Source organism: Rhinoderma darwinii, chromosome 10 (assembly GCF_050947455.1).
Source record: "Rhinoderma darwinii isolate aRhiDar2 chromosome 10, aRhiDar2.hap1, whole genome shotgun sequence".
NCBI classification, from domain to species: domain Eukaryota; kingdom Metazoa; phylum Chordata; class Amphibia; order Anura; family Rhinodermatidae; genus Rhinoderma; species Rhinoderma darwinii.
Genome location: NC_134696.1, coordinates 12,005,699 through 12,077,787, shown reverse-complemented (window position 1 = coordinate 12,077,787; position 72,089 = coordinate 12,005,699).

The window sequence follows — 72,089 nt, the reverse complement described above, 5'->3', positions numbered from 1 at the left end:
AGGAAGATGCTGAATAGAAAGCAGCGGTACTGTCATTGCTATATATGTATTATGTTAACATTTATCTCACATAAATATGTAGTAAATCCTATAAGACACTTACTAAACATAAGAAACTTTATTTTCCTATATAATAAATTACCAGTCATTGGAAATAAGGTATCTGTATACACCCACCTGTGTGCTGGAGATCAGTGTGTAAAGGTATGTACAGTATATCTCATACATAATATCAAGTTATTGACATGCTGAGCTGCTGGTACAAACCAGTCGATGTAAAATTCCTTTAATCCGGTATTAATGAGATTATTCTGGATTATTGTATAGATTTTATTTGCACCCCTAGAAGCCGTTCTATAGGAAAAAAATTGGACCTATAATCTTTGGGCTCGTTCTCAGCACCATGGTGATCGTGACGTCCGCAATGTAATGGATATGGTGTCATATGACAATGGGTCAGGTCCATTTTGGCATCGCCGTCAGTCACATGACTCCATGTAATAAATATTAATGCGGCAAAACCTCGGCTGGGGCGGAAAGTTCTTGTTTTGCGCAATTTTTTCTATATTAATTTTGATATTTTTTCACAGATCAGTGAAATGACATCAAAGATCATGGAGTGGTCGATGTTGGTCCTCATTCTGGTGAATCTATTGAGCTACTATAAGAATATGCAGGTCAGTAGACGTCACCTCATTATCACCTCGTATACCAGACCTCGTAATAACATTATTATTCATCACTACAATCATGGGATTTATAATGTGGATATGTGTTTCTTTTCTTAGAGTTTATCTATAACAATTACCTGGAAAAGCTTCACCATCTCCAAGAGCGAGAAGAACCATTTATAAACAGTGGACACTACAGATGAGGTGGAATGGCACGTCACAGCCGAGCAGGAACTTCTCTGGGAACATCCTAAACTGCTTAACTCCAGAGATGGCGACCAATCCACCAGCTCCAACCTTTCTCCCAAATATCATCTTACATCAGGGAGAAAGAGTTACAAGAACCGTTTATACCAGCGGACTCTACAGCGAGGTGGAATGGCAAGTCACAGCCGAGCAGGAACATCTCAAACTGCAAAGGCTCTGGAAATGCCACGAAATCTACCAGCTCCAACCTTTCTCCAAAAAACAACTTACATCAGGGAGAAAGATCTACAAGATCCGTTTATGACCAGCGGACTCTACAGCGAGGTGGAATGGCACGTCACAGCCGAGCAGGAATATCTCAAACTGCAGAAGCTCCGGTTATACAACCAAGTGCCGAGACATCCACCACCTCCAACCTTTCTCCCAAATATCATCTTACCACAAGGAGAGAGAAGCAGCGGACTGATTACTATCCTCATGGTCCTTGTTTGTTGGCTTATAAAACGGTTTAGTAAAGTCATTTTCTACCACCTGAAACCTGTTTTTGTCTTCATTACTGTCAATAATAATAATAATAATAATAATAATAATAATCCTGAGTCTTCCATAGATCTGTCCTCATGAACCTGGAGGAATAAGAACGTCTCAATGTTTTTGTAGCAAAATTCAGAATTATGAAAAATATTAATATATTTTTTACACTATAAGACGTACATTTTATCAATAAAAAAATCTTGCTACAAAATGTGTACACGTGATAGTCCGGACTCAGGGGAGCCTGGCGGCCCATTATTAAACCTAATGAGAGGCCCCCTTTAGAGCGAATAGCGTGGGGGACACATGGGATCACTTCGCACCCCCTTTTACCCTTTTTTCTTCTTTCTTTTCCATTATTCTGTTCCCTTGTTTTTCCTATATTCTGCTTTTCCCCCTATTTTGTCTTTTGGTGTCTTCCCACACCCCTTCTTTGGGGTGTGGCTTTACGGTATTTACCTTGTTCTAGAAGTTTCCTCAGGTTTGACCTTGTGACCAGGCAGATGTTGGCAACTGTCCAGGGATTGGTTTGAGGAGCTGAGCGGCGGGAAATGCTGGAGGATAAAAGGATGTCTGGTCGGATCAGCAGATTGTCTGAAGAAGCTGTTTGAAGTAGCCCGCCCACTCTCCCTTGTTCAAGGACAGAATTCCCGCTCACCCTCCCTTGTTCAAGGACGGAATTCCCGCCCACCCTACCTTGTTCAAGTACAGAATTCCCGCTCACTCTCCCTTGTTCAAGGACAGAATTCCCGCTCACCCTCCCTTGTTCAAGGACAGAATTCCCGCCCACCCTCCCTTGTTCAAGGACAGAATTCCCGCCCACCCTACCTTGTTCAAGTACAGAATTCCCGCTCACTCTCCCTTGTTCAAGGACAGAATTCCCGCTCACCCTCCCTTGTTCAAGGACAGAATTCCCGCCCACCCTCCCTTGTTCAAGGACAGAATTCCCGCCCACCCTACCTTGTTCAAGGACAGAATTCCCGCTCACCCTCCCTTGTTCAAGGACAGAATTCCCCCCCTCACCCTCCCTTGTTCAAGGACAGAATTCCCGCCCGCCCTCCCTTGTTCAAGGACAGAATCCCCGTCGCGGAGTTTGTTAGTGGTTTGTCTCTATGTCGTTATTGGACATTATTTATTTAATTATTTATTTATTAATTCATTCAAGTTGATTATAAAGATTTATTAATATTTTTATGTTACCCATAATAAACACCACAGCCTTTTACTTCCAACTATTTTGTATGCTTGACTTTTATTTAAGGTTTTTGAGGGGTTGCGAATGTTATTCCATGATCTGTATGATCGATGGTGTGTGGGGAGGGAATTCGATCACGATGTGAATATTGCATTCAGCTTCCCGTCAGCGGCCAGACACACCACTAGAGCCTGTGGAGGATGGTAAACTATTAGACCACCAAGGAGACAGCAATTTACCTTTTCCTTACCCAAGACCACCAGGGAACAAAATACTGACCCTCTATGTAATACACGGATGTGCTGGTTCCACCAGAGAGACGCTCTTTATAGATGAGGGCAGTGGTGTAGCTATAGGGGTCGCAAACGGCACCCCGGCCCCTAAGCCTGTCTGCGCCGAGTCACTCACAGCACAGTGCAGAGGAGAAGGATCCTCCACCCATCGTGGGAACGGGGATAGGTAAGTAATTATGTTAGAAGTTTTCTATTAGGTACATACTTATTGGGGCATTATACTGGGTATTGGAGGGGGGAGGGTTATATGGCAGCTGCTGCGGGTGCATTATACTGAATGAGACAGCTATGGGGGCTTTATACTGTAGGGGGGCATTATACTTGATGTGGCAGCTATGGGTGGCAATATACTGTGGGGGCAGCTATAGGGGCATTATACTGTTGACACAGCTCTGGAGGGCATTATAGTGCGAGGGGCAACAATGGGCGCATTATACTGTAGGGGTCCAACTATGGGGACATTATTCTGTGGTGGTCAGCTATAAGGGGCATTATACTGTGTGGGGGCTGCTATGGGGAGCATTATACTGTGTGGGGGCAGCTATGGGGGGCCACTATACTGTGTGGTGGCATTATACTGTGGGGGCATTATAGTGTGGGGGCATTCATAGGGTCTTTCGGGCAAGCTAGCTGGGCATTGGCGTGCACAGGGGTCTGGTGGTGTTGGGGAGGAGTAGGGGGGCCCAAGCTGAATTTTTGCACCTGGGCCCATGAGCCTTTAGCTACGCCCCTGGCTCGGGGTATTAATGGGTGAGGGTCCTGAATGAGGAACTCCCCTCTAATAAATCACAATGCCTTAAATGGGTTTTTTAATGATTGTGTTATATAAACTGGACGTCCCCCATAACTGTATCGTACAACCAGAGCCAGTGAATCACGTACAATCCCATCTATACCTTTCCACTCCACGCTGCTGACCTTTATACATTGCTGCCCCCAGTGGCTTTGGCTGGTTTATGCAGCTTTATCTATATCTCCACATTGTAGGTATAAGGACTTTACACTCTGCACTTTTCTTCGTCACCCAAGGTCAAGTGCGGGACCAACGCAGATTATCCATTCTTATCCTGCTTCCCCTCTTTTTATTTTATATTGGGGGCCAATCGTGAGCTTTTTGCATTGTTTTTATAAAAATGATGATTTACTTCATTCCTCATGTATTGGCCCTTTAACCCTTTCAAGACCGAGCTCATTTTGGCCTTCAGGACCAGCCCCATTTTTTCAAATCTGACATGTATCACTTTATGTGGTAATAACTCTGGAATGCTTTTGCCTATCCAAGCGATTCTGAGATTGTTTTCTCGTGACATATTGTACTTTATATTAGTGGAAAAATGTGGTCAATAATTTCATTGCTTATTTGTGAAAAACACCAAAATTTTGAGAAAATTGGCAAAAATTATGATTTTTCTAATTTTAAATGTATCTGCTTGTAAAAGAGATAGTAATACCACACAAAATAGTTAAAATTTCACATATTCCATATGTCTACTTTATATTTGCATCGTTTTTTGAACATTATTTTATTTTTCTATTACGTTACAAGGCTTAGAACTTTATCAGCAATTTCTCACATTTTCTAGAAAATTTCAAAAGGCGATTCTTACAAGGACCAGTTCAGTTCTAAAGCGGCTTTGAGGGCCTTATGTACTAGATAGACCCCATAAATCACCCCATATTAAAAACTGCACCCCTCAAAGTATTCAAAACAGCATTCAGAAAGTTTCTTAACTCTTTAGGCGTTTCACAAGAATTAAAGCAATGTAGAGGGGAAATTGACAAATTTTTATTTTTTTTGCTGCAATTCATTGGTAAACCATTTTATTTGTAATACAGAAGGTTTTACTAGAGAAACGCAACACAATATTTATTGCCCAGATTCTGCAGTTTTTAGAAATATCCCACATGTGGCCCTAGTGTGATAATGGACTGAAGCACCGGCCTCAGAAGCAAAGGAGCACATAGTGGATTTTGTGGCCTCCTTTTTTTAGAATATATTTTAGGCACCATGTTGGGTTTGAAGAGGTCTTGTAGTGCCAAAACAGTGGAAATCCCCCAAAAGTGACACGGTTTTGGAAACTGCACCCCTCAAGGAATTTATCTAGGGGTATAGTTAGCATCTTGACCCCACAGGTCTTCTGCTATATTTATTGGAGTTTGCCTGTGAAAGTAAAAATCTACTTTTTTCTGAACAAAATTTGAAAAAAAATAATATTTGCAAGGAATAAAGAATAAAAAGCACCCCAAAACTTATAAAGCTACTTCTCCCGATTACAGCAATACCCCATATGTGGTACTAAACTGCTGTTTGGACCCACGGCAGAGCTCAGAAGGGAAGGAGCGCCATTTGGATTTTGAAGCGCAGATTTTGCTGGATTGGTTTTCAGTGCCATGTCGCGTTTGCAACGCCCTGGAGGGAGTAAAACGGTGGAAACCCCCCAAAAGTGACCCCATTTTGTACACTACACCCCTCAAGGAATTTTTCTAGGGGTATAGTTAGCATTTTGACCCCACAGTTTTTTTGCTGAATTTAGTGGAATTAGGCCGTGAAAATGAAAACCTATTTTTTTTATGAAAAAACATAGAAATGTTTAATTTTTACAATGAATAAAGGAGAAAAATCTCCCCAAAATTTGTAAATAAATTTGTCCTGATTACAGCAATACGCCATATGTGGTAATAAACTGCTGTTTGGACCCACAGCAAGATTCAGAAGGGAAGGAACAATATTTGGCTTTTGGAGCTCAAATTTAGCTGGAACGGTTTTCCGGTGTCATGTCGCATTTGCAAAGCCCCTGAGGTACCAAAACAGTGGAAACCTCCCAAAAGTCCCTTTAGGGGACTGGAACGAGCGATCATTAGGTCGCTGGTACAATACACTGCAGTACTAATGTATTGCAGTATAATATCATTTTTACAGGCTCCTGTAACAGCTCGATCTCTGTTCCGGTCCATAGTCCCGGATGTCAGCTGTAATACACAGCGGACACCTGCAGAATATGGAGCGGGCGCAGCGCATGAGCCCGCTCCATATATAACCCCCTGCACGACGACATGCTATTAAGTCGTGGTGCGCAAAGGCGTTAATGCGCAGCGGATGGTTCAAAGTGAAAATTAAAATTTTCCACTGATATGCCATTTTAATGCACAATGTGTTGTGCCCAGTTTGTGCCACTGAAGACAAATACCTCATACAATGTTGAGCGGGTTCTCCCGGATATAAAATATCATATATGTGGACGTAAGCTGGTGTTTGGGCACGCTGTGGGGCTCAGAAGGGAGGGAGCGCCATTTGGCTTTTGGAGCGCAGAGTATGCTTGGTAACTGTTCTGTTTGGGGTTTTGCTGGTATTTCAGTTTATAATGTGGGGCTACATGTAGGCTGGGCAGAGTACATCAGGACATAATAAGAGGGTATAATAATTTGGTAAATAAATAATAATCCGCAGATATGTGGCCAATGTCGCACTGATAAATGGCGCCCGATCTTATCAGCTTTTGGACACTGCACAATTTCTGTCGCTATATTCTGAGAGACAGAACTTTTTTTATTTTTTCTTCACCGGAGCCGTGCGAGGACTTATTTGTTGCGGGACAATCTGTAGTTTTCATTGGTACCATTTTAGGGTACATGTGATTTTTTTATCACTTTTTATTAGATTTTTTTGGCAAGCAAAGTGACAAAAAAAAAATTCTGACAATGTTTTTTGTCTTTTTTTTTTTACACTTTTCACCTTGCGCTATAAATTACATTTTAGTTTATTCTGCGGGTCGGTACGATTACGGCGATACCAGATGTATATCGTTTTTTTTATGTTTTGTGGCATTTGCGCAATAAAATCACTTTTTGATAAAATTATTTCTTTTTTGTGTCACCATATTCTGAGAGCCATAACTTTTTTATTTTTCAGTCAAAAAAGCTTTGTAAGGGCTTGTTTTTTGCGGGACGGGCTGCAGTTTTTATTGGTACTATTTTAGGGTACATGCGGCTTTTTGATCACTTTTTATTCTATATTTTTGGAGGGTTGATGACCAAAAAAATTGTGATTCTGACATAGTTTTTCAATTATTTTTTTTGCGCTGTTCACCGTGCGGAAAAAATAATATTATAGTTTTATAGTTTGGGTCGTTGTGAACGCGGTCATACCAAATATATGTACTTTTTTTTAACATTTTCATTTTTTCCCTATAATAAAAGACTTATTATAGGAAAAAAAGCATTTTTTGTTTTTGTAACTTTTATAACTTGTTTTTACACTTTTATGAAACATTTTTATTACTTTATTTTTTACTTGTTTTACTTGAAGACCTGCGGCACTGATCGCTGCTATAATACATTACACTACCTAGGTAGTGTAACGTATTATAAACTGTCAGTGTGACGATGAGAGTCACACTGACAGGAAGCTTATGAGGACCGGCCTCCGGCTGGTTCTCATAGGCTGTCGGCTCTGCCGTGGGGACCGGAAGTCTAGACACACAGTCTTCCTTTATGACGACACGACTCTTCGTCATGTGACCGGCCCCAATGTACTCCATGCACTCGCTGTAGACAGCCGGGGGCCACATGCAAGAACAGTATATGGGCCCCTTGCTCTGCAATATCTCATCATCGATCACCAGACTTATGTCGCTCTACCAATCCATCAGTAATTGTTAGCCATAAAAGGAATTACCTCAGGCCCTTACATGCGATCTAATACACAGAAGTAAGCGGCTTTAACCCCAGCCTGTTTTGGCCTTAAAAACCAAACCGATATTTTCAAATCTGACATGTGTCCCTTTATGTGGAAATAACTTGGGAATGCTTTTACCTATCCCAGCGATTCTGAGATTGTTTTCTTGGGACATGTTGTACTTTATATTAGTGGAAAAGTTTGGTCGATAAATTCAATATTTATTTGTGAAAAACAAGAAAATTTACAAAAATTGTGATTTTTCTATAAAATGTAAATGTATTTGCTTGTAAGATAATTAGTAATACCACACAAAATAGTTACTAGTTCACATCCCCCATATGTCTAGTTTATGTGTGCCTCGTTTTTCTCGGATGTTACAAGGCTTAGAACTTTAGCAGCAATTTCTCACATTTTCAAGAAAATTTCAAAAGGCTATTTTTTCAGGGACCAGTTCAGTCTGAAGTGGCTATGAGGGGTCCATATATTAGAAACCCCCATAAAACACCTCATTTTCAAAACTGCACCCCTAAAAGTATTCAAAACAGCATTCACAACGTGTTTTAACCCTTTAGGCGTTTCACAGGAATAACAGGTGAAATTTACAATTTATTGTTTTTTTGGTCAAAATTAATTTGTAAAGCATTTGGCCCTAGTGTGCTAATGGCATAGGCCTCTGGAGCAAAGGAGCACCCAGTGGATTTTGGGGCCTCCTTTTTTTTAAGAATATATTTTAGGCACCATGTCAGGTTTGCAGAGCTTTTGTGGTGCCAAAACAGTGGAAACCACCCCAAAAGTTACACCAATCTGGAAACTACACCCCTCAAGGAATTTTTCTAGAGGTTTTTTAGCTAAATTTATTTGAATTAGTCTGTGAAAATGAAAATCTACTTTTTTTCTAAGAAAAACGTTGAATTTTCTAATTTTTGGAAAGAATAAAGGAGAAAGAGCACCACAACATTTGTAAAGCAATTTCTCCTGATTACGGAAATATCCCATATGTGGTAATAAACTGCTGTTTGGACCCACAGCAGGGCTCAGAAGGGAAGGAGCGCCATTTGGATTTTTGGAGCACAGATTTTGTTGGGATGCTTTAAGGCCGCCATATTGCATTTGCAGAGCCCCTGAAGTATCAATACAGTGGAAACCCCAAAAAATGATGCCATTTTGGAATCTATACCCATAAAAGAAAGGAATTAATCTAGTGGCCTAGAAAACTTGTCCCCACAGTTGTTTGGTCCATGAAAAATGAAAAATCTAAATTTCTCCATTTTTGTTCCTAAGGTGTAATAGGAGAAATAGCACGGCAAAAGTTTGTACACAATTTCTACCAAGTACGGCAACACCCCATATGTGGATGTAAACTGGTGTTTAGGCACACGGTTCGGCTCAGGAAATAAGGAGCACTATGCAATATTTCAGGCCCACTATGGTGGTATTTATCATGTTGTGCCGTGATTACAGACGATTTGAGGTGTCAAAATATTATAAACCCCACAGAAGTAACCCAATTTTTGAAGCTACACCCCTCAAGAAATTTACCTAGGGGTATAGTGAGAATTGTGACTATGTGACGGACACATCTCATGGTATTCATCTAGGGGTATAGTAAGAATTATTAGTTGTGAAGTTGGCAGCCTGAAAATCCCGCACTGGAGGGAGGTGGAATGGCAGGTCCCACTGCTAACCCACCCACCATTCCATAAAATGCAGCCCAGAAAATACATTTATTAAAAAACATATGAAAATATTTTTTTTTGCTAAAGTTACACATCTACTCTGCATTTTATCCTCTCACCCAGCTTTATAACCCGGGTGAGAGGGTCACTCCCTCCATTACTATTACAGCTGCCTACAGGGCATAGTGTATTGGCTATAGGGAAAATATTTAGTTTATTTTGGGTTTTTACTAATATTACAATTAGCTATGACAGGTCTGATGACAGGCAATGACAGGTCTGATGACAGGTGATGATAGGCGATGACACATCTGATGACAGGCGATTGCAGGTCTGATGACAGGCGATGACAGGTCTGATGACAGGCGATGACAGGTCTGATGAGCGTTGTTTTTTTTACATTTCAACTGAACCATAGGAGCGGAGCGTCCACCATTGACCCTGCTGTATTTGAAAGTGTGGAAACCCTACCTACCTACCAAATTCTAAATGAGAAGTGTCGTTGCTACCTAACCAGGACCTCAGGCAGTGGGCAATCTAGGGGTATACAGCTGGGTACAGGTGATAAGAGGACTGAGGACAGGACTGAGGACAGGACTAAGGACTGGTTTGGTGACACTGATCACCAGATGATGGTGGTTGTAGTGTTTTATCAGCTGGTGAGGGGACTGATTGCCGGCTTTATGTTCATTTTCATTCCTATCTACACAGCATCTGGCTCTGTCAGTTTCCAGGACACAGTTGAGCCCTCACAGAGCAGGAGATGCTGGTAAAATAATACTTCTGCGTTGTGATTGGCCAGTCAATACAGACTGCCAAATCACAGCACTTGCCGGCACTGGACCATGATCAGGGGACTGTAGAGTGCGTACACTCCTACCGGGGGGAAGTGGCTTCACCTACTCACCTTCCCCATTAATGGCCATACCTTTTCCCAAACCCCCTGTCCCTCTAATAAGACTCAGACACTTGGGTTGGATAAATTTGGCCACAGCAGCCATTTTATTTACAAACAAACATCAAGAACAACAATTTACAAATAATAGTAACAATGGAAGGGGAGTCCTTGGAGCTACAAAAGTCTGTCACGAAACAGCCCAACTGCATAGTATTTTACTCCCAGCCGTCACCCTACTGGCTCAGGGGCACCGTTATACCTGCAGTTGGCTGACCTCAACCGCAACCACTCCCCGGGACTCCACCCAGCGGGATCCCAAATTGACCACTCCTCGGGACACCACCCAGCAGGAGCCCAAATTGACCAGACTACCAACCATAATAAATTGGGGAGGGACCATACCCCCTATGAATCCCCCCCCCCCACAGTAATTTACCACCAACTCCAAGGACCCCCAATCCGCCATACAACTGCTGCGACATTGCAAAACTGTTCCACAGCATCCTCTGGTACCTGCGGAAAAACAAAAACAACGAGCAACAAAGCGAAATACCAAAATAACCAACACAGACGAACACAACATTTTGGGAGGGAGGGTGGGACAAGCTTCCCTGTGCTGTTAACTAAAGATGGCGGCGTCCTTCCTCTCTCCTACCCTTAAGTAACCTGACCTCGCCCCACTCACATACGCCCCCTCCTAACCACACCCCTAACTCCTTAACTCCTTCCCTTCCTACATCCCTGATCATGGTGGCCTCCCCCTATGGCATTCTGCCGGGTCCAGCCTGTACTTGATCAGGGGACTGTAGAGTGCGTACACTCCTACCGGGGGGAAGTGGCTTCATCTACTCACCTTCCCCATTAATGGCCATACCTTTTCCCAAACCCCCTGTCCCTCTAATAAGACTCAGACACTTGGGTTGGATAAATTTGGCCACAGCAGCCATTTTATTTACAAACAAACATCAAGAACAACAATTTACAAATAATAATAACAATGGAAGGGGAGTCCTTGGAGCTACAAAAGTCTGTCACGAAACAGCCCAACTGCATAGTATTTTACTCCCAGCCGTCACCCTACTGGCTCAGGGGCACCGTTATACCTGCAGTTGGCTGACCTCAACCGCAACCACTCCCCGGGACTCCACCCAGCGGGATCCCAAATTGACCACTCCTCGGGACACCACCCAGCAGGAGCCCAAATTGACCAGACTACCAACCATAATAAATTGGGGAGGGACCATACCCCCTATGAATCCCCCCCCCCACAGTAATTTACCACCAACTCCAAGGACCCCCAATCCGCCATACAACTGCTGCGACATTGCAAAACTGTTCCACAGCATCCTCTGGTACCTGCGGAAAAACAAAAACAACGAGCAACAAAGCGAAATACCAAAATAACCAACACAGACGAACACAACATTTTGGGAGGGAGGGTGGGACAAGCTTCCCTGTGCTGTTAACTAAAGATGGCGGCGTCCTTCCTCTCTCCTACCCTTAAGTAACCTGACCTCGCCCCACTCACATACGCCCCCTCCTAACCACACCCCTAACTCCTTAACTCCTTCCCTTCCTACATCCCTGATCATGGTGGCCTCCCCCTATGGCATTCTGCCGGGTCCAGCCTGTACTTGATCAGGGGACTGTAGAGTGCGTACACTCCTACCGGGGGGAAGTGGCTTCATCTACTCACCTTCCCCATTAATGGCCATACCTTTTCCCAAACCCCCTGTCCCTCTAATAAGACTCAGACACTTGGGTTGGATAAATTTGGCCACAGCAGCCATTTTATTTACAAACAAACATCAAGAACAACAATTTACAAATAATAATAACAATGGAAGGGGAGTCCTTGGAGCTACAAAAGTCTGTCACGAAACAGCCCACCTGCATAGTATTTTACTCCCAGCCATCACCCTACTAGCTCAGGGGCACCGGTATACCTGCAGTTGGCTGACCTCAACCGCAACCACTCCCCGGGACTCCACCCAGCGGGAGCCCAAATTGACCACTCCTCGGGACACCACCCAGCAGGAGCCCAAATTGACCAGACTACCAACCATAATAAATTGGGGAGGGACCATACCCCCTATGAATCCCCCCCCCACAGTAATTTACCACCAACTCCAAGGACCCCCAATCCGCCACACGAACATACTTAGACACCTTTAAGTATGCAAGCCCCCACCCAACAAGAGGGCCTTTTCGATACCTTCCTGCAGGCGCAGAGTCCACAGGTCAATCCCCACGGCCGTCAGGTGCACACCATCACCTAGCTAATAATTACCCTGGCCATCCTCGAAGTCATATGACGCACGAAGACCCCCCCGTTTCTCACCACGAAACCCGAAACTGCTTGATTAACCTTTACCCTGGCTTTATTTAACCGCGGCACCGATCATGCATGCCGCCAAAACTTCCGCGGGACAATCTCTGACCACACCACCTTAATACGCGGGAAAACGGACCATAACCTGAGTAGATCGTATTTTATATCCCTGATCAACTCACGAAAAGGACGACTACCCAAATCGTTACCCCCGACATGTAACACCAAGACATCCGGGGCCCTGTCCATCAGTGCAAACCGATGCACGTCCGGCAACACCCGACTCCACAGCATCCCCCTACTCCCAAGCCACCGCACGACTACATCCTCCCGCCGAAAACCCAACTGCCGCCCGTCCGGACGAACATCCGCCCGCTCCGCCCCCCAATGAACGTAGGAATGCCCGACGATCCACACCAATCGGCCCGCGGGTCCTGAAAAATAAAACCACTGATTAACAAAACGAGTAAGGATGCAAGCGAAACATGGAGGAGGAGAGAAAAAGCGACGAGGGGAGCAGGAGGGAGTGTAGAGAAGGAGGGATTACGACTGGACTATCATATAAACCAGGGGTCTCAAGCACGCGGCCCGCGGGCTGCATGCGGCCCCTGGGGCTGTCATCTGCGGCCCGCGGGACACAGAGCCGCTAGTATAGGCTCTGCTCCGAGACTCTGGAATTCCCTGACATCGCTGTTCACATATGAACAGCGATGTCTGGGGCTTCCCCAGAGCCGGAGTCCCGAGCAGAGCGCTGGTGTCGGCTCTGCTCCGGGACTCTGTGGAATTCCCTGACATCGCTGTCCACATATGAACAGCGATGTCTGGGGCTTCCCCAGAGCCAGAGTCCCGAGCAGAGCGCTGGTGTCGGCTCTGCTCCGGGACTCTGTGGAATTCCCTGACATCGCTGTCCACATATGAACAGCGATGTCTGGGGCTTCCCCAGAGCCAGAGTCCCGAGAAGAGCGCTGGTGTCGGCTCTGCTCCGGGACTCTGTGGAATTCCCTGACATCGCTGCCCATATATGGACAGTGTGTCAGGGTCTTGCCCAGAGCGGAGGAGAGCGCTGGTGTCGACTCTGCTCCTGGACTCTGTGGAATTCCCTGACATCGCTGTCCACATATGAACAGCGATGTCTGGGGCTTCCCCAGAGCCGGAGTCCCGAGCAGAGCGCTGGTGTCGGCTCTGCTCCGGGACTCTGTGGTATTCCCTGACATCGCTGCCCATATATGGACAGTGTGTCAGGGTCTTGCCCAGAGCGGAGCAGAGCGCTGGTGTCGGCTCTGCTCCTGGACTCTGTGGAATTCCCTGACATCACTGTCCACATATGAACAGCGATGTCTGGGGCTTCCCCAGAGCCGGAGTCCCGAGCAGAGCGCTGGTGTCGGCTCTGCTCCGGGACTCTGTGGAATTCCCTGACATCGCTGTCCACATATGAACAGCGATGTCTGGGGCTTCCCCAGAGCCGGAGTCCCGAGAAGAGCGCTGGTGTCGGCTCTGCTCCGGGACTATGTGGAATTCCCTGACATCGCTGCCCATATATGGACAGTGTGTCAGGGTCTTGCCCAGAGCGGAGCAGAGCGCTGGTGTCGGCTCTGCTCCTGGACTCTGTGGAATTCCCTGACATCGCTGTCCACATATGAACAGCGATGTCTGGGGCTTCCCCAGAGCCTGAGTCCCGAGCAGAGCGCTGGTGTCGGCTCTGCTCCTGGACTCTGTGGAATTCCCTGACATCGCTGTCCACATATGAACAGCGATGTCTGGGGCTTCCCCAGAGCCGGAGTCCCGAGCAGAGCGCTGGTGTCAGCTCTGCTCCGGGACTCTGTGGAATTCCCTGACATCGCTGTCCACATATGAACAGCAATGTCTGGGGCTTCCCCAGAGCCGGAGTCCCGAGAAGTGCGCTGGTGTCGGCTCTGCTCCGGGACTCTGTGGAATTCCCTGACATCGCTGCCCATATATGGACAGTGTGTCAGGGTCTTGCCCAGAGCGGAGGAGAGCGCTGGTGTCGGCTCTGCTCCTGGACTCTGTGGAATTCCCTGACATCGCTGTCCACATATGAACAGCGATGTCTGGGGCTTCCCCAGAGCCGGAGTCCCGAGCAGAGCGCTGGTGTCGGCTCTGCTCCGGGACTCTGTGGAATTCCCTGACATCGCTGCCCATATATGGACAGTGTGTCAGGGTCTTGCCCAGAGCGGAGCAGAGCGCTGGTGTCGGCTCTGCTCCTGGACTCTGTGGAATTCCCTGACATCGCTGTCCACATATGAACAGCGATGTCTGGGGCTTCCCCAGAGCCTGAGTCCCGAGCAGAGCGCTGGTGTCGGCTCTGCTCCTGGACTCTGTGGAATTCCCTGACATCGCTGTCCACATATGAACAGCGATGTCTGGGGCTTCCCCAGAGCCGGAGTCCCGAGCAGAGCGCTGGTGTCAGCTCTGCTCCGGGACTCTGTGGAATTCCCTGACATCGCTGTCCACATATGAACAGCAATGTCTGGGGCTTCCCCAGAGCCGGAGTCCCGAGCAGAGCGCTGGTGTCGGCTCTGCTCCGGGACTCTGTGGAATTCCCTGACATCGCTGCCCATATATGGACAGTGTGTCAGGGTCTTCCCCAGAGCGGAGTCCCAAGCAGAGCGCTATTATCGGCTCTGCTCCGGGACTCTGGGGAAGCCTCTGACATCGCTGTCCATACATCGACAATGATGTCAGGGGCTTCCCCAGAGCAGGAGTCCCAGTGATGTCAGGAGCACAGCTGGAGTCCCAGGAAGAGCCTACTAGCGCTTTGCCTGGGACTACAGCTCTGGGCAAGCCCCTGACATCACTGGGGCAGCCTCTACAGAGGGCCCTGGGGCAGCCTCTACAGAGGGCACTGGGGCAGCCTCTACAGAGGGAACTCAGGCAGCCTCTACAGAGGGCACTGGGGCAGCCTCTACAGAGGGCTCTGGGGCAGCCTCTACAGAGGGCTCTGTGGCAGCCTCTACACAGGGCACTGGGGCAGCCTCTACAGAGGGCACTGTGGCAGCCTCTACAGAGGGCACTGTGGCAGCCTCTACAGAGGGCACTGGGGCAGCCTCTACAGAGGGCACTGTGGCAGCCTCTACAGAGGGCACTGTGGCAGCCTCTACAGAGGGCACTGTGGCAGCCTCAACATAGGGCACCCTCTACAGAGGACACTGTGGCAGCCTCTACAGAGGGCACTGTGGCAGCCTCTAGGGAGGGCACTGTGGCGTTATCTACAAGTGGGTGTGTGACAGTATCTGAAGAGGACACTGGCATTATCTAGGGGTGTGTTGCATTATCTACAGAGGGCACTGTGGCCTTATCTACAGAGGGCACAGTGGCCTTATCTACAGAGGGCACTGTGGCCTTATCTACAGAGGGCACTGTGGCCTTATCTACAGAGGGCACTGTGGCCTTATCTACAGAGGGCACTGTGGCCTTATCTACAGAGGGCACTGTGGCTTTATCTACAGAGGGCACTGTGGCCTTATCTACAGAGGGCACTGTGTGTTGCATTATCCACAGAGGGTACTGCGGCAGCATCCACAGAGGGCACTGTGGCAGCATCCACAGAGGGCACTGCGGCACTATCTAAAAAGGGGCTGCCCAATCTTGACATGTGTGCTAACTGAGCCGCCGGACTGCATTTAGCGACACTTAAACTGGAAAGTTGGATTGTTGAAATAAGCACGTGGAGAAATATCTCAAATTTTAAACCTAGCGCTATTATTATAGTAATGTAGTATTATTATTCTAGTAATATAGTGTTATAGTAGTTCAAATAACTAATTGATTAACAATAATTTAGTATTGTATCAAATTTGAAAGTAATGCGGCCCGTCAACTTCCCATTTTTTCTATATGCGGCCCACTTACCCGGCCGAGTTTGAGACCCCTGATATAAACTGAGGGCGCACATACAGCTGGAAACGGCGGGAATCCCATCGACCTATCCGCTTTACCACTTCCTCACCCAATCCCCATGCCACCGCCTCTGTCGCTGCCCCAATCCGAAAAGAATGGGGGGAAAACTGCTAATTTTTCGACTCCACATCTTCCCAGAAGTAACCATAGCAACCAATTCAAAAGATGAGAGTTGGTAGGTAGATTGGAGGGTCTGATAAGTGACAACCATAGCCCACCATGCAGTAACAGCCAGATCCTCTAGAGGTAACAGCTACTGCCACCATTATAGTGACAGCTACTGACCCCAATAATAGTGACAACTACTGACCCCAATAATAGTGACAGCTACTGACTCCAATAATAGTGACAGCTACTGACCCCAATAACAGTGACTGCTACTGACCCCAATAACAGTGACAGCTACTGACCCCAATAATAGTGACAGCTACTGACCCCAATAATAGTGACAACTACTGACCCCAATAATAGTGACAGCTACTGACTCCAATAATAGTGACAGCTACTGACCCCAATAATAGTAACAGCTACTGACCCCAATAACAGTGACAGCTACTGACCCCAATAACAGTGACAGCTACTGACCCCAATAATAGTGACAGCTACTGACACCAATAATAGTGACAGCTACTGACCCCGATAATAGTGACAGCTGCAACCCCCAATAATAGTGACAGCTACTGACCCCAATAATAGTGACAGCTACTGACCCCAATAATAGTGACAGCTACTGACCCCAATAATAGTGACAGCTACTGACCCCAATAATAGTGACAGCTACTGACCCCAATAATAGTGACAGCTACTGACCCCAATAACAGTGACAGCTACTGACCCCAATAATAGTGACAGCTACTGACCCCAATAATAGTGACAGCTTTTGAACCCAATAATAGTGACAGCTACTGATCCCAATAATAGTGACAGCTACTGACCCCAATAATAGTGGCAGCTACTGACTCAATAATAGTGACAGCTACTGACCCCAATAATAGTGACAGCTACTGACCCCAATAATAGTGACAGCTACTGACCCCGATAATAGTGACAGCTACTGACCCCAATAATAGTGACAGCTACTGACCCCAATAATAGTGACAGCTACTGACCCCAATAATAGTGACAGCTACTGACCCCAATAATAGTGACAGCTACTGACCCCAATAATAGTGACAGCTACTGACCCCAATAATAGTGACAGCTACTGACCCCAATAATAGTGACAGCTACTGACCCCAATAATAGTGACAGCTACTGACCCCAATAATAGTGACAGCTACTGACCCCAATAATAGTGACAGCTACTGATCCCAATAATAGTGACAGCTACTGACCCCAATAACAGTGACAGCTACTGACCCCTATAACAGTGACAGCTACTGACCCCAATAATAGTAACAACTACTGACCCCAATAACAGTGACAGCTACTGACCCCAATAACAGTGACAGCTACTGACCCCAATAATAGTGACAGCTACTGACACCAATAATAGTGACAGCTACTGACCCCGATAATAGTGACAGCTGCAACCCCCAATAATAGTGACAGCTACTGACCCCAATAATAGTGACAGCTACTGACCCCAATAATAGTGACAGCTACTGACCCCAATAATAGTGACAGCTACTGACCCCAATAATAGTGACAGCTACTGACCCCAATAATAGTGACAGCTACTGACCCCAATAATAGTGACAGCTACTGATCCCAATAATAGTGACAGCTACTGACCCCAATAACAGTGACAGCTACTGACCCCAATAATAGTGACAGCTACTGACCCCTATAACAGTGACAGCTACTGACTCCTATAACAGTTTTCTGACGCGAACAATAACATCTTATTTATGGTGAATGATGAAGGGCTTAAAAAACTTCAAAAAACAATAAAAATAAAGATAAATTATTGGAGCACTCCACTTTATTTTTTTATTGCACCCTCCATTTGTACATTGGTGTTTCAGTGGGGTGCTGTGAGCAAAATACTTACCGATCCCCGCATCTTGTATTTTTCGGGTCCAACGCCGCTCACGTGACCTTCCCCCAGACTTGTCTGAAGTTACTGTGCTTTTGAATAAACCGGAACTCAGGCTCTCAATGCATTCCTATGGGAGCCAGAACGAGGCCACAACGAGGCCAGAACGAGGCTCCATAGGAATGCATTGACTTCCAGGAATTCTGAACAGCAGTGATTCTAGACCAGGTCAGAATGGACCCGGAAAACGACAGGATTCGGGGATCGGTAAGTATTTCTACACACAGCACTCCAGTGAAACACCAATGTACAAATGGAGGGTGCAATAAAACAATAAAGTGGAGTGCTCCTTTAAATGCTAATTTAAATGTACTGCAAAATGGTCACAATGAAGGAAGACAAAAGCGGAAAAAATTATTTGCAGCTTAATCGACAAAATTGGTTGCAACATCAAGGGGTTAATAATTATATTACATGCAGATCACTGTATACAGCTTCTCAGTTCCCCAGGGGCATACGGTTGGGAGCTTTGACTGGCGGGGTCACTTTAAGAATAAATAAATGGGGGGTGGCATCACATCATCCTGATCTACAGGGATTGGCCAGTGATCACATGGTAGGGGGGCTATAGAGCTCCCTATAAGATAGTAATGCCCTTCGTCCTCTTTGGACCCTGCAGCTTGGCGTCTTTCCCTCCCCCACTCCCTCTCTTGATTTGACTCCTTAATGACACGACCAATTTATTTTTTTTTATTTTAGTTTATTACTATTTGTGGGGTGAAATTAGCAAAAAAAAAAAAAAAAAGCAAATGCGCCATTTTCTGGGGGATTTTGTTTTTACGGCGTCTATTGTGCAGTAATAACTACATGTTCACTTTATTCTACGGATTAATACGATTACGGTGATATCGACTTTATATTTTTTTCATGTTTTACCACTTTGTAAAACTATTTGTTAAAAAAATTTGTTTTGTGTCACCAAATTCTGAGAGCCATAACTTTTTTATGTTTCCGTTGATTGAGCGATGTGAGGGCTTTTGTTGTTACCATTTTGGGGTGCGACTTTTTGACTAGGTTTTATTCTATTTTTTGGGGAAACTAACGTGACCAAAAAACAGCAATTTGGGTGTTTTAAACATTTTTATTGTTTTTTTTACGGTGTTCAGCGAGTGGGTTAGATAACATCAGATTGTAATAGTTCGGACTTTTGCAAACGCGGCGATATCAGTTATGCTAACTTATATGTTGTTTAACATTACTTTAGGGAAAAAATGGGAAGAGGGAATTTTTTAGAAATGTAAATATTATTTTTGGGATACTTGTAAAAAACTTTATTTTCCTTTTTAAAATTCAGTTTAGAAGTCCCCCTAGTGGAATTGAACCAGCGATTATTGGATTGCTCAAACGATCCACTGCAATACTAACGTACTACAGTATATCATGATTTTTACAGCCACCTATGAAGCCCTGCCGGAGAACAAAGATGGCAGACCCTTCATTACGCCCCCGGGCTGCCATGATAACCATCGGCATCCCGCTATAGCATCGTGGGGGCACAAGGGCACGTCAGTGGGGGTCGCCCCTCTCATACTAATGCTTTAGATGCTGCGGTCGTGATTGACTGTGGCATCTAAGGGGTTAAACGGGAAGACTCAAAGTGATTTTTGATTCTGTCCGTTGCAGTGAGGTGTTGGCTATATTACACAGCGAATACCCGCTAAGTATGGAGCGAGCTCAGCCCGTGATCCCGCTCCATACTTTCCCTTAACGACTGCCAAGTACATGTATGAGGAATCTTGTTAAGGAGTTAGGGTATGTTCACACGCAGTGGTTTCAGACGTAATTCGGGAGTTTTAAGCCTCGAATTACGCATTAAAAAACACCCATAATACGCCTACAAACATCTGCCCATTGCTTTCAATGGGAATTACGATGTTCTGTTCCCACGAGCCTTTATTTTACGCGTCGCTGTCAAAATACGGCGCGTAAAATGACGGCTCGTCAAAAGAAGTGCAGGTCATTTCTTGGGACGTGTGAAGGTGTTTTTCATTGACACCATTGAAAAACAGCTCCAAAAACGTCCGTAAAGAACGCCGCGAAAAACGCGAGTTGTTAAAAAAAGTCTGAAAATCAGGAGTTATTTTCGCCTGAAAACAGCTCCGTATTTTCAGACGTTTTTGAGTTTGCGTGTGAACATAGCCTTAAATGTCATTTTGTTGATAATTGTTTCAGAGTTTTTATGTTCATCCTGTTTTGATCATTTTGTTCTGTTCCAGATGTCACAGCGGCGGTTCTTGGAGGATCTTGTCTCTACCGTTCGTGAAATCACCCGGAAACAACTGGAGCATGCCCATCGCGCCTGCAATGTTCTGGCACCCAGGGTGACATGTTTATCTTGCAATGTGTTTATCCAACCAGCGGACAACGTCCTCAAATTTATTATTAATAATAAAAGCTGTGGCCGACCCCACTTTACCCCACATCTTGGTCTGGGTCTCAGTTATTTCATATAAATGTTAGAGGTTGTGTTATATGGGGGTGATGCCATCATTGGTCCTGTCAGTCTTGTTTTACCAAATTTAATCCCCTGTGATACAATGCCATCACCCAAAACAACATGGAAAAATCAATGGAGGGGGGTAAATACTTTTTATTAGCACAGTATAACAGATGACCTTACATTTACCTCTGTGAAAAAAGACGCTAAAATGTCACTACATCAATGACTTGTGTTCTGGGGTCTGCGAAGCCCATAGCAGATATAAGTTCATAGCTGATACTAAACCATGGCAGCTCCAGAGCAGAACTGACCTTACTGTGACATCATGATGACATCACGGAGCTATGATGTCACAGAGAGATAATGAGAGGTTATAAATATTCACGTGACAGCTGCGCGGTCTTACTTTCTGTGAATTGACACAGAGCGCGATTTTCTAATTGATTGGCGACTTTTCATTATTATGGAAATCAATGGACTGGGATTCTTCACCATCTTCTTGGCCTTTTGGTGTGTGGCCTGGCTCTCTGGTAGCTACACACTGACTGTTATCAACAGCCATGCCCCTCCACTGATGTACATCAGGTAAGATGGAGAATTACACGACTTTTATAGTTTGGGAATGTATAAGGTAATTACTTAACCCCTTAAGGACGCAGCCTAGTTTGGGCCTTAAGGCTCAGAGCCCATTTTTCAAATCTGACATATTTCACTTTATGTGGTAATAACGTCGGAATGCTTAAACCTATCCAAGCGATTCTGAGATTGTTTTCTCGTGACACTTTGGGCTTCATGTTCGTGGTAAAATTTGGTCGATATATTCAGTCTTTATTTGTGAAAAATTGCAAAATTTAGAGAAAATTTACAAAAAATAGCATTTTTCAGAATTTAAATGCATGTGCTTGAAAAACAGACGGTTATACCACCCAAAATAGTTACTAGTTCACATTTCCCATATGTCTACTTTAGATTGGCATCGTTTTTTGAACATTCTTTTATTTTTCTTGGACGTTACAAGGCTTAGAACATAAACAGCAATTTCTCATATTCTTAAGAAAATTTCAAAAGCCTTTTTTTGAAGGTGCCAGTTCAGTTCTGAAGTGGATTTGAGGGGCCTATGTATTAGAAACCCCCATAAAACACCCCATTTTAAAAACTAGACCCCTCAAAGTATTCAAAACAGCATATAGAAAGTTTTTTAACCCTTCAGGCATTTCACAGGAATTAAAGCAAAGTGGAAATTAAATTTGCAAATTTCATTTTTTCTGCTGAATTTCAATTTTATTCAATTTTTTTTTAGTAACAGAGAAGGGTTTACCAGAGAAACACTACTAAATATGTATTGTCCAGATTCTGCAGTTTTTAGAAATGTCCCACATGTGGCCCTACTGCGCTCGTGGACTAAAACACAAGCCCTAGAAGCAAAGAAGCACCTAGTGCATTTTGAGGCCTCTTTTTTATTAGAATATATTTTAGGCAGCATGCCAGGTTTGAAGAGGCGTTGAGGTATCAAAACAATGGAAACCCACCAGAAGTGACCCCATTTTGGAAATTACACCCCTCAAGGAATTCATTTATGGTTTTTGTTATCATTTTGACCGCACAGTTTTTTCACAGCACCTATTTGAATTGGGCTGTGAAATGAAAAAAATGATATTTTTTCCAATAAAATGTCATTTTTGATCAAATTTTCTTATTTTCACAGGGAACAACATACCCCATTTTGTTGCCCAATTTGTCCTTAGTGCGGCAATACCCCATTTGTGGTGATAAACTGCCGTTTGGGCCCATGGGAGGGCTCAGAAGGAAAGGAGCGCTATGTGTTTGTTGGAGTCCAGATTTTGCTGGATTGGTTTTCGGGTGCCATGTCGCATTTGCAGAGCCCCAGAGGTATCAAAGCAATGGAAACGCACCAGAAGTGACCCCATTTTGGAAACTACACCCCTCAAGGAATTCATTTATGGTTTTTGTTATCATTTTGACCGCACAGGTTTTTCACAGCACCTATTTGAATTGGGCTGTGAAATGAAAAAAATTATATTTTTTCCAATAAGATGTCATTTTTGATCAAAATTTCTTATTTTCACAGGGAACAACATACCCCATTTTGTTGCCCAATTTGTCCTTAGTGCGGCAATACCCCATTTGTGGTGATAAACTGCCGTTTGGGCCCATGGGAGGGCTCAGACAGAAAGGAGCGCTATGTGTTTGTTGGAGTCCAGATTTTGCTGCATTGGTTTTCGGGTGCCATGTTGCATTTGCAGAGCCCCAGAGGTATCAAAGCAATGGAAACCCACCAGAAGTGACCCCATTTTGGAAACTACACCCCTCAAGGAATTCATTTATGGTTTTTGTTATCATTTTGACCGCACAGTTTTTTCACAGCACCTATTTGAATTGGGCTGTGAAATGAAAAAAATGATATTTTTTCCAATAAGATGTCATTTTTGATCAAAATTTCTTATTTTCACAAGGAACAACATACCCCATTTTGTTGCCCAATTTGTCCTTAGTCCGGCAATACCCCATTTGTGGTGATAAACTGCCCTTTTTGGGCCCATGGGAGGGCTCAGAAGGAAAGGACCACCATTTGGCCTACTGGAGCTTTTCTGGTGCTAAGTCATGTGTGCAGAAGCCCCTGAGGTACCAGTACAGTTGAAACCCCCGAGAAGTGACCCCATTTTAAAAACTACACCCCTTAAGACATTCATCTAGAGGTGTAGTGAGCATTTTGACCCCACAGGTACTGTGTAAAAGATAATGCGCAGCAGATGGTGCAGTGTGAGATTTGCAATTTTATATATATATATGCCATTTCAGTGTCCAATATAGTGTGCCCAGCATGCGCCACCGGAGATATACACCCCTTAAATTGTAATGTGGGTTCTCCTGGGTACGACAATACCCTACATGTGGCTGTTATCAGCTGCCTGGGCATACGGCAGGGCTCAGAAGGGAAAGATGAGGGGGGTAAGCTGTGCGGAGTGCATCAGGGTAAATTGAAAATCAAGGGATGTATGATACATTTTAAAACAATCTTTTATACAGAGCCCTGGTTTTTCGGGACACGTGTCACATTGGTATATTGTGTTCTTCCTTATCCCCCTCTTATAGCAGACTCTGCACCTCTTTTGACTCTTTCCCTTTCCACCGGTTTGGGGACCTTCTCCTGGAAAGTGTTGCCCTGGTACGATGCGCCCCCCCTTCCTGGTCCCTAAAGATTAGATCTTGAAATTCCAGGAAAGTTCCCCTCTGGCCTGCACATCGACGTAGCACATACGCATTGTACAAAGCCATCTGTATGATGTGCCCGGCCAGCTTCTTATACTACACCGCATGGCGCTGTAGGGCTTCAGGACTTGATTTGACAAGTCCATCCCTCCCATGTACCTATTGTAGTCCAGGATGCAGTCTGGTTTGGGGGTGGCCTTTCCTTCATATATCCTAAACCTGTAGGTATACCCTGATGCACTCTCGCACAGCTTATACATCTTCACGCCATACCTTGCCCTCTTACCTGGCAGGTACTGGCGGAATTGAACCCTCCCTTTAAAATGTACCAGGGACTCATCAATAGAAAAACACTTCTCGGGGGTGTATGCTTGGGAAAACCGGGCACTGGAACGGTCTAATAGGGGTCTCCGTTTATACAAACGGTCAAAACTGGGGTAATCTCGGAGTGGGCACGGCTCATTATCAGTATAATGTAAGAAGCGAAGTATTGCCTCATTTATTTATTTTTTTAGGTTCCAGTTCATTTCTGAAGTTGCTTTGAGGGGCCCATATATTAGAAACCCCTATCAAACACCCCATTTTAGAAACTAGACCCCTCAAAGTATTCACAACAGCATTTAGAAAGTTTATGAACCCTTTAGGTGTTTCACAGAAATTTAGAGCAAAGTAGAGGTGAAATTTACTCTTTTTATACCATTTTTTTTATAACACAAAAGGATTTATCAGTGAAACACAACTTAATACTTATTGCCCAGATTCTGCAGTTTGAGAAATATCCCACATGTGGCCCTAGTGCGGTAATGGACTGAAGCGCCGGCCTCCGAAGCAAAGGAGCACCTAGCGGATTTTGAGCCCTCTTTTTTATTAGGCACCATGTCCGGTTTGAAGAGGTCTTGTGGTGCCAAAACATTGGAAACCCCCCAAAAGTGACCCCAATTTGGAAACTATACCCCTTGAGGAATCCATTGTAGTTTTCATGGGGTGCATGCGGCTTTTTGATCAGTTTTTATTCCATTTTTAGGTGGCGTGGTGACTAATAAACAGCAATTCTACTATTGTTTTTGTATACTTTTTTTTTTACAGCGTTCACCGTGCGCTATAAATGATATATTAACTTTATTCTGCGGGGCGATACGATCACGGCGATACCAGATGTTTATAGTTTTTTTTTATGTCTTATGGCGTTTGCACAATAAAATACGTTTTGTAAACAATCATTCACTTTTTGTGTTACCTTATTCTAAGAGCCATAACGTTTTTATTTTTCAATCAATAAAGCCGTGCGAGGACTTATTTTTTGCGTAACGAACTGTATTTTCCATCAGTACCATTTTTAGGTACATGCGACTTTTTGATCTCTTTTTATTCCATTTTTTGGGAGGTGAAGTGACCAAACAATTGTGATTGTGGTACGGTTTATTAATATTTTTTTTTACGGCGTTCACCGTGCGGGATAAATAACAAAATAATTTTGTAGTTCAGGCCGTTACGGACGCGGCGATACCAATTATGTATAGTTTATTTGTTTGTTTATATATTTTTATTAATAATAAAGGCCTGATAAGGGAAAAAGTGGGACTTTTACTTTTATTACTTTTAAAACTTTTATTTTCTTATTTTTACACATCTTTTTTTAACTTTTTTTTTACTTTATTACTTTGTCCCACTAGGGGACATGAGGGCAGGAGGCCCTGATCGCTATTCTAATACACTGCACTACATGCGTAGTGCAGTGTATTAGAACTGTCAGCTACTCACTGACAGCAAGCATAGTGGGTCCTGACGTTGTCAGGACCCACTAGGCTTCCGTCTATGGCATAGCCGGACGCCATTGTTTGGTGTCCGGTTGCCATAGTCACCATCGCCGGCCGCTATCGCGTAGCAGGCCGGCGATGGCAGCTTAACCCCTAAAAAGCCGCGATCTCTATAGAACGCGGCTTTTAAGGGGTTAATCAGCGGGGACACAGCGATCGGTCCCCGCTGTAGGAGCTGTGACAGCTGCTGAACAAGACAGCAGCGTCACAGCTCCTGTATGTGTCGGGAGGACGGCCGAAACGGCCGTTACTCCCGAGACGTACTATTACGGCATGGAGCGCGAACGATACAGCTGCCATGACGTAATAGTACGTCAAGGAGCGGGAAGGGGTTAAATAAGGAGGAAATTATCTAATTAACAAAATGGCTTCCATTACCCAGAGGAGCCGCAAGAGGACAGAGAAACGCATCTCCTCAGTCCTATAGATTATTATCTGACTGCTGATTATTAAGATAAAACATTTCTGACAATTTTTCTATATTATTTAACATTGAGCGTTTTTCTTTTTCTTTTACAGTGAAACGGGAAATTTCTTTCCCGAAAATATCCTGTTTAGAATAGGATTCATAGGAATGGCCATTGCCTGTAAGTAAATATCACGGAAGTGATTATAATATGCTCTTACTTCTGGGGGATGGCGGGTTATTATAAAAAGTCTTATATCTGATTATATTACTCTGGGGTCAAACCTACATTTATTTTTTACAAAAATGTGATTACTACGTCAGTGAGAGATGCAGGCCGGTTGCTAGGGACTCATTGCTGGACAAGACTGTGGTTGTTAGGTAGTGTATCCCTAGCAACCAGACTGTCAGACATGACTCAGACTTGGCATCAATCGCACCCTGCCCCCATCTCAGCCTGCAGTAGTAATCAAAATTTTCTAAAAAATAAAAATAAAGTTTTGTTAATTTCAACTGATAATAATTGTCCGGATTAGACGATGCAGATAAATGTTCCCGTCCATTATTGAAGGTTTCTTGTTGGTTTAGCATTTGGTCCGCGTTTCATAGATGTTATTAGGTTGTTTTACACGTGGTACAGGATTAATTCGGCTCATTTGCTCTTTTTCAGCTCTGGGCCTGACGTTTCTACACTATAAGTACATCATGCTCCATGCTGAAGCCTTTGGGGATCGTCAGGCCTTGGTTCAAAAGATCCTCCTGGCAATTGGATGGTCATCATGCGTCGGGACAGCCATGATGGCTACATTCTCGGTTAGTTAATAAATGTTTTACGTTAATAGGGTTGTCCCATCTTCACTAAATAGGGACCCGCTGGCAATTAGCTAATTACTGTAGGTCCGGCAGCTGAAGCCCTGGTGATCATGATCAGCGGTTATCACCGAGTGGCCACACACTAAAGTGGTATTACATGGCTTATTAGAATGAATGGACGGCCATGTAATAGATGTGTGTCCTCAATCCCCCAAGAGCAGAAGCCATTTTTTGTTAGTGGCTTTCTGCTCTGTCTAATAGGGAAGCAGGAGACCCCCCTCTATATCCATTATGTCTCTGGGGTTATTATATCAGAACACGTTAATTAGGATTTATTGGGAAGTTCTGAGGGTAAATTAGTGATTAGTTCCATAAGATTTGCTCTAACCTCTGTCTGCTTGTTTTCTAGACCTACTATTATCCAATAACTCACCGGATTAATGCTTGCATTGCATTCGGGTTTGGCAGCCTTTACAACCTTTGGCAGTCCATACTACTCTACAAATTGTCCGAAAGCCGAAACTTCATCAGCCATTTCAGACTGGCGTCCTGCATAATGGCCGTGACCTTAGTGGTTTCATGTATCCTTTCTTAAATAATATTTGAATGGAATCCAACCGTCCTTGTCTTTAGGTTCACATGTAGAAAACTTCAGATCCTGAGGTGATCATTTCCCTTCATTTTCTGATCTCTGCCGTCAGATGGCGACATGCTGGTGTAACACAGCGTCATCTGGTAACATTGTTCAGCTTCTTGCAGGAAGATGCTGAATAGAAAGCAGCGGTACTGTCATTGCTATATATGTATTATATTAACATTTATCTTACATAAAAGTGTAGTAAATCCTATAAGACACTTACTAAACATAAGAAACTTTATTTTCCTATATAATAAATTACCAGTCATTGGAAATAAGGTATCCGTATACACCCACCTGTGCGCTGGAGATCAGTGTGTAAAGGTATGTACAGTATATCTCATACATAATATCAAGTTATTGACATGCTGAGCTGCTGGTACAAACCAGTCGATGTAAAATTCCTTTAATCCGGTATTAATGAGATTATTCTGGATTATTGTATAGATTTTATTTGTACCCCTAGATGCCGTTCTATAGGAAAACAATTGGACCTATAATCTTTGTGCTCGTTCTCAGCACCATGGTGATCGTGACGTCCGCAATGTAATGGATATGGTGTCATATGACAATGGGTCAGGTCCATTTTGGCATCGCCGTCAGTCACATGACTCCATGTAATAAACATTAATGCGGCAAAACCTCGGCTGGGGCGGAAAGTTCTTGTTTTGCGCAATTTTTTCTATATTAATTTTGATATTTTTTTAACAGATCAGTGAAATGACATCAAAGATCATAGAGTGGTCGATGTTGGTCCTCATTCTGGTGAATGTATTGAGCTATTATCAGAATATGCAGGTCAGTAGACGTCACCTCATTATCACCTCGTATACCTGACCTCGTAATAACATTATTATTCATCTCTACAATCATGGGGTTTATAATGTGGATATTTGTTTCTTTTCTTAGAGTTTATCTATAACAATTACCTGGAAAAGCTTCACCATCTCCAAGAGCGAGAAGAACCATTTATAAACAATGGACACTACAGATGAGGTGGAATGGCACGTCACAGCCGAGCAGGAACTTCTCTGGGAACATCCTAAACTGCTTAACTCCAGAGATGGCGACCAATCCACCAGCTCCAACCTTTCTCCCAAATATCATCTTACATCAGGGAGAAAGAGCTACAAGAACCGTTTATGACCAGCGGACTCTACAGCGAGGTGGAATAACAAGTCACAGCCGAGCAGGAACATCTCAAACTGCAAAGGCTCTGGAAATGCCACGAAATCTACCAGCTCCAACCTTTCTCCAAAAAACAACTTACATCAGGGAGAAAGATCTACAAGATCCGTTTATGACCAGCGGACTCTACAGCGAGGTGGAATGGCACGTCACAGCCGAGCAGGAACATCTCAAACTGCAAAGGCTCTAGAAATGCCACGAAATCTACCAGCTCCAAGCTTTCTCCAAAAAACAACTTACATCAGGGAGAAAGATCTACAAGATCCGTTTATAACCAGCGGATTCTACAGCGAGGATAAATGGCACGTCACAGCCGAGCAGGAATATCTCAAACTGCAGAAGCTCCGGTTATACAACCAAGTGCCGAGACATCCACCACCTCCAACCTTTCTCCCAAATATCATCTTACCACAAGGAGAGAGAAGCAGCGGACTGTTTACTATCCTCATGGTCATTGTTTGTTGGCTTATAAAACGGTTTAGTAAAGTCATTTTCTACCACCTGAAACCTGTTTTTGTCTTTATTACTGTCAATAATAATAATAATAATAATCCTGAGTCTTCCATAGATCTGTCCTCATGAACCTGGAGGAATAAGAACGTCTCAATGTTTTTGTAGCAAAATTCAGATTTATGAAAAATATAATTATATTTTTTACACTATAAGACGTACATTTTATCAATAAAAAAATCTTGCTACAAAATGTGTACACGTGATAGTCCGGACTCAGGGGAGCCTGGCGGCCCCTTATTAAACCTAATGAGAGGCCCCCCTTTAGAGCGAATAGCGTGGGGGACACATGGGATCACTTCGCACCCCCTTTTACCCTTTTTTCTTCTTTCTTTTCCCTTATTCTGTTCCCTTGTTTTTCCTATATTCTGCTTTTCCCCCTATTTTGTCTTTTGGTGTCTTCTCACACCCCTTCTTTGGGGTGTGGCTTTACGGTATTTACCTTGTTCTAGAAGTTTCCTCAGGTTTGACCTTGTGACCAGGCAGATGTTGGCAACAGTCCAGGGATTGGTTTGAGGAGCTGAGCGGCGGGAAATCCTGGAGGATAAAAGGATGTCTGGTCCGATCAGCAGATTGTCTGAAGAAGCTGTTTGAAGCAGCCCCGCCCACCCTCCCTTGTTCAAGGACAGAATTCCCGCCCACCCTCCGTTGTTTAAGGACAGAATTCCCGCCCACCCTCCCTTGTTCAAGGACAGAATTCCCGCCCAACCTCCCTTGTTCAAGGACAGAATTCCCGCCCACCCTCCCTTGTTCAAGGACAGAATTCCCGCTCACCCTCCCTTGTTCAAGGACAGAATTCCCGCCCACCCTCCCTTGTTCAAGGACAGAATTCCCGCTCACCCTCCCTTGTTCAAGGACAGAATTCCCGCTCACCCTCCGTTGTTCAAGGACAGAATTCCCGCCCACCCTCCCTTGTTCAAGGACAGAATTCCCGCTCACCCTCCCTTGTTCAAGGACAGAATTCCCGCCCACCCTCCGTTGTTCAAGGACAGAATTCCCGCCCACCTTCCCTTGTTCAAGGACAGAATCCCCGTCGCGGAGTTTGTTAGTGGGTTGTCTCGCAGCTAATGCTGTGTGGACAAGTGCTTGTTTATTGGACGTTTCATTATTGGACATTATTTATTTAATTATTTATTTATTAATTCATTCAAGTTGATTATAAAGATTTATTAATATTTTTATGTTACCCATAATGAACACCACAGCCTTTTACTTCCAACTATATTGTATGCTTGACTTTTATTTAAAGAGGCTCTGTCACCAGATTTTGCAACCCCTATCTGCTATTGCAGCAGATCGGCGATGCAATGTAGATTACAGTAACGTTTTTATTTTAAAAAAACGAGCATTTTTGGCCAAGTTATGACCATTTTTGTAGTTATGCAAATGAGGCTTGCAAAAGTCCAAGTGGGTGTGTTTAAAAGTACAAGTCCAAGTGGGTGTGTATTATGTGCGTACATCGGGGCGTTTTTAATACTTGTACTAGCTGGGCGCTGTGAAGAGAAGTAACATCCTCTTCTCTTCAGAACGCCCAGCTTCTGACAGTGCAGACCTGTGACGTCACTCACAGGTCCTGCATCGTGACGGCCACATCGGCACCAGAGGCTACAGCTGATTCTGCAGCAGCATCAGCGTTTGCAGGTAAGATCGACATCATCATGATCTACAGGGATTGGCCAGTGATCACATGGTAGGGGGGCTATAGAGCTCCCTATAAGATAGTAATGCCCTTCGTCCTCTTTGGACCCTGCAGCTTGGCGTCTTTCCCTCCCCCACTCCCTCTCTTGATTTGACTCCTTAATGACACGACCAATTTAGTTTTTTTTATTTTAGTTTATTACTAAACAAAAAAAAAAACAGCAAATGCACCATTTTCTGGGGGATTTCGTTTTTACGGCGTCTATTGTGCAGTAATAACTACATGTTCACTTTATTCTACGGATTAATACAATTCCTGCCTCGCTGCCGGACAACTGTCTCGCACTGAAAATATGATCGCACTGTGTTCGGTCCGGTACTTGCGCCCGAAATACGTCCGTCAATTACGTACGTAATGACCTAATGACCTCGTGTGAACATACCCTCATAGTTCGGACTTTTGCAAACGCGGCGATATCAGGACTGCAAGGACCCATTGTCCACCTAATTTGCCCAGGACCTTATACCATCCTTCTTTAAATAAAACACCAACACCTTCTTTATGGAAATGTGGAAGTGGCCACAGCTTTATTATTATTTACAACCATCGACATGAAGACATATATATATTTCTTTCTCTCCTTCTCCTGAAATGCCGATGCTCCCTGTACTCCATCAGGCATGTAGGGTGCTAACTCTGTCTTCTTTGCCGTACTTTCCGCCAGCTGTGACATCTACAAAAGAACCAGAAAAACACCAGAACATAACCGTAGAAATTTTTTTAAAACCAAAACCAACACCACAAGGGGAGGGAGGGCGGGTGTTTCTCCCGCTGCAGCTTGAAGGTAAGAGGGCGTTCTGCCCCAAACCCCAGCCTTATATCTCCTTAACCAGGCCCCTCTTACCCCTTGTTCACCAATCCTGGTCCTGGGCATTATTTAAACGTTCCATCCTTCTTTAACCCCTCGCAGTCCCTGACACTCTCCCTAGACGCTTCAGTGTCTGCAAGACTGCAAGGACCCATTGTCCACCTTACCTGCCCAGGACCTTATACCATCCTTCTTTAAATAAAACACCAACACCTTCTTTATGGAAATGTGGAAGTGGCCACAGCTTTATTATTATTTACAACCATCGGCATGAAGACATATATATATATTTTCTTTTCTCTCCTTCTCCTGAAATGCCGATGCTCCCTGTACTCCATCAGGCATGTAGGGTGCTAACTCTGTCTTCTTTGCCGTACTTTCCGCCAAGGAGGGGAACTGAGAAACCTACTCAGTCCCTCGACCACCCCCACCAAGCAACGCCAGTCCTCTCTCGGCACCATCCAACAAATCTAACAGAAAGATATCGAGCCCAATATCATTGAGGTGTACCCCATCCGGCGCCAGCAAATCTGCATTATCCCCTTCCAAGGATTGGTGCCGCAGCCCAACTCCACCTATCAAGCGAACGAACCGCGACACCCGCACATTAAGCAACCTGCGCACTCTCTCCAACGCTGCCAAGTTCCTGGCACCCCGCCACACCGTCCGCGCCACTATCTCAGACCATACCACCACGCAGCGAGCGAACAGATCCTGTAAACGCGCCAAATCTGTCCGAATTAATGATAACAACTCGGCCATTTTAACTTGGCCGATATCATTCCCCCCGGCGTTAATGATCAGGACAACAGGTCCGTCAGTGTGCCTCGGAACTGCCACTACTTCTGGCAGCAACTGCACCCACCGTAGTCCCCGGACACCTCTCCAGTGGACGTCGGCCTGTGAGAGGCCCAAATTCGGACTCAACGGCCTCCGTACTGCTCGGACCGCCGCCCAATGCACATATGAGTGCCCCAGGATCCACACCTGGGGGCGCCGCGACCCTAACAAAAAGAGAAGTCGAGCTAAATTCCAGGTCAAATGAGAGAAAGGATACAGACAGGAATAGCATAACACGATACCCGGAAAGAACCGAGGAAGGAGGGGAGGGGGGAAGAGAGGGAGGGGAGGGGGGCAACACAAGGGGGGAAAAAAGAAGAACTAACAGAGGGACCACCATAATTAATCACACTTTAAAACCAAATCCGGTCGCACATACGACTTATAGCTATTCGAACACCATCTACCCAAACGCATGATAGCCACTGAATCCGTGGCAGCGCCAATCCTAAACGAATGCGTACCAAACTCGCCCGGTGGCAGCCCCAGGTATTTCTGCCCAGCCTTAAAAACCGCCTCAAATTGAAAGCGCGACAATGCTGAACCATCTTGATGTATCAAGAATTGAGCCCCGGCCGCCCGGACAGACACAAATTCTTGAACCAACCTTACTAGACAATCCTGGCCTCCCATCTTCCCAATCGACAACCAAGCTCCCCTCCCTGCCGTATCTGTTTTTGACCTCCGAACGCAGACCCGGAGGGAATCACCCAACACCACCACATCAGATCCGAGAAGCCCACCGCGTGTGTTCACGCTGGGTGGAACCAGCAAACTAACCCGCAATGCGGCAAAGAAAGCCAAAGAAAACGCTGCGCCAAACAACGAAACCTCATATTTATCCCGGCACACAAAACACAAAACGGATAGAAGCCGACCCAGGAGCGCAAAGGATACCGGACGCCACGTGTCCCTGGAAAACGCCTCTTTTCTCCACCCTTTCAAAGACTGCCTAACGACAAATTCTTTTGTAACATCTCTACATCCCCACAATTTTAACATAAAGGCCACCCCTGCTAAATGTTTACCTGCAGTGGCCGCACTGCAACCCTCCTGACGTAATTGCACCAAACTCGTAAGGGTGATATCAAGGTGACAACCATCCTGTGATGGAAAATTACCCCCCGCAATCTCCAACCACCGATCCCACGCTCTGCAATGACTCTTCCAAGTCGCTGCAACCACAGAACCCCTCAACAGTCTCATAAGTTGTCCTCGACCAGGGCCCATAAGTGAAGGGGTGGGGACTCCCCTTCTGCCAAAGCTGCCGCGTGCAATTCCCGAAACCAGGACATCTGTGAACGAGACAAAGCATCGGCCATCACATTATGAACTCCCGAACATGTTTCGCCCGAAACCACACATTCAGCTCCAAACATTTCAAAACCAACCATCGTAATAAAGCTAATACCGGCAATGAACTAGACGACAAACCGTTCACCGCGTGCACAACCGCCATGTTGTCTCTCCAGAATACAATCCGCTTATTCACCATCACGCTACCCCACAAATCTATAGCAACTATAATAGGAAACAAGTCTAATAACGTCAAATTACGTACAAAACCTAACTCCCTCCAATTCGAGGGCCAAGGGGACCTACACCAACTTCGGCCTAAAATTGCTCCAAAACCATCACTCCCAGCTGCATCCGTGAACAATTCCAAATCTATATTAGACAACTCAGCGTCCTGACAAACCGACCTCCCATTAAATGAACTCAAAAACGAATGCCAGACAAACAAATCCTTTTTCATCCAAGAAGTTACCCGGATGAAATGATCCGATTTCAATATACCCCTAGTGGCTAATGACAAACGCCGAGAAAAAACACGACCCATAGGAATTATCCGACAGGCAAACACCAGCAATCCCAACAACGACTGTAACTGCTTTAATGTCACTTTTTTAGACTCCATGACCTGGTCAACCTGGGACACCAAACTTGCCAATTTGTCATCAGGCAAGCAAAAAATCATCCGTACGGTATCTATTTCAATACCCAAAAAGGACAAAACAGTTACCGGGCCCTCAGTTTTTTCTTCTGAAATAGGTACACCAAAACGAGACATCACCTGTCGAAACACCCGCAGCAACGTGCTGCACAACGCAGAGCCCCTAGGGCCCACAAAAAGAAAATCATCCAAATAATGAATGACCGAAGCAAACCCAGACTCCAAGCGAACTACCCATTCTAGAAATGAAGCAAACATTTCAAAATAACTGCACGATATGGAACAACCCATGGGAAGGCACATATCAACATAAAATGCACCGTCCAAACAGCAACCCAGCAGGTGAAAACAGTCCGGATGAAGCGGCAGCAACCGAAATGCCGCTTCAATGTCAGACTTAGCTAAAAACGCGCCCTGTCCTGCCGCCTGCACCAACCTCAATGCAACATCGAAAGAAGTATACGAAACCGCCGCATCCGCCCTGGAGATCCCGTCGTTAACCGATCCACCGCAGGGAAAGGAAAGGTGATGAATCAACCTAAACTTCCCCTGCTCCTTCTTTGGAACTAAGCCAAGGGGGGAAACTCGTAAGTTTGGATACGGCGGCTCGCGAAATGGATCTGCCATTCTCCCCAACTCAACTTCCTTTGCCAATTTTAGACGCGCAACACCGACATTCTCATTGATCGACTTCAAATTGTCAGCCAATGACAATGTTGCAGAATATTCAAAAGGGATCTCAAAACCATAGGAAAACCCACTAGTGAGCATCTCTGCTTCCCGTCTCCTGTGGTACCGCTCTAACCATGGGCCCATCTCGAGAACGTCCACCGGCGTTCTCCGCTGCGCCGGAAGGAGGTGCCTTGGCCGGCTGCTTACCTCTCCGGAAACACCTGAGCGCCGAATGAGCGCACCCACAGATGGAGCATTCATGTCGGAATTTGCACGTGGCAAAGAACCGACAATGACCCTCGTTGTAGAGCCAGCAGGCTCCCGTGGGCCTAGCGGCCGCAGCTCCAGGGACGGGGCCTGGCGCTTCGGCCACACTGGGAAAGGGGCGTTGTTGTCTGCTCCCTTGCGCTAAGATGAGCTGCAACCAAACATCCGTTGCCTTTGTCGCCCAACTAATATCCGGCGACAAAGCCAAACGACGCCGAAATTCTTCATCGTAACGCCACCAGGCTGCACCACCGTGCAGCCTGTGGGCGCTGAAAATTGTGTCAAAGTAAACAAACAACTCGGCCCCTTTTACGGGGTAGCGCTGGCAAATAACATGAGCCAGTGTAGCATAACACTGTACCCAGTTGCCAAAAGTTTTCGCGACCTTAACTTTTTTATCTGAACCTCTCTCAAATACCCGCTCCTTATCGACAGTCACCTGCTCCACAGAGACCAAGGACCAAATATCCACAAATTCATTCCTCCAAATTTTGTCCTTGATCTCCGCTGACAAATGAGTCCCGAGAGGAGCGACCCCACAAAACAAAGAATCCCGAAACTTTAGACTAGCTAAAGTATTTTCTCTCTCAGAGGGGAGCCTAGCCCCCCCTGGTGGCACAGAGGGAACTGACGTTCCCTCGTTCACATTCAAACCAGCCACCACGGCTTTTAAAACAGAAATCAGATCCGTACCCGATGCATTAGATTTATTAAGCCATGCGTCACCGCAGGCCGACTCACCGCTCCCAGAGGTCCCACCGACTCCAGAGGGTCCTTCAGCCACTTGCCGCGGCACTGGAACCATGGCCTGAACCTCCTCAAACCGACCCGGCGGGAGGAACAACCTGGGACAGCTGCTCACGATCCTCCGACAAGTGCCGCACCTCCCGGCGTCGACTGTGTCCCTGCGGCCGTGATGATCTCCGCGTAGACCTCTTCCGCGACTCCGATGAGGCAGATGCTGATGACGCTGACGAGGAGGAGAATCCTTCGCTGGATGACGAGGAAGAACGCCGACCATGCCTCTTCGCGCCACCCGATCTGCGACGTCTGCGATGGCCGTGGCGGCGATGTCTTCCAGAACGACGTTTCCTCCCTCGCCTGGAACGCTCCCTCACCGAACCTACAGGAGAAAAATTAGATGAGGCAGGAGAAGGGCAAACCGGACCAGACGTTCCCCTGACCCTACACTCACTAGAACAATCCCCACCCGGCCTCGACCCCTGCTGGCAGGGGACCGGAGGAGACCGGGGGTGAGAAGCAGCAGGCGCAGCAGAAGCCCCCGCCCCAGGGCTGGGCTGAGTACTCACCGCTCGCTTCTTTGTGCCCGCCACCATATTCTTTACATGGGCGCCGCCATCTTGCTTCCTGGCTGACCTGCGCCGACCCGGAAGACCCGCCTCTGTTCTCTCTCCAACCATTTCCGGCTGAACAGAGAACAAAACGGGGAGCGATGACGTCGGTGCTGGCTGCTTGCAGGAACCGGAAGTAAGTCCCAGTTCCCGCGAACAAACATGCCTTGTGGTAGGCAACCATGGCGGACCAGCTTTCTGGACCCGCCATACTCACCCCACTGTCCAGGAAGTCGCCTGCCCCATCCGTACCCGCAGCTGCAGCTCGAGGTAGGTTGTACCGTGCCTGTGCCGGTTTAACCGCAGCCCTCTTACCGCTATGGGGAGGGACGCCAGAGCGACGCGTGGACGGGGGAGAGGGCGGCACTATGTCGCCCAACGAAGCGCCGGGTGAAATAGGCCTAGGGGAAATACTGGGACCAGCGCGCAACGGTGCAGCAGTCACCGCGCCTCGAACGGGAACGGGGCTGGAGCTTAAGCGAACAGGGGGGCGGATAACACGCTGCGGCCTACCTAGGGTAGCCGCTCCCGGCTGTTCCATGCCCCGATCCGATCCACTCCTTCTCCCATCCGCCAACAGGGATTCCAGCCAGGCAGGCCCCTCCTAAGCCACCCGCTGTGCCACCTGCCGCAAAAGATCCTCCACCATCAGTGCAAGACTGTCCGCCGAAACGACAGGAAAAAAGGCTCTGAATCTCCCAGCTCCACCAGAGGATGTTTCTCCCGCTGCAGCTTGGAGGTAAGAGGGCGTTCTGCCCCAAACCCCAGCCTTATATCTCCTTAACCACTCCCCTCTTACCCCTTGTTCACCAATCCTGGTCCTGGGCATTATTTAAACGTTCCATCCTTCTTTAACCCCTCGCAGTCCCTGACACTCTCCCTAGGCGCTTCAGTGTCTGCAATTATACTAATTTATATGTTGTTTAACATTACTTTAGGGAAAAAATGGGAAGAGGGAATTTTTTAGAAATGTAAATATTATTTTTTGGGATATTTGCAAAAAACTTTATTTTACTTTTTAGGCTATGTTCACACGGAGTATTTTGGGGGAGGAATATCTGCCTCAAAATTCCATTTGGAACTTTGAGGCAGATATTCCTCTCCCTGCACGCCGATTTTAGCGGCGATTATCGCGCCGTTTTTCGCCCGCGGCCATTGAGCGCCGCGGGCATAAAACAGCGAGAAATACGCTTTCTCCTGCCTCCCATTGAAGTCAATGGGAGGTCAGAGGCGGAAGCGCCCGAAGATAGGGCATGACGCTTCTTTTTCCCGCGAGGCAGTTTTACTGCTCGCGGGAAAAAGACGCCGACGCCTCCCATTGAAATCAATGGGAGGCGTTCTCGGGCCGTTTTTGCCGAGTTTTGCGACGCGGTTTCCGCGTCAAAAAACTCGGCAAAATACCCTGTGTGAACATAGCCTTAAAATTCAGTTTAGAAGTCCCCCTAGTGGACTTTGTGAAGGATGATTTATTTGCTTATATTCTCTGTATGAAATTACATTGTGAATTATCAAGCAGGAGGCCAAATTACTAAGATATGTAATATGTGAAAGTGATGATAATGTTTAAATGATTTAGTTTCGTGCAGCAGCCATCTTGTCTGGAGTTCCCATCTTGTCTGGAGTTCCCATCTTGGTTCTTTTGTAGTGAATAGGAAAGTCATTGTTCCTTTAATACAAGTAATGTTGATTTCGTATGTTTTATCTTTGACCTTGGTTCCCATGTGAAGTTGGATAGGGAGTGAGATGGGGGGATGGCAAGTATGCGTGAGGGAAGGTCTCCCCCATCTCCACGAGGACATTCTGTCCAAAAGAGAGATAAGACACTTGTAAACATTATGTGTGAAGAATTATAATGATGTATCTGGGATGTATTTTATTGTATGTTTTTTACTGAATAACAAATACTGTTACATTGTCTCTGATTGGTTTACCTCAAGCCGACACCCCTTCTGAATTTCAGTTTAACAGTTTGAGTTTGGTAATAAATCCTTCAGAGGAGCATTTTGAACATATAAGCGAGTCTGTGTGTTTTCTTCTCCTCTCTCGATATATATCGGTGAAATATTCTAATTAGGATACTGACTAATGGAGTCTGGCCTTGAGAGTCTGTTGGGACTCGTATAAATTTCAGTCTAATATATTTTGAGCGATGGATTTCCACGACAACTTGAACCAGCGATTATTGTATTGCTCACACGATCCACTGCAATACTAAAGTATTACAGTATATCATGATTTTTACAGCCACCTATGAAGCCCTGCCGGAGAACAAAGATGGCAGACCCTTCATTAGGCCCCCGGGCTGCCATGATAACCATCGGCATCCCGCTATAGCATCGTGGGGGCACAAGGGCACGTCGGTGGGGGTCGCCCCTCTCATTCTAATGCTTTAGATGCTGCGGTCGGGATTGACTGTGGCATCTAAGGGGTTAAACGGGAAGACTCAAAGTGATTTTTGATTCTGTCCGTTGCAGTGAGGTGTTGGCCATATTACACAGCGAATACCCGCTAAGTATGGAGCGAGCTCAGCCCGTGATCCCGCTCCATACTTTCCCTTAACCACTGCCAAGTACATGTATGTGGCATCTTGTTAAGGAGTTAGGGTATGTTCACACGCAGTGGTTTCAGACGTAATTCGGGAGTTTTAAGCCTCGAATTACGCATTAAAAAACACCCATAATATGTCTACAAACATCTGGCCATTGCTTTCAATGGGAATTACGATGTTCTGTTCCCACGAGCCTTTATTTTACGCGTCGCTGTCAAAATACGGCGCGTAAAATGACGGCTCGTCAAAAGAAGTGCAGGTCATTTCTTGGGACGTGTGGAGGCGTTTTTCATTGACTCCATTGAAAAACAGCTCCAAAAATGTCCGTAAAGAACGCCGCGAAAAACACGAGTTGTTAAAAAAAGTCTGAAAATCAGGAGTTATTTTCGCCTGAAAACCGCTCCGTATTTTCAGACGTTTTTGAGTTTGCGTGTGAACATAGCCTTAAATGTCATTTTGTTGATAATTGTTTCAGAGTTTTTATGTTCATCCTGTTTTGATCATTTTGTTCTGTTCCAGATGTCACAGCGGCGGTTCTAGGAGGATCTTGTCTCTACCGCTCGTGAAATCACCCGGAAACAACTGGAGCATGCCCATCGCGCCTGCAATGTTCTGGCACCCAGGGTGACCTGTTTATCTTGCAATGTGTTTATCCAACCAGCGGACAACGTCCTCAAATTTATTGTTAATAATAAAAGCTGTGGCCGACCCCCACTTTACCCCACATCTTGGTCTGGGTCTCAGTTATTTCATATAAATGTTAGAGGTTGTGTTATATGGGGGTGATGCCATCATTGGTCCTGTCAGTCTTGTTTTACCAAATTTAATCCCCTGTGATACAATGCCGTCACCCAAAACAACATGGAAAAATCAATGGAGAGGGGTAAATACTTTTTATTAGCACAGTATAACAGATAACCTTACAATGACCTCTGTGAAAAAAGATGCTAAAATGTCACTACATCAATGACTTGTGTTCTGGGGTCTGCGAAGCCCATAGCAGATATAAGTTCATAGCAGATACTAAACCATGGCAGCTCCAGAGCAGAACTGACCTTACTGTGACATCATGATGACATCACGGAGCTATGATGTCACAGAGAGATAATGAGAGGTTATAAATATTCCCGTGACAGCTGCGCGGTCTTACTTTCTGTGAATTGACACAGAGCGCGATTTTCTAATTGATTGGCGACTTTTCATTATTATGGAAATCAATGGACTGGGATTCTTCACCATCTTCTTGGCCTTTTGGTGTGTGGCCTGGCTCTCTGGTAGCTACACACTGACTGTTATCAACAGCCATGCCCCTCCACTGATGTACATCAGGTAAGATGGAGAATTACACGACTTTTATAGTTTGGGAATGTATAAGGTAATTACTTAAATAAGGAGGAAATTATCTAATTAACAAAATGGCTTCCATTACCCAGAGGGGCCGCAAGAGGACAGAGAAACGCATCTCCTCAGTCCTATAGATTATTATCTGACTGCTGATTATTAAGATAAAACATTTCTGACAATTTTTCTATATTATTTAACATTGAGCGTTTTTCTTTTTCTTTTACAGTGAAACGGGAAATTTCTTTCCCGAAAATATCCTGTTTAGAATAGGATTCATAGGAATGGCCATTGCCTGTAAGTAAATATCACGGAAGTGATTATAATATGCTCTTACTTCTGGGGGATGGCGGGTTATTATAAAAAGTCTTATATCTGATTATATTACTCTGGGGTCAAACCTACATTTATTTTTTACAAAAATGTGATTACTACGTCAGTGAGAGATGCAGGCCGGTTGCTAGGGACTCATTGCTGGACAAGACTGTGGTTGTTAGGTAGTGTATCCCTAGCAACCAGACTGTCAGACATGACTCAGACTTGGCATCAATCGCACCCTGCCCCCATCTCAGCCTGCAGTAGTAATCAAAATTTTCTAAAAAATAAAAATAAAGTTTTGTTAATTTCAACTGATAATAATTGTCCGGATTAGACGATGCAGATAAATGTTCCCGTCCATTATTGAAGGTTTCTTGTTGGTTTAGCGTTTGGTCCGCGTTTCATAGATGTTATTAGGTTGTTTTACACGTGGTACAGGATTAATTCGGCTCATTTGCTCTTTTTCAGCTCTGGGCCTGACGTTTCTACACTATAAGTACATCATGCTCCATGCTGAAGCCTTTGGGGATCGTCAGGCCTTGGTTCAAAAGATCCTCCTGGCAATTGGATGGTCATCATGCGTCGGGACAGCCATGATGGCTACATTCTCGGTTAGTTAATAAATGTTTTACGTTAATAGGGTTGTCCCATCTTCACTAAATAGGGACCCGCTGGCAATTAGCTAATTACTGTAGGTCCGGCAGCTGAAGCCCTGGTGATCATGATCAGCGGTTATCACCGAGTGGCCACACACTAAAGTGGTATTACATGGCTTATTAGAATGAATGGACGGCCATGTAATAGATGTGTGTCCTCAATCCCCCAAGAGCAGAAGCCATTTTTTGTTAGTGGCTTTCTGCTCTGTCTAATAGGGAAGCAGGAGACCCCCCTCTATATCCATTATGTCTCTGGGGTTATTATATCAGAACACGTTAATTAGGATTTATTGGGAAGTTCTGAGGGTAAATTAGTGATTAGTTCCATAAGATTTGCTCTAACCTCTGTCTGCTTGTTTTCTAGACCTACTATTATCCAATAACTCACCGGATTAATGCTTGCATTGCATTCGGGTTTGGCAGCCTTTACAACCTTTGGCAGTCCATACTACTCTACAAATTGTCCGAAAGCCGAAACTTCATCAGCCATTTCAGACTGGCGTCCTGCATAATGGCCGTGACCTTAGTGGTTTCATGTATCCTTTCTTAAATAATATTTGAATGGAATCCAACCGTCCTTGTCTTTAGGTTCACATGTAGAAAACTTCAGATCCTGAGGTGATCATTTCCCTTCATTTTCTGATCTCTGCCGTCAGATGGCGACATGCTGGTGTAACACAGCGTCATCTGGTAACATTGTTCAGCTTCTTGCAGGAAGATGCTGAATAGAAAGCAGCGGTACTGTCATTGCTATATATGTATTATATTAACATTTATCTTACATAAAAGTGTAGTAAATCCTATAAGACACTTACTAAACATAAGAAACTTTATTTTCCTATATAATAAATTACCAGTCATTGGAAATAAGGTATCCGTATACACCCACCTGTGCGCTGGAGATCAGTGTGTAAAGGTATGTACAGTATATCTCATACATAATATCAAGTTATTGACATGCTGAGCTGCTGGTACAAACCAGTCGATGTAAAATTCCTTTAATCCGGTATTAATGAGATTATTCTGGATTATTGTATAGATTTTATTTGTACCCCTAGATGCCGTTCTATAGGAAAACAATTGGACCTATAATCTTTGTGCTCGTTCTCAGCACCATGGTGATCGTGACGTCCGCAATGTAATGGATATGGTGTCATATGACAATGGGTCAGGTCCATTTTGGCATCGCCGTCAGTCACATGACTCCATGTAATAAACATTAATGCGGCAAAACCTCGGCTGGGGCGGAAAGTTCTTGTTTTGCGCAATTTTTTCTATATTAATTTTGATATTTTTTTAACAGATCAGTGAAATGACATCAAAGATCATAGAGTGGTCGATGTTGGTCCTCATTCTGGTGAATGTATTGAGCTATTATCAGAATATGCAGGTCAGTAGACGTCACCTCATTATCACCTCGTATACCAGACCTCGTAATAACATTATTATTCATCTCTACAATCATGGGGTTTATAATGTGGATATTTGTTTCTTTTCTTAGAGTTTATCTATAACAATTACCTGGAAAAGCTTCACCATCTCCAAGAGCGAGAAGAACCATTTATAAACAATGGACACTACAGATGAGGTGGAATGGCACGTCACAGCCGAGCAGGAACTTCTCTGGGAACATCCTAAACTGCTTAACTCCAGAGATGGCGACCAATCCACCAGCTCCAACCTTTCTCCCAAATATCATCTTACATCAGGGAGAAAGAGCTACAAGAACCGTTTATGACCAGCGAACTCTACAGCGAGGTGGAATAACAAGTCACAGCCGAGCAGGAACATCTCAAACTGCAAAGGCTCTGGAAATGCCACGAAATCTACCAGCTCCAACCTTTCTCCAAAAAACAACTTACATCAGGGAGAAAGATCTACAAGATCCGTTTATGACCAGCGGACTCTACAGCGAGGTGGAATGGCACGTCACAGCCGAGCAGGAACATCTCAAACTGCAAAGGCTCTAGAATTGCCACGAAATCTACCAGCTCCAAGCTTTCTCCAAAAAACAACTTACATCAGGGAGAAAGATCTACAAGATCCGTTTATAACCAGCGGATTCTACAGCGAGGATAAATGGCACGTCACAGCCGAGCAGGAATATCTCAAACTGCAGAAGCTCCGGTTATACAACCAAGTGCCGAGACATCCACCACCTCCAACCTTTCTCCCAAATATCATCTTACCACAAGGAGAGAGAAGCAGCGGACTGTTTACTATCCTCATGGTCATTGTTTGTTGGCTTATAAAACGGTTTAGTAAAGTCATTTTCTACCACCTGAAACCTGTTTTTGTCTTCATTACTGTCAATAATAATAATAATCCTGAGTCTTCCATAGATCTGTCCTCATGAACCTGGAGGAATAAGAACGTCTCAATGTTTTTGTAGCAAAATTCAGATTTATGAAAAATATAATTATATTTTTTACACTATAAGACGTACATTTTATCAATAAAAAAATCTTGCTACAAAATGTGTACACGTGATAGTCCGGACTCAGGGGAGCCTGGCGGCCCCTTATTAAACCTAATGAGAGGCCCCCCTTTAGAGCGAATAGCGTGGGGGACACATGGGATCACTTCGCACCCCCTTTTACCCTTTTTTCTTCTTTCTTTTCCATTATTCTGTTCCCTTGTTTTTCCTATATTCTGCTTTTCCCCCTATTTTGTCTTTTGGTGTCTTCTCACACCCCTTCTTTGGGGTGTGGCTTTACGGTATTTACCTTGTTCTAGAAGTTTCCTCAGGTTTGACCTTGTGACCAGGCAGATGTTGGCAACAGTCCAGGGATTGGTTTGAGGAGCTGAGCGGCGGGAAATCCTGGAGGATAAAAGGATGTCTGGTCCGATCAGCAGATTGTCTGAAGAAGCTGTTTGAAGCAGCCCCGCCCACCCTCCCTTGTTCAAGGACAGAATTCCCGCCCACCCTCCGTTGTTTAAGGACAGAATTCCCGCCCACCCTCCCTTGTTCAAGGACAGAATTCCCGCCCAACCTCCCTTGTTCAAGGACAGAATTCCCGCCCACCCTCCCTTGTTCAAGGACAGAATTCCCGCTCACCCTCCCTTGTTCAAGGACAGAATTCCCGCCCACCCTCCCTTGTTCAAGGACAGAATTCCCGCTCACCCTCCCTTGTTCAAGGACAGAATTCCCGCTCACCCTCCGTTGTTCAAGGACAGAATTCCCGCCCACCCTCCCTTGTTCAAGGACAGAATTCCCGCTCACCCTCCCTTGTTCAAGGACAGAATTCCCGCCCACCCTCCGTTGTTCAAGGACAGAATTCCCGCCCACCTTCCCTTGTTCAAGGACAGAATCCCCGTCGCGGAGTTTGTTAGTGGGTTGTCTCGCAGCTAATGCTGTGTGGACAAGTGCTTGTTTATTGGACGTTTCATTATTGGACATTATTTATTTAATTATTTATTTATTAATTCATTCAAGTTGATTATAAAGATTTATTAATATTTTTATGTTACCCATAATGAACACCACAGCCTTTTACTTCCAACTATATTGTATGCTTGACTTTTATTTAAGGTTTTTGAGGGGTTGCGAATGTTATTCCATGATCTGTATGATCGATGGTGGGCGGGGAGGGAATTCGATCACGATGTGAATATTGCATTTAGCTTCCCGTCAGCGGCCAGACACACCACTAGAGCCTGTGGAGGATGGTAAACTATTAGACCACCAAGGAGACAGCAATTTACCTTTTCCTTACCCAAGACCACCAGGGAACCAAATACTGACCCTCTATGTAATACACGGATGTGCTGGTTCCACCAGAGAGACGCTCTTTATAGATGAGGGCTGTGGCGTAGCTATAGGGGTCGCAACTGCAACCGGGCCCCTAAGCCTGTCTGCGCCGAGTCACTCACAGCACAGTGCAGAGGAGAAGGATCCTCCACCCATCGTGGGAACGGGGATAGGTAAGTAATTATGTTATAAGTCTTCTATTGGGTACATACTTATTGGGGCATTATACTGGGTATTGGAGGGGGGGTTATATGGCAGCTGCTGAGGGGGCATTATACTGAATGAGACAGCGATGGGGGCATTATACTGTAGGGGGGCATTATACTTTATGTGGCCAGCTATGGGTGGCAATATACTGTGGGGGCAGCTATAGGGGCATTATACTGTTGGCGCAGCTCTAGGGGGCATTATAGTGTGAGGGGCAACAATGGGCGCATTATACTGTAGGGGTCCAACTATGGGAACATTATTCTGTGGTGGTCAGCTATAAGGGGCATTATACGGTGTGGGGGCTGCTATGGGGAGCATTATACTGTGTGGGGGCAGTTATGGGGGGCCACTATACTGTGTGGTGGCATTATACTGTGGGGGCATTATAGTGTGGGGGCATTCATAGGGTCTGTTGGGCAAGCTAGCTGGGCATTGTATACCCTAGTCTGTCTGGCTAAAGGTCTCCCAGTGTTTTCTAGTTCCCAGTGTTACCCGTTCCTGCTGCCTGTGCCCTGCATCCCGTACAATCGTTACCTGCTGTGAAAGCCAAGTCGTGTCTTCCGCTGCATCCGCGGCGTCACCTGCTGTGAAAGCCAAGTCGTGTCTTCCACTGCATCCGCGGCATCACCTGCTGTGAAAGCCAAGTCGTGTTCCTGCCACTGTCTACATTGCCTCAGGTACCCGTTCAGAACTATAGACATTGTTTTGTACCTTGTTGGCCAGCTGCTACCCCGCTACGCGGTACGGCCCAGTGGGTCCACACCCTGTGCCGTGACACCCAACAAGTGAAAATCCACTTCCTGGTTGGTGCTTGTTTGGCCAAGTTTTCTCAACTCATTTACATAGACTTAACAAGTCTTGCGTGAAAAATGCAGTCCGCACGGAAGTGCTTCCGTGTGGCATTTACTTCAATGGGTGCGTGATGCGTGAAAAACGCCCAAAGAACGGACATCTCGTGACTTTTTCGCAACGGACTCACGCAGCGTAAAAATCACGCACATGTCTGCACGGCCCCAATAGGTCTGTGTGATGCGCGTGAAAATCACGCGCGTTGCACGGACGTATATCCCGCTCGTCGGAATAATCCCTTAGCATAAATAAATGGGGGGTGGCATCACATCATCATGATCTACAGGGATTGGCCAGTGATCACATGGTAGGGGGGCTATAGAGCTCCCTATAAGATAGTAATGCCCTTCGTCCTCTTTGGACCCTGCAGCTTGGCGTCTTTCCCTCCCCCACTCCTTCTCTTGATTTGACTCCTTAATGACACGACCAATTTAGTTTTTTTTATTTTAGTTTATTACTATTTGTGGGGTGAAATTAGCAAAAAAAAAAAAAACAGCAAATGCACCATTTTCTGGGGGATTTCGTTTTTACGGCGTCTATTGTGCAGTAATAACTACATGTTCACTTTATTCTACGGATTAATACAATTCCTGCCTCGCTGCCGGACAACTGTCTCGCACTGAAAATATGATCGCACTGTGTTCGGTCCGGTACTTGCGCCCGAAATACGTCCGTCAATTACGGACGTAATGACCTAATGACCTCGTGTGAACATACCCTCATAGTTCGGACTTTTGCAAACGCGGCGATATCAGGACTGCAAGGACCCATTGTCCACCTAATTTGCCCAGGACCTTATACCATCCTTCTTTAAATAAAACACCAACACCTTCTTTATGGAAATGTGGAAGTGGCCACAGCTTTATTATTATTTACAACCATCGACATGAAGACATATATATATTTCTTTCTCTCCTTCTCCTGAAATGCCGATGCTCCCTGTACTCCATCAGGCATGTAGGGTGCTAACTCTGTCTTCTTTGCCGTACTTTCCGCCAGCTGTGACATCTACAAAAGAACCAGAAAAACACCAGAACATAACCGTAGAAAATTTTTTAAAACCAAAACCAACACCACAAGGGGAGGGAGGGCGGGTGTTTCTCCCGCTGCAGCTTGAAGGTAAGAGGGCGTTCTGCCCCAAACCCCAGCCTTATATCTCCTTAACCAGGCCCCTCTTACCCCTTGTTCACCAATCCTGGTCCTGGGCATTATTTAAACGTTCCATCCTTCTTTAACCCCTCGCAGTCCCTGACACTCTCCCTAGACGCTTCAGTGTCTGCAAGACTGCAAGGACCCATTGTCCACCTTACCTGCCCAGGACCTTATACCATCCTTCTTTAAATAAAACACCAACACCTTCTTTATGGAAATGTGGAAGTGGCCACAGCTTTATTATTATTTACAACCATCGGCATGAAGACATATATATATATTTTCTTTTCTCTCCTTCTCCTGAAATGCCGATGCTCCCTGTACTCCATCAGGCATGTAGGGTGCTAACTCTGTCTTCTTTGCCGTACTTTCCGCCAAGGAGGGGAACTGAGAAACCTACTCAGTCCCTCGACCACCCCCACCAAGCAACGCCAGTCCTCTCTCGGCACCATCCAACAAATCTAACAGAAAGATATCGAGCCCAATATCATTGAGGTGTACCCCATCCGGCGCCAGCAAATCTGCATTATCCCCTTCCAAGGATTGGTGCCGCAGCCCAACTCCACCTATCAAGCGAACGAACCGCGACACCCGCACATTAAGCAACCTGCGCACTCTCTCCAACGCTGCCAAGTTCCTGGCACCCCGCCACACCGTCCGCGCCACTATCTCAGACCATACCACCACGCAGCGAGCGAACAGATCCTGTAAACGCGCCAAATCTGTCCGAATTAATGATAACAACTCGGCCATTTTAACTTGGCCGATATCATTCCCCCCGGCGTTAATGATCAGGACAACAGGTCCGTCAGTGTGCCTCGGAACTGCCACTACTTCTGGCAGCAACTGCACCCACCGTAGTCCCCGGACACCTCTCCAGTGGACGTCGGCCTGTGAGAGGCCCAAATTCGGACTCAACGGCCTCCGTACTGCTCGGACCGCCGCCCAATGCACATATGAGTGCCCCAGGATCCACACCTGGGGGCGCCGCGACCCTAACAAAAAGAGAAGTCGAGCTAAATTCCAGGTCAAATGAGAGAAAGGATACAGACAGGAATAGCATAACACGATACCCGGAAAGAACCGAGGAAGGAGGGGAGGGGGGAAGAGAGGGAGGGGAGGGGGGCAACACAAGGGGGGAAAAAAGAAGAACTAACAGAGGGACCACCATAATTAATCACACTTTAAAACCAAATCCGGTCGCACATACGACTTATAGCTATTCGAACACCATCTACCCAAACGCATGATAGCCACTGAATCCGTGGCAGCGCCAATCCTAAACGAATGCGTACCAAACTCGCCCGGTGGCAGCCCCAGGTATTTCAGCCCAGCCTTAAAAACCACCTCAAATTGAAAGCGCGACAATGCTGAACCATCTTGATGTATCAAGAATTGAGCCCCGGCCGCCCGGACAGACACAAATTCTTGAACCAACCTTACTAGACAATCCTGGCCTCCCATCTTCCCAATCGACAACCAAGCTCCCCTCCCTGCCGTATCTGTTTTTGATCTCCGAACGCAGACCCGGAGGGAATCACCCAACACCACCAAATCAGATCCGAGAAGCCCACCGCGTGTGTTCACGCTGGGTGGAACCAGCTCACTAACCCGCAATGTGGCAAAGAAAGCCAAAGAAAACGCTGCGCCAAACAACGAAACCTCATATTTATCCCGGCACACAAAACGGATAGAAGCCGACCCAGGAGCGCAAAGGATACCGGACGCCACGTGTCCCTGGAAAACGCCTCTTTTCTCCACCCTTTCAAAGACTGCCTAACGACAAATTCTTTTGTAACATCTCTACATCCCCACAATTTTAACATAAAGGCCACCCCTGCTAAATGTTTACCTGCAGTGACCGCACTGCAACCCTCCTGACGTAATTGCACCAAACTCGTAAGGGTGATATCAAGGTGACAACCATCCTGTGATGGAAAATTACCCCCCGCAATCTCCAACCACCGATCCCACGCTCTGCAATGACTCTTCCAAGTCGCTGCCACCACAGAACCTCTCAACAGTCTCATAAGTTGTCCTCGACCAGGGCCCATAAGTGAAGGGGTGGGGACTCCCCTTCTGCCAAAGCTGCCGCGTGCAATTCCCGAAACCAGGACATCTGTGAACGAGACAAAGCATCGGCCATCACATTATGAACTCCCGGAACATGTTTCGCCCGAAACCACACATTCAGCTCCAAACATTTCAAAACCAACCATCGTAATAAAGCTAATACCGGCAATGAACTAGACGACAAACCGTTCACCGCGTGCACAACCGCCATGTTGTCTCTCCAGAATACAATCCGCTTATTCACCATCACGCTACCCCACAAATCTATAGCAACTATAATAGGAAACAACTCTAATAACGTCAAATTACGTACAAAACCTAACTCCCTCCAATTCGAGGGCCAAGGGGACCTACACCAACTTCGGCCTAAAATTGCTCCAAAACCATCACTCCCAGCTGCATCCGTGAACAATTCCAAATCTATATTAGACAACTCAGCGTCCTGACAAACCGACCTCCCATTAAATGAACTCAAAAACGAATGCCAGACAAATAAATCCTTTTTCATCCAAGAAGTTACCCGGATGAAATGATCCGATTTCAATATACCCCTAGTGGCTAATGACAAACGCCGAGAAAAAACACGACCCATAGGAATTATCCGACAGGCAAACACCAGCAATCCCAACAACGACTGTAACTGCTTTAATGTCACTTTTTTAGACCCCATGACCTGGTCAACCTGGGACACCAAACTTGCCAATTTGTCATCAGGCAAGCAAAAAATCATCCGTACGGTATCTATTTCAATACCCAAAAAGGACAAAACAGTTACCGGGCCCTCAGTTTTTTCTTCTGAAATAGGTACACCAAAACGAGACATCACCTGTCGAAACACCCGCAGCAACGTGCTGCACAACCCAGAGTCCCTAGGGCCCACAAAAAGAAAATCATCCAAATAATAAATGACCGAAGCAAACCCAGACTCCAAGCGAACTACCCATTCTAGAAATGAAGCAAACATTTCAAAATAACTGCACGATATGGAACAACCCATGGGAAGGCACATATCAACATAAAATGCACCGTCCAAACAGCAACCCAGCAGGTGAAAACAGTCCGGATGAAGCGGCAGCAACCGAAATGCCGCTTCAATGTCAGACTTAGCTAAAAACGCGCCCTGTCCTGCCGCCTGCACCAACCTCACTGCAACATCGAAAGAAGTATACGAAACCGCCGCATCCGCCCTGGAGATCCCGTCGTTAACCGATCCACCGCGGGGAAAGGAAAGGTGATGAATCAACCTAAACTTCCCCTGCTCCTTCTTTGGAACTAAGCCAAGGGGGGAAACTCGTAAGTTTGGATACGGCGGCTCGCGAAATGGATCTGCCATCCACCCCAACTCAACTTCCTTTGCCAATTTTAGACGCGCAACACCGACATTCTCATTGATCGACTTCAAATTGTCAGCCAATGACAATGTTGCAGAATATTCAAAAGGGATCTCAAAACCATAGGAAAACCCACTAGTGAGCACCTCTGCTTCCCGTCTCCTGTGGTACCGCTCAAACCATGGGCCCATCTCGAGAACGTCCACCGGCGTTCTCCGCTGCGCCGCAAGGAGGTGCCTTGGCCGGCTGCTTACCTCTCCGGAAACACCTGAGCGCCGAATGAGCGCACCCACAGATGGAGCATTCATGTCGGAATTTGCACGTGGCAAAGAACCGACAATGACCCTCGTTGTAGAGCCAGCAGGCTCCCGTGGGCCTAGCGGCCGCAGCTCCAGGGACGGGGCCTGGCGCTTCGGCCGCACTGGGAAAGGGGCGTTGTTGTCTGCTCCCTTGCGCTAAGATGAGCTGCAACCAAACATCCGTTGCCTTTGTCGCCCAACTAATATCCGGCGACACAGCCAAACGACGCCTAAATTCTTCATCGTAACGCCACCAGGCTGCACCTCCGTGCAGCCTGTGGGCGCTGAAAATTGTGTCAAAGTAAACAAACAACTCGGCCCCTTTTACGGAGTAGCGCTGGCAAATAACATGAGCCAGTGTAGCATAACACTGTACCCAGTTGCCAAAAGTTTTCGCGACCTTAACTTTTTTATCTGAACCTCTCTCAAATACCCGCTCCTTATCGACAGTCACCTGCTCCACAGAGACCAAGGACCAAATATCCACAAATTCATTCCTCATAATTTTGTCCTTGATCTCCGCTGACAAATGAGTCCCGAGAGGAGCGACCCCACAAAACAAAGAATCCCGAAACTTTAGACTAGCTAAAGTATTTTCTCTCTCAGAGGGGAGCCTAGCCCCCCCTGGTGGCACAGAGGGAACTGACGTTCCCTCGTTCACATTCAAACCAGCCACCACGGCTTTTAAAACAGAAATCAGATCCGTACCCGATGCCTTAGATTTATTAAGCCATGCGTCACCGCAGGCCGACTCACCGCTCCCAGAGGTCCCACCGACTCCAGAGGGTCCTTCAGCCACTTGCCGCGGCACTGGAACCATGGCCTGAACCTCCTCCACCGACCCGGCGGGAGGAACAACCTGGGACAGCTGCTCACGATCCTCCGACAAGTGCCGCACCTCCCGGCGTCGACTGTGTCCCTGCGGCCGTGATGATCTCCGCGAAGACCTCTTCCGCGACTCCGATGAGGCAGATGCTGATGACGCTGACGAGGAGGAGAATCCTTCGCTGGATGACGAGGAAGACCGCCGACCATGCCTCTTCGCGCCACCCGATCTGCGACGTCTGCGATGGCCGTGGCGGCGATGTCTTCCAGAACGACGTTTCCTCCCTCGCCTGGAACGCTCCCTCACCGAACCTACAGGAGAAAAATTAGATGAGGCAGGAGAAGGGCAAACCGGACCAGACGTTCCCCTGACCCTACACTCACTAGAACAATCCCCACCCGGCCTCGACCCCTGCTGGCAGGGGACCGGAGGAGACCGGGGGTGAGAAGCAGCAATGCCCCAATCCGATCCACTCCTTCTCCCATCCGCCAACAGGGATTCCAGCCAGACAGGCCCCTCCAAAGCCACCCGCTGTGCCACCTGCCGCAAAAGATCCTCCACCATCAGTGCAAGACTGTCCGCCGAAACGACAGGAAAAAAGGCTCTGAATCTCCCAGCTCCACCAGAGGATGTTTCTCCTGCTGCAGCTTGGAGGTAAGAGGGCGTTCTGCCCCAAACCCCAGCCTTATATCTCCTTAACCACTCCCCTCTTACCCCTTGTTCACCAATACTGGTCATGGGCATTATTTAAACGTTCCATCCTTCTTTAACCCCTCGCAGTCCCTGACACTCTCCCTAGGCGCTTCAGTGTCTGCAATTATACTAACTTATATGTTGTTTAACATTACTTTAGGGAAAAAATGGGAAGAGGGAATTTTTTAGAAATGTAAATATTATTTTTTGGGATATTTGCAAAAAACTTTATTTTACTTTTTAGGCTATGTTCACACGGAGTATTTTGGTGGAGGAATATCTGCCTCAAAATTCCGTTTGGAACTTTGAGGCAGATATTCCTCTCCCTGGACGCCGATTTTCGCGGCGATTATCGCGCCGTTTTTCGCCCGCGGCTATTGAGCGCCGCGGGCATAAAACAGCGAGAAATACGCTTTCTCCTGCCTCCCATTGAAGTCAATGGGAGGTCAGAGGCGGAAGCGCCCGAAGATAGGGCATGTCGCTTCTTTTTCCCGCGAGGCAGTTTTACTGCTCGCGGGAAAAACACGCCGACGCCTCCCATTGAAATCAATGGGAGGCGTTCTCGGGCCGTTTTTGCCGAGTTTTGCGACGCGGTTTCCGAATCAAAAAACTCGGCAAAATACCCCGTGTGAACATAGCCTTAAAATTCAGTTTAGAAGTCCCCCTAGTGGATGATTTATTTGCTTATATTATCTGTTTGAAATTACATTGTGAATTATCAAGCAGGAGGCCAAATTACTAAGATATGTAATATGTGAAAGTGATGATAATGTTTAAATGATTTAGTTTCGTGCAGCAGCCATCTTGTCTGGAGTTCCCATCTTGTCTGGAGTTCTCATCTTGGTTCTTTTGTAGTGAATAGGAAAGTCATTGTTCCTTTAATACAAGTAATGTTGATTTCGTATGTTTTATCTTTGACCTTGGTTCCCATGTGAAGTTGGATAGGGCGTGAGATGGGGGGATGGCAAGTATGCGTGAGGGAAGGTCTCCCCCATCTCCACGAGGACATTCTGTCCAAAAGAGAGATAAGACACTTGTAAACATAATGTGTGAAGAATTATAATGATGTATCTGGGATGTATTTTATTGTATGCTTTTTACTGAATAACAAATACTGTTACATTGTCTCTGATTGGTTTACCTCAAGCCGACACCCCTTCTGAATTTCAGTTTAACAGTTTGAGTTTGGTAATAAATCCTTCAGAGGAGCATTTTGAACATATAAGCGAGTCTGTGTGTTTTCTTCTCCTCTCTCGATATATATCGGTGAAATATCCTAATTAGGATACTGACTAATGAAGTCTGGCCTTGAGAGTCTGTTGGGACTCGTATAAATTTCAGTCTAATATATTTTGAGCGATGGACTTCCACGACAACTTGAACCAGCGATTATTGGATTGCTCACACGATCCACTGCAATACTAAAGTATTACAGTATATCATGATTTTTACAGCCACCTATGAAGCCCTGCCGGAGAACAAAGATGGCAGACCCTTCATTAGGGCCCCAGGCTGCCATGATAACCATCGGCATCCCGCTATAGCATCGTGGGGGCACAAGGGCACGTCGGTGGGGGTCGCCCCTCTCATTCTAATGCTTTAGATGCTGCGGTCGGGATTGACTGTGGCATCTAAGGGGTTAAACGGGAAGACTCAAAGTGATTTTTGATTCTGTCCGTTGCAGTGAGGTGTTGGCCATATTACACAGCGAATACCCGCTAAGTATGGAGCGAGCTCAGCCCGTGATCCCGCTCCATACTTTCCCTTAACGACTGCCACGTACATGTATGAGGAATCTTGTTAAGGAGTTAGGGTATGTTCACACGCAGTGGTTTCAGACGTAATTCGGGAGTTTTAAGCCTCGAATTACGCATTAAAAAACACCCATAATACGTCTACAAACATCTGCCCATTGCTTTCAATGGGAATTACGATGTTCTGTTCCCACGAGCCTTTGTCAAAATACGGCGCGTAAAATGACGGCTCGTCAAAAGAAGTGCAGGTCATTTCTTGGGGCGTTTGTGGAGGCGTTTTTCATTGACTCCATTGAAAAACAGCTCCAAAAATGTCCGTAAAGAACGCCGCGAAAAACGCGAGTTGTTAAAAAAAGTCTGAAAATCAGGAGTTATTTTCGCCTGAAAACAGCTCCGTATTTTCAGACGTTTTTGAGTTTGCGTGTGAACATAGCCTTAAATGTCATTTTGTTGATAATTGTTTCAGAGTTTTTATGTTCATCCTGTTTTGATCATTTTGTTCTGTTCCAGATGTCACAGCGGCGGTTCTAGGAGGATCTTGTCTCTACCGTGCGTGAAATCACCCGGAAACAACTGGAGCATGTCCATCGCGCCTGCAATGTTCTGGCACCCAGGGTGACATGTTTATCTTGCAATGTGTTTATCCAACCAGCGGACAACGTCCTCAAATTTATTGTTAATAATAAAAGCTGTGGCCGACCCCACTTTACCCCACATCTTGGTCTGGGTCTCAGTTATTTCATATAAATGTTAGAGGTTGTGTTATGTGGGCGTGATGACATCATTGGTCCTGTCAGTCTTGTTTTACCTAATTTAATCCCCTGTGATACAATGCCATCACCCAAAACAACATGGAAAAAATCAATGGAGGGGGGTAAATACTTTTTATTAGCACAGTATAACAGATGACCTTACATTTACCTCTGTGAAAAAAGACGCTAAAATGTCACTACATCAATGACTTGTGTTCTGGGGTCTGCGAAGCCCATAGCAGATATAACATAGCAGATACTAAACCATGGCAGCTCCAGAGCAGAACTGACCTTACTGTGACATCATGATGACATCACGGAGCTATGATGTCACAGAGAGCTGAGAAGTTGGGAATTCCCCTTGATAGCAGCAGAACTGACCTTACTGTGACATCATGATGACATCACAGAGCTATGATGTCACAGAGAGATAATGAGAGGTTATAAATATTCCCCTGACAGCTGCGCGGTCTTACTTTCTGTGAATTGACACAGAGCGCGATTTTCTAATTGATTGGCGACTTTTCATTATTATGGAAATCAATGGACTGGGATTCTTCACCATCTTCTTGGCCTTTTGGTGTGTGGCCTGGCTCTCTGGTAGCTACACACTGACTGTTATCAACAGCCATGCCCCCCCACTGATGTACATCAGGTAAGATGGAGAATTACACGACTTTTATAGTTTGGGAATGTATAAGGTAATTACTTAAATAAGGAGGAAATATCTAATTAACAAAATGGCTTCCATTACCCAGAGGAGCCGCAAGAGGACAGAGAAACGCATCTCCTCAGTCCTATAGATTATTATCTGACTGCTGATTATTAAAATAAAACATTTCTGACAATTTTTCTATATTATTTAACATTGAGCGTTTTTCTTTTTCTTTTACAGTGAAACGGGAAATTTCTTTCCCGAAAATATCCTGTTTAGAATAGGATTCATAGGAATGGCCATTGCCTGTAAGTAAATATCACGGAAGTGATTATAATATGCTCTTACTTCTGGGGGATGGCGGGTTATTATAAAAAGTCTTATATCTGATTATATTACTCTGGGGTCAAACCTACATTTATTTTTTACAAAAATGTGATTACTACGTCAGTGAGAGATGCAGGCTGGTTGCTAGGGACTCATTGCTGGACAAGACTGTGGTTGTTAGGTAGTGTATCCCTAGCAACCAGACTGTCAGACGTGACTCAGACTTGGTATCAGTCGCACCCTGGCCCCATCTCAGTCTACAGTAGTAATCAGAATTTTCTAAAAAATAAAAATAAAGTTTTGTTAATTTCAACTGATAATAATTGTCCGGATTAGACGATGCAGATAAATGTTCCCGTCCATTATTGAAGGTTTCTTGTTGGGTTTAGCATTTGGTCCGCGTTTCATAGATGTTATTAGGTGGTTTTACACGTGGTACAGGATTAATTCGGCTCATTTGCTCTTTTTCAGCTCTGGGCCTGACGTTTCTACACTATAAGTACATCATGCTCCATGCTGAAGCCTTTGGGGATCGTCAGGCCTTGGTTCAAAAGATCCTCCTGGCAATTGGATGGTCATCATGCGTCGGGACAGCCATGATGGCTACATTCTCGGTAAGTTAATAAATGTTTTACGTTGATAGGGTTGTCCCATCTTCACTAAATAGGGACCCGCTGGCAATTAGCTAATTACTGTAGGTCCGGCAGCTGAACCCCTGGTGATCATGATCAGCGGTTATCACCGAGTGGCCACACACTAAAGTGGTATTACATGGCTTATTAGAATGAATGGACGGCCATGTAATAGATGTGTGTCCTCAATCCCCCAAGAGCAGAAGCCATTTTTTGTTAGTGGCTTTCTGCTCTGTCTAATAGGGAAGCAGGAGACCCCCCTCTATATCCATTATGTCTCTGGGGTTATTATATCAGAACACGTTATTTAGGATTTATTGGGAAGTTCTGAGGGTAAATTAGTGATTAGTTCCATAAGATTTGCTCTAACCTCTGTCTGCTTGTTTTCTAGACCTACTATTATCCAATAACTCACCGGATTAATGCTTGCATTGCATTCGGGTTTGGCAGCCTTTACAACCTTTGGCAGTCCATACTCCTCTACAAATTGTCCGAAAGCCGAAACTTCATCAGCCATTTCAGACTGGCGTCCTGCATAATGGCCGTGACCTTAGTGGTTTCATGTATCCTTTCTTAAATAATATTTGAATGGAATCCAACCGTCCTTGTCTTTAGGTTCACATGTAGAAAACTTCAGATCCTGAGGTGATCATTTCCCTTCATTTTCTGATCTCTGCCGTCAGATGGCGATATGCTGGTGTAACACAGCGTCATCTGGTAACATTGTTCAGCTTCTTGCAGGAAGATGCTGAATAGAAAGCAGCGGTACTGTCATTGCTATATATGTATTATATTAACATTTATCTTACATAAAAGTGTAGTAAATCCTATAAGACACTTACTAAACATAAGAAACTTTATTTTCCTATATAATAAATTACCAGTCATTGGAAATAAGGTATCCGTATACACCCACCTGTGCGCTGGAGATCAGTGTGTAAAGGTATGTACAGTATATCTCATACATAATATCAAGTTATTGACATGCTGAGCTGCTGGTACAAACCAGTCGATGTAAAATTCCTTTAATCCGGTATTAATGAGATTATTCTGGATTATTGTATAGATTTTATTTGTACCCCTAGAAGCCGTTCTATAGGAAAACAATTGGACCTATAATCTTTGTGCTCGTTCTCAGCACCATGGTGATCGTGACGTCCGCAATGTAATGGATATGGTGTCATATGACAATGGGTCAGGTCCATTTTGGCATCGCCGTCAGTCACATGACTCCATGTAATAAACATTAATGCGGCAAAACCTCGGCTGGGGTGGAAAGTTCTTGTTTTGCGCAATTTTTTCTATATTAATTTTGATATTTTTTTAACAGATCAGTGAAATGACATCAAAGATCATAGAGTGGTCGATGTTGGTCCTCATTCTGGTGAATGTATTGAGCTACTATCAGAATATGCAGGTCAGTAGACGTCACCTCATTATCTCCTCGTATACCAGACCTCGTAATAACATTATTATTCATCTCTACAATCATGGGGTTTATAATGTGGATATTTGTTTCTTTTCTTAGAGTTTATCTATAACAATTACCTGGAAAAGCTTCACCATCTCCAAGAGCGAGAAGAACCATTTATAAACAATGGACACTACAGATGAGGTGGAATGGCACGTCACAGCCGAGCAGGAACTTCTCTGGGAACATCCTAAACTGCTTAACTCCAGAGATGGCGACCACTCCACCAGCTCCAACCTTTCTCCCAAATATCATCTTACATCAGGGGGAAAGAGCTACAAGAACCGTTTATAACCAGCGTACTCTACAGCGAGGTGGAATAGCAAGTCACAGCCGAGCAGGAACATCTCAAACTGCAGAAGCTCCGGTTATACAACCAAGTGCCGAGACATCCACCACCTCCAACCTTTCTCCCAAATATCATCTTACCACAAGGAGAGAAGCAGCGGACTGTTTACTATTCTCATGGTCCTTGTTTGTTGGCTTATAAAACGGTTTAGTAAAGTCATTTTCTACCACCTGAAACCTGGTTTTGTCTTCATTACTGTCAATAATAATAATAATCCTGAGTCTTCCATAGATCTGTCCTCATGAACCTGGAGGAATAAGAACGTCTCAATGTTTTTGTAGCAAAATTCAGATTTATGAAAAATATAAATATATTTTTTACACTATAAGACGTACATTTTATCAATAAAAAAATCTTGCTACAAAATGTGTACACGTGATAGTCCGGACTCAGGGGAGCCTGGCGGCCCCTTATTAAACCTAATGAGAGGCCCCCCCTTTAGAGCGAATAGCGTGGGGGACACATGGGATCACTTCGCATCCCCTTTTACCCTTTTTTCTTCTTTCTTTTCCCTTATTCTGTTCCCTTGTTTTTCCTATATTCTGCTTTTCCCCCTATTTTGTCTTTTGGTGTCTTCTCACACCCCTTCTTTGGGGTGTGGCTTTACGGTATTTACCTTGTTCTAGAAGTTTCCTCAGGTTTGACCTTGTGACCAGGCAGATGTTGGCAACAGTCCAGGGATTGGTTTGAGGAGCTGAGCGGCGGGAAATCCTGTAGGATAAAAGGATGTCTGGTCCGATCAGCAGATTGTCTGAAGAAGCTGTTTGAAGCAGCCCCGCCCCGCCTTGTTCAAGGACAGAATTCCCGCCCACCCTCCCTTGTTCAAGGACAGAATTCCCGCTCACCCTCCCTTGTTCAAGGACAGAATTCCCGCCCACCCTCCGTTGTTCAAGGACAGAATTCCCGCCCACCCTCCCTTGTTCAAGGACAGAATTCCCACCCACTCTCCCTTGTTCAAGGACAGAATCCCCGTCACGGAGTTTGTTAGTGGGTTGTCTAGCAGCTAATGCTGTGTGGACAAGTGCTTGTTTATTGGACGTTTCATTATTGGACATTATTTATTTAATTATTTATTTATTAATTCATTCAAGTTGATTATAAAGATTTATTAATATTTTTATGTTACCCATAATAAACACCACAGCCTTTTACTTCCAACTATATTGTACGCTTGACTTTTATTTAAGGTTTTTGAGGGGTTGCGAATGTTATTCCATGATCTGTATGATCGATGGTGGGTGGGGAGGGAATTCGATCACGATGTGAATATTGCATTCAGCTTCCCGTCAGCGGCCAGACACACCACTAGAGCCTGTGGAGGATGGTAAACTATTAGACCACCAAGGAGACAGCAATTTACCTTTTCTGTAAAGGATCTGCCAGGCACAACTTCTGTGTATACGCCCATAGGTAATCAGTCTGCACCCGAGTCTATGTCTCTGAGACTGACTCCAGCTTCCACCACTCAGGATGGCAGGCTTAGGAGTGGGAGAGCCTATCGCAGCCTGGCCAGACGGAGCTATCTCCCGCCCTCTGTCTATTTATACCTGCCTTTCCTGTTCCTCCTTTGCTTGTGATTCTTCTCGTGTGGTTTCCTGGCCCAGCTACAGCTTCTGACTATTTGATCCTGCTCCATACTGACCCTGGCTTTCTGACTACTCTCCTGCTCTGCGTTTGGTACCTCGTGCACTCCTGCTTTGACTCGGCTCGTTCACCAATCTTGTTGCTCACGGTGCTGCCGTGGGCAACTGCCCCATTTCCCTTTGCTTTGTGTTCCCTTGTCTGTTTGTCTCTTGCACTTACTGAGCGTAGGGACCGCCGCCCAGTTGTACCCCGTCGCCTACGGCGGGTCGTTGCAAGTAGGCAGGGACAGAGTGGCGGGTAGATTAGGGCTCACTTCTCCGTTTCCCTACCCCCGTCATTACATAATCACAAGCCCATATACCTAGTCTACCCTGGTCCCTGACACTACTATGGACCCCCTTGAGACCCTGGCCCAGCAAATGCAGGGTCTCTCCCTACAGGTCCAGGCCCTGGCTCAGAGGGTCAACCAGCCTGACGCTACCATGGTAGTGCCCCTCACCTCACCTCTTGAACCCCACCTCAAGTTGCCTGACCGGTTCTCAGGGGACCGGAGGACTTTTCTCTCCTTTCGGGAGAGTTGTAGGCTCTACTTTCGCTTAAAGCCTCACTCCTCAGGTTCTGAGAGCCAGCGGGTGCGTATTATTATGTCCCGGCTCCAGGAAGGGCCCGAAGAGTGGGCCTTCTCCTTGGCTCCTGACGCCCCTGAACTTTCCTCCGTTGATCGTTTCTTTTCTGCTCTCGGACTCATTTATGACGAGACTGACAGGACTGCCTTTGCTGAGAGTCAGCTGGTGAACTTACGTCAGGGTAAGAGACCTGTTGAGGAGTATTGTTCTGACTTTAGGAAGTGGTGCGTAGCTTCTCGGTGGAATGACCCTGCCTTAAGGTGCCAGTTTAGGTTGGGTCTGTCGAACGCCCTGAAAGACCTGCTAGTTAGCTATCCCTCTTCTGACTTCCTTGACCAGGTTATGGCTTTAGCGGTACGACTTGACCGACGTCTCAGGGAACGACAACTTGAACGTTTTTGTGTTTTCCCCTCTGACTCCCCCATGATGCCTCCTGAGGTCCCGTTGCTTCGCTCTTCCACGGCAGACTCGGAGGTACCTATGCAACTCGGGGCCTCCGTGTCCCCCCGACAACATAGAGAGTTCCGCAGGAAGAATGGTCTCTGCTTCTACTGTGGAGATGACAAGCATCAAGTGAACAACTGTCCTAGGCGTAAGAATAAGCAGCCGGAAAACTTCCGCGCCTAAGTTATCATCGGGGAGGTCACTTGGGCGCACAGGTATTTCCCGTAAATATGAAACGTAATAAAATCTTGCTTCCCTTTCAGGTCTCTTTTGGTGGTAGGTCTGCTACCGGCAGTGCCTTCGTGGATTCAGGGTCTTCTACTAATATCATGTCTGTGGAATTTGCCAGATCTCTAGCTATGCCTTTAATTGATTTGCCTAAACCTGTCCCGGTAGTGGGTATCGACTCCACTCCTCTTGCTAATGGTTATTTTACACAGCATACCCCTGTTTTTGAACTCCTTGTTGGCTCCATGCATTTGGAGCAGTGCTCTGTACTGTTGATGCAGGGATTATCGTCCGATTTGGTTTTAGGCCTTCCCTGGTTGCAGTTGCATAATCCCACGTTTGACTGGAATACTGGGGAGCTTACCAAATGGGGTAATGAATGCTTGACGTCATGTTTTTCTGTTAATTCTATTTCTCCCCCTGAGGAGGTGAACACGCTACCTGAGTTTGTTCAGGACTTTGCTAATGTTTTCTCTAAGGAGGCCTGCGAAGTGTTACCTCCTCATAGAGAATACGATTGCGCTATCGAATTGGTACCAGGAGCTAAGCTCCCTAAGGGTAGGATATTTAATCTTTCTTGTCCCGAACGTGAAGCCATGAGAGAGTATATCCAGGGATGCCTGGCCAAGGGTTACATTCGCCCCTCTACTTCTCCGGTAGGTGCTGGCTTCTTCTACGTAGGGAAGAAGGATGGTGGTCTTAGGCCATGCATTGACTACCGTAACTTGAATAAGGTCACTGTAAGGAACCAGTATCCCCTTCCTTTGATTCCTGGTCTCTTTAATCAGGTTCAGGGGGCCCAATGGTTCTCTAAGTTTGATCTACGGTGGGCGTATAACCTTATCCGCATCAAAGAGGGGGATGAGTGGAAGACTGCGTTTAACATGCCCGAAGGTCATTTCGAATACCTCGTCATGCCCTTTGGGTTTTGTAATGCTCCTGCGGTCTTCCAGAATTTCAGAAGTTAGATTTTAAGAGATTACCTGGGGGTATTTCTTGTAGTGTACCTTGATGACATACTGGTGTTTTCCAAGGACTGGTCCTCCCACATTGAGCATGTCAGGAAGGTGCTCCAGGTCCTTCGGGAAAACAAACTGTTTGCGAAAACCAAAATATGTTTGTTTGGGGTACAGGAGATACCATTTTTGGGTCAAATCCTCACTCCTCATGAATTCTGCATGGACCCCGCCAAGGTCCAAGCTGTGGCGGAATGGGTCCAACCTGCCTCCCTGAAGGCGTTACAGTGTTTCTTGGGGTTCGCTAATTATTACAGGAGATTTATTGCTAACTTCTCGGTCATCGCTAAGCCTCTTACGGACCTCACTCGCAAAGGTGCTGATCTCCTCCACTGGCCCCCTGAGGCTGTCCAGGCTTTTGAGGTCCTTAAGAAGTGCTTTATTTCGGCCACGGTGCTGGTTCAGCCCAACCAAATGGAGCCATTTATCGTGGAAGTTGACGCATCCGAGGTGGGAGTGGGGGCTGTCTTGTACCAGGTCCCTCACCCATCTCCGTCCCTGTGCCTACTTCTCCAGGAAGTTTTCGCACACTGAGAGTAACTATGATATTGGCAACCGCAAACTCTTAGCCATTAAATGGGCATTTGAAGAGTGGCGCCACTTCCTGGAGGGGGCTAGGCACCAGGTAACGTCCTTACCGACCACAAGAATCTGGTTTTCCTAGAATCTGCCCGGAGGCTAAACCCGAGACAAGCTCGATGGGCACTATTTTTTACCAGATTCAACTTTTTGGTTACCTATAGGGCTGGGTCTAAAAATATTAAGGCCGATGCACTGTCGCGTAGCTTCGTGGCCAGCCCTCCTTCGGAGGAAGATCCTGCTTGAATTTTGCCTCCTGGTATAATCATTTCTTCTATTGATTCTGATTTAGTCTCTGAAATTGCGGCTGATCAAGGTTCAGCTCCCGGGAACCTTCCTGAGGACAAGCTGTTTGTTCCCCTGCAATACCGGCTAAGGGTACTTAGGGAAAATCATGACTCCGCACTATCTGGTCATCCAGGCGTCCTGGGTACCAAACACCTCATTGCCAGAAACTATTGGTGGCCTAAAGACGTTAAGGCCTACTTCGCCGCTTGTGAGGTTTGTGCTAGGTCCAAGACTCCCAGGTCTCGACCAGCGGGCTTACTACGTTCTTTGCCCATTCCCCAGAGACCTTGGACCCATATCTCCATGGATTTTATCACCGATTTGCCTCCATCTCAAGGCAAGTCGGTGGTGTGGGTGGTAGTAGACCGCTTCAGTAAGATGTGCCAATTTGTGCCCCTCAAGAAACTACCTAATGCCAAGACGTTAGCTACCTTGTTTGTCAAACACATCCTGCGTCTCCATGGGGTCCCTGTCAATATTGTTTCGGTCAGAGGGGTACAATTTGTTTCATTGTTTTGGAGAGCCTTCTGTAAAAAGTTGGAGATTGATCTGTCCTTCTCCTCTGCCTTCCATCCTGAAACTAATGGTAAAACTGAGAGGACTAATCAATCTCTAGAACAATATTTAAGGTGTTTTATCTCTGACTGTCAATATGATTGGGTCTCATTCATTCCCCTCGCCAAATTTTCCCTTAATAACCGGGTCAGTAACTCGTCAGGGGTCTCCCCCTTTTTCTGTAATTTTGGGTTTAATCCACGGTTCTCCTCCGTCTCACCTGGTAGTTCCAACAATCCCGAGGTAGAGGTCGTTCATCGGGAACTGTGCACAGTCTGGGCCCAGGTTCAGAAGAACCTAGAGGCGTCCCAGAGCGTACAAAAAACTCAGGCTGATAGAAGACGTTCTGCGAACCCCTTGTTTATGGTCGGGGATCTGGTGTGGTTATCGTCTAGGAACTTGCGCCTTAAGGTCCCGTCCAAGAAGTTTGCTCCCCGGTTTATTGGGCCGTATAAGGTCATTGAAGTCCTCAATCCTGTCTCCTTCCGACTGGAGTTGCCCTCATCTTTTCGAATACATGACGTGTTTCATGCCTCCCTCCTTAAACGCTGCTCCCCGTCCTTGGCTCCCTCGAGGAAACCTCCTGTTCCCATTCTCACCCCTGAGGGGGTGGAATTCGAGGTGGCCAAGATTGTGGACAGCAAGATAGTCCAAGGCTCCCTCCAGTACCTGGTCCATTGGAGAGGATACGGGCCTGAGGAGAGGACTTGGGTACCCGCCCGGGATGTTCACGCTGGGGTATTGGTCAGGAGGTTCCACCTTCGTTTCCCCAAAAAACCAGGTCCACTTAGAAAGGGTCCGGTGGCCCCTCATAAAAGGGGGGGTACTGTAAAGGATCTGCCAGGCACAACTTCTGTGTATACGCCCATAGGTAATCAGTCTGCACCTGAGTCTATGTCTCTGAGACTGACTCCAGCTTCCACCACTCAGGATGGCAGGCTTAGGAGTGGGAGAGCCTATCGCAGCCTGGCCAGACGGAGCTAGCTCCCGCCCTCTGTCTATTTATACCTGCCTTTCCTGTTCCTCCTTTGCTTGTGATTCTTCTCGTGTGGTTTCCTGGCCCAGCTACAGCTTCTGACTATTTGATCCTGCTCCATACTGACCCTGGCTTGCTGACTACTCTCCTGCTCTGCGTTTGGTACCTCGTGCACTCCTGGTTTGACTCGGCTCGTTCACCACTCTTTTTGCTCAAGGTGTTGCCGTGGGCAACTGCCCCATTTCCCTTTGCTTTGTGTTCCCTTGTCTGTTTGTCTCTTGCACTTACTGAGCATAGGGACCGCCGCCCAGTTGTACCCCGTCGCCTAGGGCGGGTCGTTGCAAGTAGGCAGGGACAGAGTGGCGGGTAGATTAGGGCTAACTTGTCCGTTTCCCTACCCCCGTCATTACATTTTCCTTACCCAAGACCACCAGGGAACCAAATACTGACCCTCTATGTAATACACGGATGTGCTGGTTCCACCAGAGAGACGCTCTTTATAGATGAGGGCAGTGGCGTAGCTATAGGGGTCGCAAATGCAACCAGGCCCCTAAGCCTGTCTGCGCCGAGTCACTCACAGCACAGTGCAGAGGAGAAGGATCCTCCACCCATCGTGGGAACGGGGATAGGTAAGTAATTATGTTATAAGTTTTCTATTAGGTACATACTTATTGGGGCATTATACTGGGTATTGGAGGGGGGGGCGTTATATGGCAGCTGCTGAGGGGGCATTATACTGAATGAGACAGCTATGGGGGCTTTATGCTGTAGGGGGGCATTATACTTTATGTGGCAGCTATGGGTGGCAATATACTGTGGGGGCAGCTATAGGGGCATTATACTGTTGGCGCAGCTCTGGGGGGCATTATAGTGTGAGGGGCAACAATGGGCGCATTATACTGTAGGGGTTCAACTATGGGGACATTATTCTGTGGTGGTCAGCTATAAGGGGCATTATACTGTGTGGGGGCTGCTATGGGGAGCATTATACTGTGTGGGGGCAGCTATGGGGGGCCACTATACTGTGTGGTGGCATTAAACTGTGGGGGCATTATAGTGTGGGGGCATTCATAGGGTCTGTCGGGCAAGCTAGCTGGGCATTGTATACCCTAGTCTGTCTTGCTAAAGGTCTCCCAGTGTTTTCTAGTTCCCAGTGTTACCCGTTCCTGCTGCCTATACCCTGCATCCCGTACTATCGTTACCTGCTGTGAAAGCCAAGTCGTGTTCTTGCCACTGTCTACTTTGCCTCAGCTACCCGTTCAGAACTATAGACATTGTTTTGTACCTTGTTGGCCAGCTGCTTTCCCGCTACGCGGTACGGCCCAGTGGGTCCACACCCTGTGCCGTGACACCCAACAAGTGAAAATCCACTTCCTGGTTGGTGCTTGTTTGGCCAAGTTTTCTCAACTCATTTACATAGACTTAACAAGTCTTGTGTGAAAAATGCAGTCCGCACGGAAGTGCTTCCGTGTGGCATTGACTTCAATGGGTGCGTGATGCGTGAAAAACGCCCAAAGAACGGACATGTAGTGACTTTTTCGCAACGGACTCACGCAGCGTAAAAATCACGCACATGTCTGCACGGTGGGGAAGGTCTGTGTGTGAAAATCACGCGCGTTGCACGGACGTATATCCCGTTCGTCTGAATAAGCCCTTAGCATAAATAAATGGGGGGTGGCATCACATCATCATGATCTACAGGGATTGGCCAGTGATCACATGGTAGGGGGGCTATAGAGCTCCCTATAAGATAGTAATGCCCTTCGTCCTCTTTGGACCCTGCAGCTTGGCGTCTTTCCCTCCCCCACTCCCTCTCTTGATTTGACTCCTTAATGACACGACCAATGTAGTTTTTTTTATTTTAGTTTATTACTATTTGTGGGGTGAAATTAGCAAAAAAAAAAAAAAAAGCAAATGCGCCATTTCTGGGGGATTTCGTTTTTACGGCGTCTATTGTGCAGTAATAACTACATGTTCACTTTATTCTACGGATTAATACGATTACGGTGATATCGACTTTATATTTTTTCATGTTTTACCACTTTGGAAAACTATTTGTTAAAAAAAATTAGTTTTGCGTCGCAAAAATCTGAGAGCCATAACTTTTTTATGTTTCCATTGATTGAGCGATGTGAGGGCTTATTTTTTGCGAGGCGAGCTTTTGTTGTTACCATTTTGGGGTGCGTCTTTTTGACTAGTTTTTATTCTATTTTTTGGGGAAACTAACGTGACCAAAAAACAGCAAATTGGGTGTTTTAAACATTTTTTTTTGTTTTTTTTAAGCTGTTCAGCGAGTGGGTTAGATAACATTAGATTGTAAGGGTATGTTCATACGAGGTCATTAGGTCCGTAATTGACGGACGTATTTTGGCCGCAAGTACCGGACCGAACACAGTGCAGGGAGCCGGTCTCCTAGCATTATAGTTATGTATGACGCTAGGAGTCCCTGCCTCGCTGCCGGACAACTGTCTCGTACTGAAAACATGATTGCACTGTGTTCGGTCCGGTACTTGCGGCCGAAATACGTCCGTCAATTACGGACGTAATGACCTAATGACCTCGTGTGAACATACCCTCATAGTTCGGACTTTTGCAAACGCGGCGATATGAGTTGTTCTAACTTATATGTTGTTCAACATTACTTTAGAGAAAAAATGGGAAGAGGGGGAATTTTTTAGAAATTTAAATATTATTTTTTGGGATATTTGCAAAAAACTTTATTTAACTTTTTAAAATTCAGTTTAGAAGTCCCCCTAGTGGACTTGAACCAGCAATCATTGGATTGCTCACACGATCCACTGCAATACTAAAGTATTGCAGTATATCATGATTTTTACAGCCACCTATGAAGCCCTGCCGGAGAACAAAGATGGCAGACCCTTCATTAGGCCCCCGGGCTGCCATGATAACCATCGGCATCCCGCTAGAGCATCGTGGGGGCACAAGGGCACGTCAGAGGGGGTCGCCCCTCTCATTCTAATGCTTTAGATGCTGCGGTCGTGATTGACTGTGGCATCTAAGGGGTTAAACGGGAAGACAAAGTGATTTTTGATTCTGTCCGTTGCAGTGAGGTGTTGGCTATATTACACAGCGAATACCCGCTAAGTATGGAGCGAGCTCAGCCCGTGATCCCGCTCCATACTTTCCCTTAATGACTGTCACGTACATGTATGTGGCATCTTGTTAAGGAGTTAGGGTATGTTCACACGCAGTGGTTTCAGACGTAATTCGGGAGTTTTAAGCCTCGAATTCCGCCTGAAAAATCGCCCCTAATACGCCTACAAACATCTGCCCATTGCTTTCAATGGGAATTACGATGTTCTGTTCCCACGAGCCTTTATTTTACGCGTCGCTGTCAAAATACGGCGCGTAAAATGTCGGCTCGTCAAAAGAAGTGCAGGTCATTTCTTGGGGCGTTTGTGGAGGCGTTTTTCATTGACTCCATTGAAAAACAGCTCCAAAAATGTCCGTAAAGAACGCCGCGAAAAACGCGAGTTGTTAAAAAAAGTCTGAAAATCAGGAGTTATTTTCGCCTGAAAACAGCTCCGTATTTTCATACGTTTTTGAGTTTGCGTGTGAACATAGCCTTAAATGTCATTTTGTTGATAATTGTTTCAGAGTTTTTATGTTCATCCTGTTTTGATCATTTTGTTCTGTTCCAGATGTCACAGCGGCGGTTCTAGGAGGATCTTGTCTCTACCGCTCGTGAAATCACCCGGAAACAACTGGAGCATGTCCATCGCGCCTGCAATGTTCTGGCACCCAGGGTGACCTGTTTATCTTGCAATGTGTTTATCCAACCAGCGGACAACGTCCTCAAATTTATTGTTAATAATAAAAGCTGTGGCCGACCCCCACTTTACCCCACATCTTGGTCTGGGTCTCAGTTATTTCATATAAATGTTAGAGGTTGTGTTATATGGGGGTGATGCCATCATTGGTCCTGTCAGTCTTGTTTTACCAAATGTAATCCCCTGTGAAACAATGCCATCACCCAAAACAACATGGAAAAATCAATGGAGGGGGGTAAATACTTTTTATTAGCACAGTATAACAGATGACCTTACATTGACCTCTGTGAAAAAAGACGCGAAAATGTCACTACATCAATGACTTGTGTTTTGGGGTCTGCGAAGCCCATAGCAGATATAAGTTCATAGCAGATACTAAACCATAGCAGCTCCAGAGCAGAACTGACCTTACTGTGACATCATGATGACATCACGGAGCTATGATGTCACAGAGAGCTGAGAAGTTGGGAATTCCCCTTGACAGCAGCAGAACTGACCTTACTGTGACATCATGATGACATCACGGAGCTATGATGTCACAGAGAGATAATGAGAGGTTATAAATATTCACGTGACAGCTGCGCGGTCTTACTTTCTGTGAATTGACACAGAGCGCGATTTTCTAATTGATTGGCGACTTTTCATTATTATGGAAATCAATGGACTGGGATTCTTCACCATCTTCTTGGCCTTTTGGTGTGTGGCCTGGCTCTCTGGTAGCTACACACTGACTGTTATCAACAGCCATGCCCCTCCACTGATGTACATCAGGTAAGATGGAGAATTACACGACTTTTATAGTTTGGGAATGTATAAGGTAATTACTTAAATAAGGAGGAAATATCTAATTAACAAAATGGCTTCCATTACCCAGAGGAGCCGCAAGAGGACAGAGAAACGCATCTCCTCAGTCCTATAGATTATTATCTGACTGCTGATTATTAAGATGAAACAATTCTGACAATTTTTCTATATTATTTAACATTGAACGTTTTTCTTTTTCTTTTACAGTGAAACGGGAAATTTCTTTCCCGAAAATATCCTGTTTAGAATAGGATTCATAGGAATGGCCATTGCCTGTAAGTAACAATCACGGAAGTGATTATAATATGCTCTTACTTCTGGGGGATGGCGGGTTATTATAAAAAGTCTTATATCTGATTATATTACTCTGGGGTCAAACCTACATTTATTTTTTACAAAAATGTGATTACTACGTCAGTGAGAGATGCAGGCTGGTTGCTAGGGACTCATTGCTGGACAAGACTGTGGTTGTTAGGTAGTGTATCCCTAGCAACCAGACTGTCAGACATGACTCAGACTTGGCATCAGTCGCACCCTGCCCCATCTCAGTCTACAGTAGTAATCAGAATTTTCTAAAAAATAAAAATAAAGTTTTGTTAATTTCAACTGATAATAATTGTCCGGATTAGACGATGTAGATAAATGTTCCCGTCCATTATTGAAGGTTTCTTGTTGGTTTAGCGTTTGGTCCGTGCTTCATAGATGTTATTAGGTTGTTTTACACGTGGTACAGGATTAATTCGGCACATTTGCTCTTTTTCAGCTCTGGGCCTGACGTTTCTACACTATAAGTACATCATGCTCCATGCTGAAGCCTTTGGGGATCGTCAGGCCTTGGTTCAAAAGATCCTCCTGGCAATTGGATGGTCATCATGCGTCGGGACAGCCATGATGGCTACATTCTCGGTAAGTTAATAAATGTTTTACGTTGATAGGGTTGTCCCATCTTCACTAAATAGGGACCCGCTGGCAATTAGCTAATTACTGTAGGTCCGGCAGCTGAACCCCTGGTGATCATGATCAGCGGTTATCACCGGGTGGCCACACACTAAAGTGGTATTACATGGCTTATTAGAATGAATGGACGGCCATGTAATAGATGTGTGTCCTCAATCCCCCCAGAGCAGAAGCCATTTTTTGTTAGTGGCTTTCTGCTCTTTCTAATAGGGAAGCAGGAGACCCCCCTCTATAGATCCATTATATCTCTGGGGTTATTATATCAGAACACGTTATTTAGGATTTATTGGGAAGTTCTGAGGGTAAATTAGTGATTAGTTCCATAAGATTTGCTCTAACCTCTGTCTGCTTGTTTTCTAGACCTACTATTATCCAATAACTCACCGGATTAATGCTTGCATTGCATTCGGGTTTGGCAGCCTTTACAACCTTTGGCAGTCCATACTCCTCTACAAATTGTCCAAAAGCCGAAACTTCATCAGCCATTTCAGACTGGCGTCCTGCATAATGGCCGTGACCTTAGTGGTTTCATGTATCCTTTCTTAAATAATATTTGAATGGAATCCAACCGTCCTTGTCTTTAGGTTCACATGTAGAAAACTTCAGATCCTGAGGTGATCATTTCCCTTCATTTTCTGATCTCTGCCGTCAGATGGCGACATGCTGGTGTAACACAGCGTCATCTGGTAACATTGTTCAGCTTCTTGCAGGAAGATGCTGAATAGAAAGCAGCGGTACTGTCATTGCTATATATGTATTATGTTAACATTTATCTCACATAAATATGTAGTAAATCCTATAAGACACTTACTAAACATAAGAAACTTTATTTTCCTATATAATAAATTACCAGTCATTGGAAATAAGGTATCTGTATACACCCACCTGTGTGCTGGAGATCAGTGTGTAAAGGTATGTACAGTATATCTCATACATAATATCAAGTTATTGACATGCTGAGCTGCTGGTACAAACCAGTCGATGTAAAATTCCTTTAATCCGGTATTAATGAGATTATTCTGGATTATTGTATAGATTTTATTTGCACCCCTAGAAGCCGTTCTATAGGAAAGCAATTGGACCTATAATCTTTGGGCTCGTTCTCAGCACCATGGTGATCGTGACGTCCGCAATGTAATGGATATGGTGTCATATGACAATGGGTCAGGTCCATTTTGGC